Here is a 72,089-nt window from a genome sequence, read left to right as displayed (position 1 = left end):
TCTCAGCCACAGTCATCAGATGTTGCAAGAAAATCACTTATTCTATTTATGTAAAGTTAAAATCATTGTACTATCTTATCTTATTATTGTATTTGGATACTGATTAGGTTATTCGAGTCAGTCAACTTCTGGCCAAAGAGGTGGAGACATGGCTCACGGCATTGAGTTCTGGGGCATGGGTCAAAAGTTTCCTTTGATATTTGATGCTTTATGCAACCTTATAGGTCCAATGCAAGTAAGTTCAAGAGTTAATTAGGAGTAATAGTGAAAAATAGGACATATGTCCCATTGACATATGCATCTTGGATAGAAATGCCCCAGCATATTCTAGATCACATTTGGAAAGAGGTGCAGGTAAAATATATTTATAATTTTTATTTTATAATTATGTATTTAATTCTAGATTATATTTGGAAAGAGGTGTGATTATATTTAATGAAGAACTTAGTCTTGTAAAACCGCTTTTGATATACCAACTCTCCTTTAGCTCTACTTATGCGATTATTGCTGATAGCAAGCTCTATGTCATTCTCCCATACACATGCTAAAATAACTTATATTTTTTATATTCATACATTTTATATGATTACTAACTTTATTAAATTTTAATTTTATAGGATAACACAGATGCTGCGAGTGAATATAGAGAAAACTATTTAAGGTCGGTTGGTGAGATGTGGAGAAATTAGAAGTCTTATATCAAGCGTTATTACTATGATGAGCTTTGGAAGGAAGAAGATCTTATCTTTAGACCTCTTCCGCATGTGAAAGCTGATCATGAGAGGTACTTGTTCGTTATTGGGGACAAAAAGATGTCCAGGTATATATTTTTTAATTACTTTTGTGATTAGTTTCTTTTCATATAATGAAAATATATTATATTTTTAATTATATTAATAATTCTTGCAAGCACAGTGTGCATGAAATAAAAATAACAAGAAAATATTGGGAGGCTTGCATAAGACAGGGAGAACTTCATTTTCTATTATTAGAGTAAATGTATATTTAGAATATTATAAATTTATATTAAATATAACTCTAGTGCAAATTCTTATATATATCTGGGTTATTTATGTTAAATAGATGGAAGTAGAGGGATTAGAAATAGATGGACTAAGCATGTTTATTAGAACACATACTTCAAAGTAGGATGTCATTGATGCGGATGCACAAGAGTGTATTATAAGTGCATAATTTAAATTCTCTTTACATATAGTATATTTTACATATTAATGTCAATATTATAATTTCTTATTATAGGAGAAGATGAAACAATGACTTGAGGAGATACCTGAGGACAAGCACACACCAGAATTGAAAGATCGTATCTTTGTGGAGGTGATGGGAGAAGATGGACATGGACGGATGCATACTTGGAGTTCAAGCATGACAAGATGATATTTGCATGAGCAGTCTTCTCAAGCACCATCAGAGGAGACCATTAGGAGGATTCGAGATGAGCTTCGAACTAAGTTTGATGACAAGATTTTCTACTTAGAGACATAGCTCAATCAGATGCGTGCTTAGATGGCGAGTAGATATCTTGTGCACAGCCCAATAGGTACTTCTAGTTCGATGCCATCTAGTAGCGGGCAAATATAATTTATTTATTTAGTTAGATTTATATTGTACATTAATTGGGTATTATTTATAATTAATTTTACATCGTTCAACTTTTTATAACATATAGGTTCCAGATGCATCCAGTGCTCACCAAACACGTGCATCGAAAAATGAGAGATTCATCTAGGTGCCTGATGAGGTTTGTGATGATATTCTTATTGCCCAAATTTTCCTTCGAACTATCATTTTTAATAGTTTAATCGTTAAATATTTTACAAGGAGCAAAATGTGAAAAAATATCTCAAAAAAGTTGTCCAAGTGTCCTTCTAAAGAAAACACAGGCAGTACCAAACACGTGCATTGGAAAATGAGAGATTCATCTTGGTGTCTGATGAGGTTTGTGATGATATTCTTATTGTCCAGATTTTTCTTCGAACTATCATTTTTAATAGTTTTGTCATTAAATATTTTACAACGAGCAAAATATGAAAAAATATTTCAAAAAAATTGTCCAAGTGTCCTTCTAAAGAAAACATAGACAGTATCAAATACATGATAGATCAGTGGGAATGGATCAATCAGGCATTCAACAATCTTATGGACATATCTAGTAGGACTTCCTCAAGGAGTGTGAAGTATTCAGTACTTTTAAAAGAATGAAGAAATTTAAGGTGCAAATCATCAATCTGTACAAAACTATCTGGGAACTGTCCCGTTGCAATCCCCAAATGGATACCACCTAGGGGAAGAGGGGAAGAGAATTTCGTACTTTTGCTTTTAGGCTGTGGTTAATATTACCGGTCTTCCAATTGGGTTTTGGCAAGAATTTGCCCTAATTCTTCAAGTTCTACCCTTTAGTCTAGTTGAAGTTACTGGAATGGGTTGTTTTCCTCATGGCTCTTTTCACTTTTTGGTTCATTTTTCACTTTTTGGTTCATTTGTGATCTACTTTGGTGGTCCTTGTAGTTTCTCATAATACATTTTATTGGCTCTCTTGTACGTCTGAATACTAGACTGGCTAAGGTTCTGTTTATCATAGTCTAGCAAAAATACAATAGCTAGGACCGCTGGCTTACACCTATTTTTCTGATCTGGCCTTGAAAGAAACTATGTAATCATTTTACTATTTAGTACAAGGTAACAAATTATCTGTAACTTTATTAACCTTTTCTGCATCTTCGTAGTGCCATGGTGTCCTAGGATAACCTGTCTCTGGAGCTGGTTCATCTACAAAAGTATTTTCTCAATCACACTTTTCTAAAACTTATGGGTCAGTACTCCTACTGATTACCGAGATTGAAGTTGAATGTCAAGCATCGCCCTAAGCATCATCATCTTGTAGCCCTTGCAGCACAAGACACTGTTAACTGACACTGACATGGCGTCCTCATGAAAAATTATTTTGCTCTTGAACTGGACTGCCCTGTTACCCATTGTGTTCCTACACATCGATTTTCTTTTTGCTGTATCGGACGTCCTTATTTTTCACTTTAGCAGCTTGAAATTTTTTTATATACAAAGAACTATGATATCTGAATGTGCAGAGCTCTTTTGAGATTCCTTTCTTTTCTTTCCTGAGAAATCCAACCTATCTCATTTCTTTTCACTTATTTGCAAATTCTACAGTCAGTATGTGACTTCCTTTTTCTGATTTATATTTATAGAAAAGCTTTTACTTCAAATCCTTCTTGTTGGTTTCCATAATCAAGAGTTCCTTTGGACCATGCTTGAAGATTTTGTTGAGGTGGCTGTACACTCGTCAATGGACCAATATAGCTTTAAAAAGAATTTTGAGTAGACTCCATTCTTCCCACATACCACTGATCCTTTGTCTATACTTGTTGAAATATCATGATTAGGTGGCTCTTCTTAATATGACATGCCGTTGGCTGGTTTGGTTTTTCAGTGCACATCTCATCAATGTTCAAACTAGAGAACTTGCTAATTCTTTGCATATTCTCCAAATCTTTTCCTTTGGACTTTGATCTTCTCCATTTTAAAGAACTCTGAAATATTAATCTGGCAAAGCTATGACAGTGATGTACATAGCTTCCTCCAGTTGACTTAAGGTCTGAAATCTCAAGATCATGCCACTGATTGACAAGTATTTGTTCAATAGCTTGCATTTATAGGATGGTGGCTGCCTACTACAGGAAATCATACGAATCATTGCTCTTGTTTCTCTGTGTCTGTAACTATGTTCTATGTTTTGGCTGATAGGAATGGGTCCATATTGTGGTGGGGGGCATATCAATTGCTTAAGGTGCATTACATCTGGATTTATACAAACTGGAATCACATTTATTCTTATTCTGACAGTATTTGAATCAATCTCTTATCTAAATGGTTTAAAAAGTTGAATCTAGTTTTATATATTTATTTATTTATTATGCTGTTGAAGAAATTTATAAATCATAGAAGTTAAAATAACTTGTATGAAACATGTTTTTGTTTCTACCTTCTAGTGTTTGGTACCTAGACCAGCCATCAAACTGGTTGTCCCTTACAAACTTGTTCTCCGTTGTAAAATCAGAGAAGCATTCTGTTTTTCGATGATACAAAAAGGTTCTATTGTAACCTTTGTCCTGGAGAATTCATTTTTGTCATGGATTTGTGGAGATTTTGGTCAAAGGAGCCCCTAGAAGTCTTTGCCTCTTTATTTCTGCCAACGTTTCAATCATGCTGATATACCCTGGTGATACTTCTCTCTGAAAATATTATATGCTGGTATTATGTAAATAAAAGGCTGTTATGCATACAATTTTGTTTTGGCAAATACGTCATTTTTAGTATGCCTAATTTGTTTTGAAATCATTTTTATATATTTTGTATGAAGCCTTGTCAGTGATCTCATTTTATATTTTTTATAATAATTTATTTAACTAATATATCTCTTTTATTTATTTTCAGATTTAGGTACAATTCCATGAAGACGAAGCAAGCAAATTTTATATTTTGTTTTGCTTGTTATTGTATTTTCGATGGTGGATATGTACTTGAATACTTATGTTATGTTTAAATAAAATTTGGATAAATTTTTAATATTGGACAATGCATTTCAAGTTATTCTTAACTGAATGAATTTGTTTTCAATATTTGAGTATTATGCTTTATTTTTTGTCTAATTGATAAACAGGTGTATCAATAACGGTTACAAGTTCACAGGCACAATTATATAAAAAAATAAAAAAATAAATATAATTAATAAAAAAATAATTTTAATTATTTGTAATAATTTTTATCATCGTAAAAGATTTATTAAGAAACAATGAAATAAATTTTTCGCTATCACTATTTATGATGATAAAGTGCTGTAAGGAAATAATTTATTTTGTTGCTACTATTTACCACGGCAAAGTGCTATAAGAAAAAAAAACTTTTACTACCACTATTTGTGATAGTAAAGTGCTGTAATAAAAAAAATTTTACATCACTATCTGTAACGACTATAGTTGTCGCAAAAATAAAGTACTTATTTACGATGGCAAAATATTATGGAGAAAATTTTTTTGCAACGGTATCCTCCATCACAAATAAATATCACAAATACATCTTATACGATATCCTTTTATGATGCAAAAAATTACCATCATAAAAAATTATCACAAAAATTTTCACGACGGCATTCCCCCATTATGGAGTTTTTGCTACGATCGAAATGACGATGGTTGAAATACCGTCGCAAGGCCGTCACAAATACTCTTTTACAATGGTAAATGATTATTTGCGACAGTAAAATACTGTCGCAAAAAAAAAATTTTCTTATAGTGTTGGATTATCTAGCTAGGCAACAAGTGGTATCAAAGCTTGAATTTTTGCTAGATTTGATCTAACTATCAAGAGTAAGATAAATGGCAACTCAATTGGGTGTTTCACTTGCCCAGTGATAATCCATAAATAGGCCACCTCTTTTTAATTGGTCTAATTATACTTATTGAAAAGCTCGCATGCGCATATTTATCCAAGCACTTAATTATGATCTATGAAATATCATAATCAATGACCTACACACAACCACAACCTTTACCGATGGCATTGCTTCTCTTAAGTCGGAGAGAGATTAGGATGAAGTGGATAAAATATTAGTCCAATTAAATGTCAAAGTAATGAATGTCTTGCATTGTGTTTTGGATGTAAATAAGTTTAACCACATCTCTCCTTACAATTCTCGGAAAAAAATATGGGATAGATTTGAGGTCATGCATAAAGGCACAAATCAAGTTGAAGAATCTAAAATTAATATGCTTGTGCATAAATATGAGTTGTTGAGAATGAAACCAAATGAATCTATTATTGAAATATTTACTTGCTTCACTGACATTATTAATGGCCTCAAAAGTCTTAAAAAATCTTATCCTAATAGTGATTTTGTGAAATTCTCAGATCTTTACCAAGGACATGGAAAGCCAAATTGACCACCATCCAAGAAGTAAAAGGCCTCAACAATCTACTATTTAAGGGGCTAATCAGATCGCTAATAACACATGAGCTAGCAATGAAGCAGCATAATGATGAGGTGGTCAAAAGGTAAAAAATCATTATCCTCAAATCTATGATAGAAGATGAGGATGATGAGGAATCATCGAAAGAGAAAGATGGTGATGAAGATATGGCCCTAATCATCAGAAAATTCAAATAGTTTAAGATTTCAAGAAAAGATCAATGGTCAAGGAAGAATCAAATAAGGAAAAAGATAAAAAGAAGCAACCTCTTTGTTATGAGTGCAAGAAAGCAAGGCATTTCAAAGTGGATTGTCCAACTCTAAAGAAATCATGTGAGAGGATAAAGAAGAAAGCAATGGTGGCCATATGGAGTGATAGTGAGGAATTTAGCTCTGATAAAGAAAATCAAAATATTGCAAACTTATGCATATCTCATGGCACAAGAGAATAAGATAAAATCTGAACATACTTTAGATTTTATATTTAATGAGCTTCAAGATGCCTTCATGAATTACTTAATGTATTCAGAAAAATCAGTTTGAAAAATACGGATTTGAAAATAAAAAATGAATCCTTCTCAAAAGAGAAAAAAGAGGCTTTACAAAGCAATAAGGTTTTAATAGAAGAAAATGATTCTTTAAAGAAGTAGAAAATCTTAAATCTTTGGTTGACAAGTTTACATATAGTTCTAATAAACTTCAGTTAATTTTGAGCAACCAAAGAGCAATTTTTGATAAAGTTAGTCTTGATTTTAATCCAAACAACAAACAAAAATTTCTAAAAAAATTGTTAACTAGTTCTTCATCATATGCTACTTCAAAAGTTACTTATTTTTACTGTACAAAAATAGGATATAAGGCTTATTCTTGCAATTTTAGAAAATTGAATGGTAAAGTAATTAAGAAAATTTAGGTTCCAAAAGAAACCTTAATTACTAATCCTAAAGAATTCAAGAAAGCTTGGGTATCTAAATCAGTTGCATGATTATTTTGTAGGAGTATCTTGCAGCCTATGAAGCAGAAAAAAAATGATACCTTGATAGGGGTTGTTCAAGACATATGATGGATGATGAAAATTAGTTTATCACTCTTGATGAAAAGAAAAGAGGAATAGTAACCTTTGGCAATGACGATAAAGAAAAATCATTAAAATTGATAAAATAAGTATTACTCCCTCTATCTTTATTGATAATATTTTATTAGTTAATAGTTTAAAATATAATTTACTTAGCATAAGTCAATTATGTGATAAAGGATATAAAGTTACTTTTGAATCTTCCATATGCATTGTTTCTAGTATCCTTTTGATGAAGGTACAAAATTCATTAGATATAGGTATGACAACATCTACATAGTTGATCTTGATGAGATTACTATAAAGAGTGGTCAATGTTTGATTGCAATGGATGCCAAAATCAAAGAGACTAAGTAGTTGTAGCATCGTAGATTAGGTCATGCTAGCATAGATTTGATTTCAAAATTGATTGAAAGGGAATTAGTTTAAGATTTGCCAAAAAACTAAATTTTGAAAAGAATCAAATTTGTAATGCATGTCAATGTGGAAAAATAAATTAAGGGATCTCTCAAATCCAAAAATATTATTTCAACTTCTAGATCCTTAAAATTAATTCATATGGACTTATTTGGATCCACTAGAACTATAGTCGAGGAGTAAAAAAATATGGACTTATGATTATAGATGATTTTTCATATTTTATATGGATTCTATTTTTGACACATAAAGATGAAGCTTTTTCTATATTTTTAAAGTTTTATCAAAAGATTTTGAATAAAAAGAATCCAATCATTATTTGTATTCAAAATAATCATGGAATCAAATTTGAAAATTAAAATTTTAAAAAATTTTGTATTAAAAATGATATTGAACATAATTTTTATGTGCTAAAAATATCTTAACAAATTGGAGTTGTTGAAATAAAAAATCGAACATTGGAAGAAATGACCTATAGCATGGTGTGTGTGTGTTGGAAAATATGTTCCAAAATCAATCATCAATCTGTTGACGGTTATGCTATTTGATGTAATTATATATAAATTAATTAATAAAATATTTATTTGATAATTTTTATCATAAGCTTGTACATCTTTTATATTGAACTTCTGTGTTATGATGAAAGTCCTTAGGACTATTTTAAATCGATAAAGGAGGATTTATCGTTTAGTCCTTAAATGAATTTGCGATCAAATGATATGCTATTACTAGGACGATAGACATATCAAGTGTAGATCATTGTGTGCCATATAGGTTGGTTGTTCTATTAACCAAAGAGCATGGAGATGCTGGTATGGCATGTAGGTGAAATATAGGAGTACATTTTACTGAACGTGACCAACTTCGGAGTACTTTGCTATCAAGAGTCACTCCGAAGAGATATAGGTATAAGTATCCCTCCGATCTGAGATCACCATAGTGACTTGCAAGTAACTCACTGTGCTTTGGTGTCGGACTACCTAAATTTTTAATTTAGAATCTAAATATTTTTAGGCATAGTCAAGTACTTGTAAAGTCAGTGTGTGAGTAAAGATAGAATGGACCACTCCAATAGATTAGAGAGAATACTTTATATTTTAATTTAGTAAGATCTTGGCCAGGGCAATCCTTGTGAGAAATCATAGGATTTATTAGGTTGAGACATATAATAGATATACTGTTAAGAGTTGACAGTTTAAACTCTAAGTCATCCTAGCATCAAGGGTTAAAGGGATGATTATACGGTAACTATATCCCAAAAGATTCTTACGTGTTGCTTTGCATACATTCGGACATCGAGTACTATTGCTAGATGGTTACTCTGATTGGTACAGAAATCTGTTCTTATGCTATCATATTAAATTCGAACCTATGAAGTCACACACATTAGAAGTTTTTCTCCGATCACATGGCTAATCTGAAGAGTCTCACTGAATGGAGACTCTGGTGAAGAGTCTCATAGGACTTGGACTCTATCATTAATAGAGAATTAATTAGTGATTAGATCACTAATTAGCTCAATTTGATTGAGTATTAAAATCTGAATCTAGTCTGATTGAATTGGATTCAATCAGGTCAGGTCTGATTAGGTTATGAGATGACCTAATCGGTAAGGGAGAAATGATTCTGATTTGATCAGATCTATGACTCAATTAATACATTAATTTGATTAAATTTAATTAAGATTATAGGAGCCTAATTAGATTAGATTCATCATATTTTATTTGGATCTAATTGGATTGAGTTTAAAAGAAATCCAATTGGTTAAACCCTAGAGTCCCGATGAATGGGATTTTCTCCCTTGCATCACCCAAAAGGTCTCATGCCTTTTCTCACCACACAAAATCAGTTTGTGCATGAGAAAACTAGAAGCTAACCCTTCTTTTGTCACCATTTAAGGATATATTTTGGTTAGTTTTGAATTGAATTTAAAATGGTTTGAATTTCAACCTAAAATCCTATCCCTATCCTTCCACATGTTGGCTTCTTGTGAAGGTGCCCATTGTGTGCAAGAAAAGAAAATATTTCTGATTTTTTTTCATATCCAATTTTTTTTGGTAAATCTCTCTTTAAGTCAAATAAGGGTGAAAAAAAGTTTGAATTAAATTAAAATTCAAAATGATTTGAATTTCAACAAACTTCAGCTCTTATCCTATCAAACTTGGTTTGTGCGACAACCATGAAAAGGCTATAATTTTGTATGCCAACTGATGAGAGCTTTTCACTATGAGATACCAGAGGAAAAGACGGGCCAAAAATCTTCTTTGGAGCATGAGGTTTTTGTGGGCTTCTATCTTCCTTGGCATGAACAAAGGAGGAGACCGATCTTTTTTCGGGTGAGAGACTTAGAACTGTTCTAGAATTTCTGAGTGAGGAAAAAATCAAAAAGAAGAGAGTCTTCATCAGATTTTTTTCTACCATCCAGCATCCTCCTCTGATCTATTTTCGATATCGAAAAGATCTAAGACAATCAAAAGAGGAGATCAAATCAGATCTGTCATCAGAAGCCGACTGCGTGAGCTCGCACTCCCGTGGAGGACTGATCGATCTGAGGGCTTTATGTAGATCATTTGTAGAAGTCGGATGTTTGTGCGACTGCGAGCGATCAGAAAGAACTTTTAGATCTACATTCTCAATCATGAAGTTCGACTATCCACGCTCAGGTATAGGGTTCAAAATTGTAGTAGTAGATTAGATCTATTATTAAATGCTATTTTTGGTTCACATACTTGTCATTTTAGATTCAGATTTTTATGCATATACATTTGTAAGAGTTTTAAGATTAGATCTTATGCATGTATTTATAGATTAAATAGTTTAATCTAATATTCTTTCACTGAAAAATTTTTGAAATGCATGGATGAAACCCCTACGCATTCCAACAGTGTGAGGAAAGTCTTCCAAAATATTTTTGAACTGAAGCTATAAGCACTGTATATTATATTTTGAATAGAGCTTTAATTCAATCAATTTAAAAAAAAATCTCTTATGAACTTTGGAAAGATAGAAAATCTAATAATAACTATTTTCTATTATCTTTTTTTCTTTATACTCAATATTTTATCATCATAAAAAAGGAAGAGATTATTGACCAAAAGAATGATTTTGATGATTACACAATATTGAAGTATAAAAAAGAATTAATTTCTTTGAAGTTTACTAGAGAATATTTTTATAGGAGCTAACACTTTTGATAACCTTTCAAGTCCCTTGGGATGATTTTGAATCTTAAAAATTAAGTTTGGAGATGAGTTTATTGAGAAAAGCCAACTTGAGAAAGAGGAGTCGACTACGACTGAAGAAGAGTCCACTCCGGTTGAAGAAGAGTCGACTTTGACATGTAGAAAGATTGGCACACTTCTGCAAATTGACTTTGGGAAGGATTGAGTCGACTCTCTCAGAGGGACAAAGAACTATTTTTTGGCACATCCTATAAGAGCCGACTTATGGACTCTGTGAGTCAACTCCTCCTGAACTTCACGAGTCGACTCTTGACACTGATTAGCTGACTCTCTTAGGATAGAGAAAATTTGATTTTTCAAGATCTGAAGAAGAGTCAACTCTTGTTTCGTGTGAGTCGACTCTCGAGCTCTGCGAGTTGACTCCTGAGTCTCTAACAGCCTTAACAAACATAAAAGGTGCAAAACTATCCTGAAATATTTGTAACAGCTAGTTTTGATCTTCAATAGGCAGAAATGGCTAGTTGTGGATTCAAACAGCATTAAATGTCTAGAGAATTGATTGAAGACACAAAAGAACCCAAGCAAATAGTAGAAAAGCCTATTCAAAAAAAAAAAAAGCCTACTTTCAACCTAGAGTATATTTAAAAGTGTTCACCAACTCTGCAATCAAAGTTCTTAGATTTTGTGAAGGCAATCAAGAAGAAAAGTGTGTGCATGCACTAAGTGCAAAGCTTTCAAGTTTTTTCTCCAAGCAAGCATCAACAACTTCTACCATCTCATTAAGGAGCTTTTTTTGTTGTAAGATTTTTATTTCTTGAATTTCTTGTGACACATTTCAAAGGATCTGAAAGTTGGAAAAAGGCTTAATCCAAGCCTAAAAATTAGATTGAGAGACTAGGGAGAGGCTTGTAAGGATTTTGGTTGGTGATCCCAAAAAACCAACTGAATTTGATTGTGAGTCCGGCTAAAACAATCACAATATACTTAGGGGATTATAATAAAAATTCTTAAGTACAGCTTGAGGAGTGGATGTAGGTGCTTGGAGTACACTAAACCACTATAAAACTTCTTTGTGTTTGTGTGTGTGGCTTCTTGTCTTTGTTTGCATACTTTAATTTCTTGGATTCATAGCACCTCACTTAATTTGTTTGAAAAATCTATACATATTTGTTCCATCCCCCTCTTGGGTTGTCTAGCTAGACAACCATAAGAAGATTTAAAAGATTCATAATAAAGAAGAGGTTTGGCCCCATGAATAAAGGTTACATTAGAGGAGAAGGAAGTAAAGAAAAAGAAATAGAGAAGGAGCAATCGACAATATGCTATGATGTACAAGACGTAGACACTTTAAAGCCGACAGCCCCTTACTCGAAAAGAGCTCAAAGAAATTCAGAAAGAAAGCTATGATGGCCACATGGAATAATGATGAAGACTCCAACTCCAAGAAAGAAGAAGGAACAAAAGATAGAGAAAGCAAACTTTTACCTCATGGCCCATGAAGATGAGGTAAATGAAAATAACTCAAATGATTTACTTTTGAAGAATTACATGATGCATTTTATGAATTGCTTGATATTTTTAAAAAACTATCTCATAAAAATAAAGAACTGAAAAAGTTAAATCAGTTATTAGTTGAAGAAAATAAAAACTTTTGAAAGGAAAAAGAAGTTATTTTGAAAAAATAAAATGATTTACTTGAAAAGAATGAATCTCTTCAAAAGGAAGTTAGTAAATTAAAGACTATTGTTGACAAATTTACTCTTAGCTCACAAAATCTTTAAATGCTTCTAGAAAAATAGAAGATTATTTTTGACAAAGTTGGATTAGGATTTAATGTCTTAACTAAATAGAAATATCTAAAAAATATTTTTGTAAAATTTTCTTTTAAAAAGCATACAATTATATGTTTCAAATGTAATAAAGTAGGTCACAAAGCAATTGACTATAGTATGAATAATTTCAAAAAATATTAAATTAAAATAAATATAAGTTTCCAAAGGAACCATTCAAACTAATCTCAAAGATGAAGAGAAAGTGATATCTAGATAGGAATGCTCAAGATATGTGATAGAAGATAAATCTCAATTTATCTCTCTTAAAGCTAAAGATGGAAGAGTTATTACTTTTGGAGAGAATGGTAAAAAAAATTATTGATCTCGATAATATAAACATCACTCCTACCACTTTATTGAAAATATATTGATTGTTGATGATTTGATGCATAATCTTCTTCGTATAAGTCAATTATGTGAGAAGAGTTTTGATGTTTCATTTAAATCATCACTTTGCATTATAACTAGTTTTATTGACAATGGTATCAAATTCATAAGAAAGAGATATGGAAATGTTTACTTTGTGGATCTTGATGATCTTTGTAAAATTAACATAGAATGTTTAGTTGTTATAAATGCCAAAGTCAATAAAGCTAGTTGAATTTGGCATAATAGACTAGAACATGCAAGTATGGATTCTATTGTTAGATTAATCAAAAATAATTTGGTTAGAGGTTTGCCAAACTTTGATTTTAAAAAATGAATAAAATTTGTAATGTATGTCAATTAAGTAAGCAAACTCGACCATCATTTAAATCTAAAAATATTGTTTCAACTACTAGGCCTTTGAAACTTCTGCATATGGATTTGTTGGGGCCAATTAAAATTACTAGTCTTGATGGCAAGCATTTTGGTTTTATTATTATTGACAATTTTTTTTGATAACTTGGATTTTATTTCTTGTACATAAGGATGAAGTATTTGAAATATTTATAAAATTGTTTAAGAAAATCATTAGTGATAATGATTGTAATGTTTTGAAAATAAGAAGTGACCATGGCACAAAATTTAAAAATTAAGCTTTTTAAAAAGTTTTATACTAAAAATAAAATTGATCATAATTTTTCAGCTCTTAGGATACCTCAACAAAATAGGATAGTATAAAAAAAAGAATAGGACTTTGCAAGTGATGGCACCAACCATACTTTATGAAAGTAACATACCAAAGTATTTTTAGGTGAAAGCTATAAACATTGCATGCCATATATTTAATCGAGCAATGATTAGACCGATTTTAAAGAAAACCTTCCATGAGCTTTACAAAAGTAAGAAACTAAACATTTCTTATTTCAAGTTTTCTGGTTGTTGTTGTTGTTTCATTTTGATAAATGGTACAGATAAGTTAAGTAAATTTAATGCTAAATCTAATGAAAAATTTTTTCTTCGCTACTCATCATCCAGTAAAGCATATAGAATATTTAATAGAAGAACTTTAGTTATAGAAGAGTCAATTCATATTATATTTGATGAAACTAATATTTTTAAATTAAGAGAAGTAGAAGTAGATAATGATGCAGATATATATTATTGGAAAGGAGGTGAAAGAAATATTACTAGAAGATCTTTCTTAAGATCAAGAAGGAAAGGAGCAAGAACAAGAAAATGAGATTGAAGAAATATATAAGCTTCCATCCTCCACTCAACAAGATACACATGATCTACCAAAAAAATAGAGGTATGCTCATAGTCACCCTAAAGAACTCATCATAGGTGATCCATCTCAAGATATTAGAACTAGAGTATCAATTAAGAGTGCATTAAATTATTTTGCATTGATTTCACATATTGAACCGAAAACTATTCTTGAAGTTGAAAATAATATAAATTGAATTTTGGCTATACAAAAAGAACTAAACTAATTTGAAAGAAATAATATTTAGAAGTTAGTTGAAAGACCTAAAATCCATCTTATAATAGGTACAAAATAGGATTTTTGAAATAAATTAGATGAGCAAGGAAATGTAATTAGAAATAAGGTAAGATTTATTGCATAAGATTGTAATCAAGAAGAAAGAATTGATTTTGATGAAACCTTTATACCAATTATAAGATTTGAAGCTATTAGAATGCTCTTGGCTTTTGCATGTTTTATAGACTTTAAACTTTTTTAAATAGATGTAAAAATTATATTTTTAAATAAATACATTATGAATGAAGTTTATATAGAACAATCTTCAAATTGTAAAAATTATGAATTTTCAAATCATGTTTTCAAATTAAACAAAATCTAGTATAATTTAAAACAAGCTCCAAGAGTATGATATGATAGGTTAAGTAAATTTATACTGGAGAATAATTTTTTAAAAAAAATGCAGATACAACTATTTTTATTAAAAAAAATCAAATAATCTTTTAATTGTTCAAATCTATATTGATGTCATGATATTGGATACTATTAATTAGCTTTTATGTGAAGAATTTGCTAGACTAATACAGAGAGAGTTTAAGATGAGTATAATGGGTGAATTAGTTTTCTTTCTCAGACTCAAAATCAAGTAATCAAATGAGAGAATCTTCATAAATCAAAATAAATATATAAAGGAGATCTTAAGAAAATTTAGTATGGAAAATATCAAAGGCATTGGCACCCCTATGAGCTCAAGTTACAAGTTTGATCAAGATATAAAAGATAAAGTAGTGAATTTAAAATTATATAGAGATATGATCGGATCACTACTTTATTATATACGAAGTAATAATATTAAAAGTTTTTGAGTATAAATCATGATTATTGATGATGCTTTTGAGAGTGATTGAAGGATTTCTCAAAATGCTTAATGATTTATCCAAGAAGAAGTCCTCCTAAATGAATTTATGTTCCCAAAGACTCATGTTTGGAAGCAAAGAAATTAAGTTTGATATGAAAGATTTTGGATAGATGGAAAGCTTTGTCTAGAAGGATCTCTCAATAAACTCAAATATACATAAATTAAGTTTAGAAAAGCAAGTCTAGTCTAGAATAAGTTAGAACAAGGAAAGCTATCTAAAATCAATTTTTGATATGTTTGGCACATCTTTGAGTCGACCAAGTAAAGAGCTTAACCGATTCAGTCTCAGTCCGAGAGAAAGATAGAAAAAGTTGAATTTCAAAAAAACTCTCTTAGTCAACCAGGACAGATCTTAGTCGATTCAAGCAGTTGGATAACCGACTCAATCTTAGACTTAGGATAAAGACAAAAAGGTGAAAATTGAAGAAATTTTTTTGAGCCGACCCAGGAATTAATATAGTCGACCAAGATTGGAGCTTAGTCGACTCATAGAAAAATATAGCCGACTTGGTCTCAGAGATAGAGGAATACAAAAAGCAGTATAAATCAGTAAGTTCTCTGAGCCTCCAATCCAGAAAATTAGTTAGCCAAACAAGTCACAAAGTTAGTCGATTAAGAAGAGATTTGAACCGATCCAGTCCTAGATAGATAAAGTAGATAAAAAGTTAGAAAATCTATATTTGCTACTGAGCAATCTCAAAAATTTTACTTAGCCCACTCAAAGTTTCAAGTTAGCCAATTAAGAGCTTGGATGAACTGACTCACAGAATTTTAACAAGATAATGGTTGGTTTTTTAGAGTTTTTCAAATATAAAATTTATTTCTAAAGACTATTTTCAAGCTTTCAATGACTAGAGTATTAATTACAGATATTTTTTAGATCATAAATGAAGAAATTTCAAATGAAAATATGAGTGAAAAAGCTTTAGAGGTTTATTGATATTTTCTTGAAGCTATTGAGTGGAACTCAAGAGAGAAAATGGAAAAAAATTAAGAGTATTTTTAATTTAGTCCTTTTCATATTTATTCAACTCATAAGGAAGGAAAGTGCATTGATGTGAGCTAACTACTTTTGACCAAAAGTATTGAAGCCTTCATCAATTCTCTTAAGCATTCAAAGAAAAAGTCAAAGCAATCAAGAGCCCAAGTACTTTCACTTCTTCCAGAGTTTAAAGAGTTTTATTGTTTCAAACTTTAAATTCTTGTGTATCTTATTTTGTTTATTATAATAAGTTTTTTGGATAAAAGAACTTGGGGTTAGTCGAAGCCTTAAATTGGATATTATAAGATTTCTATTGGTAACTCTATAAAAATCAACTAGGTTGATTGTGAATCTAAAAAATAATTAATTATAAGGTTGAGGTTGATGATCCTGTAAAAACTAATTAGATTGGATTGTGATCCAAAAAAATAATCAGACTATAATCTTGAGGAGTTATAGTTAAAATTTTCAAGTGAATTGACTTGGGGAGTAGATATAGGTGCTGGGTTTAGTATCAAACCATTATAAATCTTACATATTTATGATTGTGTTGTTATGTTTATCTCTTATTTTCTTGTATATTTATTTCCTACTAAGCACTCCACAAATACTATTAAATTATTTTTAGACATAAATTTATCAATTAATTTTTTAAAAAATCCAATTCACCCTCCTTTTGAGTTGCCTTCTCCAAAAAATAACTACTCCTCTACTAGTATTATCATTGGCAAAGGGACAATTCAACTTTCTCTTACATCTGGAAAGGTCCTCACTTTTCAAGATGTTTATGATATTTTTGGAATTAGAAAAAGTCTTATTTCTATTAAGAAACTTGATGATCATGATTTTAAAGTTGTATTTGATTCTTAAAATGTGATGATCCCTAAAAAAGGATCGTTTGTTGAGAAAGGATATGCCAAGGATAATATGTACTTGCTTAGTTTAGATAAAGATGTTATTATTTTTGCTTATATTGTTGATGATCTATATCATGTTTGGCATTATAGTTAGGACATATTGGTTGTAACACTATAGATAAAATGATTTCTCATAAATTAGTTTTGAAAACTAATTTCAAATTAACTACTAGTATTTGTGAATGTTGTGCATAAGCAAAAATTACTAAGTCTCCTTTCAAATCAGTAGAAAGAACATCTTCATTATTAAAATTAATTCATACAAATATATGTGATAATAAGGATCAATTAACTAAAGGAGGAAAGAAGTGTTTCATAACATTTATTGATGATATATATATATATATATATATATATATATATATATATATATATATATATATATATATATAAAATAAGAACTAAAGATGAGGTATTTAAGAAATTTAAAATTTTTAAGGAAGTAGTAATCAACTTGGCAAGAAGATTAAAAGAATAAGGTCGGATCACGATGAAGAGTACAACTCAATAGAATTCAAAACTTTTTGTGAATGTTATGGTATTATTAAAGAATAAATAATCCCTTACTCTCCTCCTTAAATTGGGTGACTGAGAGAAAAATAGAAGTTTGTTTGAAATAGTTAGTATTATTTTCATACATTTTAATTTACTTTTGAGTTTTGGGGTAAAGCTTTATATACTGCATGCTATATAAGTAACATAATTTTACATAAAAATCAAGATAAAACTCCATACAAGTTATGGAAAAATAGGAAACTAAATCTTAATTATTTTAAAATATTCAGGATGTATTGCTTATATATTAGATGCTATTAATAAAAGAACTAAGTTGGGAAGTAAAGCTATAAAATTTATTTTTATTGATTACTCTTTGCATAATAAAAAATGTGGTGATTTTTAAATTTAAAAACTAATAGTATTTTTGAGGCAATACATGCTATATATTTTGAGCATTTGATTATTAAGGATGCTGATAAGTTAGAGTTTGGAAAAGACCTAATTATAGAGTTAGAAAAATCTGAACAAATCTACAAAAAAATGATATTAATATTGATAATTCTCATAATGATGATATTATTGAAGGTATTAATGATAATGTCACTAATAAGAATAACTTGGAATTTAATACTACAGGTCTAAGGAAAAGCAAAAGATAAATATTTGAAAGACTCTGGTCCAAGGAAAGTGCAGCTGAGGTCAGACTTTTTCTAATCGGAAGCTCGATTTCAATCGGAGGATTGGAGAGCTCAGAGAGGACCTGCAAGATAAGTCCACTCTCACCAGAGATTCTCTACTAGGGGATCCTCTGATGCTTAAGTCAGTCGGAGCTTGAGAATAATAAAAAAAAGAGAGAATGAAAGAATAAGAGCGTGAGTTGTTCTCTGATGTTGAACTTAGCTAGAGAGTCTCCTTATTATCTCTTTATATAGAGATGGAGTTGTAAGTTATTACACCTGAATCGTATAGGTCATTAGGCCCCTAGTTCTCTAGATTATTAGGCCACTATCTGATAGACTGTTAAGATAGAGAATTCACCTACTAACCTAAAAATCAGGATTGTTAGTCGTAGATGTCAGTTGTGATTTTTGCCCATATTCTAAAAGTTGCTGGGAGATTCCACCGAATCGTCCACAAAATTGAATAAGCTGGTGGCTTGATGTTGGTATATAGCAGATGTCCTGCCTCAAATGTATCAATATCCGTGCCGATCGTTGGATCTTGTTTTCCATCTCGATAAGATCCTGATCTTGGGGTTGATAGCCATTTGAGCCAGAGGTCGGATAGAAGCTGATGATATAATATTACCTCACCTTGATTTTTTAGATCTCTCCCTTGCATTCAAAGCCTTATCGAGTCACCGGTGAGTGTTTGGTTGTAATCTGAGGAAAAGATTGGGTGGATAACCTCCACAACATTATCCAATATTTTTTTTTTTTTCATGGTACTTCTGTCTGCATCTTCAACTCACCACCACACAAAGTGCACCTGTTCTTATTAAATAAAGAGGTGCACATGTAAAGTTTTCAAAATTTATCAATATCACGCCCTTTTTCTTTCATTCGTTTAACTAATCAGACTACGATTTTTTTTATTGAAGAGCATTCGACAGTCGTTGAACATTGCCAGAAAGTTTAAAGGCTTATGCAACAGAGTGAATATGCCAAGTGATCATGGAAAGAATTCAGGGGCCACTGTAGGGAAAATTTCAGTCATTTTCATACCCAACATTGAATAAATTAAGACTTCCACACTTATCGATCATACCTTGTGCCCTTTGTGTGTTAATTGTTCTGTTCCACTGTTAACTATCTAGTCTGATGGTGCATGTAACAATAATTCTGACCCAAGAAGCCAAATTCGGTGTCCTGCAGCATAAAGTTTTATATAATGTACTCGTGTTGTTATGATCTAAGATGTTATGGGGTCCCAACTTGCAATTGTGGGCAAAGCACACAAGGCTGATAAAGTACATGCCTTTCAGAGATACATCTCAAAATTGTTGCTGACATTTGTAATTCTATATTCCTTTGGAATTAATGAACCAAATTCAGAAAATAGGAATATTGCTGCGTTAGTTTCTCATTGTCAGTGTTGAGAGTGGATATAACATTGGTCATCTTTATGGACCAGTTCCAAGGTCGAGCACCCCAGCCTGGCACCAATTTCATTGCTAAGGGATGACGGCTGTCCTGATGGCTCTTCCTTCCGAAGGTAGTATTGTTGAAACGTTCTTTTGAGAAATAATATTATTTTATAGATTTTGCTGTTCTTTTATTGTTGCTATGTCTCTGACTATCTGATTAAACAGGGACGGTTGGGATCTGTCCACCGGCAACCGACGGTAGCCGGTTACGTCAGAGGCCGGAACGGTAACCATCCCAAAGGTTAGGGCCACTTTGGGGATGGCAGCTTCGGTTATTATATTGAAGTACAGGGTTCTTTTCAAACGCCCTTCTCCTCCGCCTCCATGCCGAGCATGACCGGTCAGCAATGCCACCATCCACGGGAAGGCCAAGATCTGGTGCATCGTCATCCTCTCCACCTCCTACGGCCGCTACCGCCAGTTCCTCCCGGAGCTCGGTGGCAACTGCGACAGCCCCGGCTCTACCTTCCCCTCTCTTTCTCCTCCCCCGCCCCTTCGGCCTCTACGATCTCCTCTATAAGGACCATCCCCTCCTCCTCAAGCCCCACGACAACAAAATCTGCCTTCCAGACGAAGATGTGGAGGCCAAGGCCATTGACGGCGAGGGGATTGGTAATGGGATCGAGGGAGATTTGGACGGAGGAGGCGGCGAGGGCGTCGCACATGCCCGATGGTAAGTGCCGGTGGAGTTCGTGTTGCATACGGGGGTGAGAGAGGTCTACGCAGGGTGGTATTAGACGAACCTAGGGCCGATGCAGGTGACGGTGGCGGCGAACGTTGCGGCCGTAGACGGTAGTAGAGGAGCAGGGGAAGCGTATGAGTTTATGGCGACGGCGGTGGTGGAGGCGGAGGGGTTGGCGATGTCGCACAAGGCAACGACGAAAATCTTCCTGGTGGTGGTGGTAGCATCGCGTGCCCACCTCAAGTTCTATTGATTCCGCTCCACTCCGCCCCGGTGTCCATTTCTCTCTGGTGGTGGAGAAAGAGGAGGAGCAGCAGAAGGAGGAGGTGGATTGGGTTGTTAGTTGAGGCGAGGAGGAGGAGACGGCTAGGTTGTCTGTCACCGCCATAGACAGGGAAGAGGCCGAGGAGGAGGAGGAGGATGCTGATGTCGCGGATGATGGTGATGGTCCAGGAGAAGTGGGTGTCGCCAACGACGGTGTCGAGACGGCGGGGGCGGAGGAGGCGGCTAAACCCGTACATAACGTCACAAAATGGACGGTCTAGATATCCTATACCATGTACCAAAATAATATAAAAGAGCACCATAACAAAAACCCTCTTTCATTGTTTCGGTAAAGATTAGTCGAGACAAACCGAACTGGAAATTTTGGGAATATGCAAAAGCATGTGGAGAGAAGAGAAGCACTGTATTGGATTTGACTCTTTCCCTTCCCTGTTCCCACTTGACTTTTTCCCTGCCCTGTTCCCACTTCAACAACCAACCGATGACGAAGTAGATAGCAACAGCTATGGAATTTACAAATGATCCAGGAAAATAAGCCTGGCAGTCGATGTCATGCTATTAGTAGTGGCAGGCATGAAGGCCACGACTTTCTGCCGAATCCTTCACCATGGCTTCTCAATTCTTACAGTTTGCTGCAACACTTGGCTTCTTCACCTTCTTTTTTCTCTCTGTAGCCTTTGCAGCGTTAATTCTCTATGTTGTGGCATCAATCATTTCCTTTTCCATCTTCTATATCAAGGAGTCAATCCAGAGGGCAGACAGACCCCCCATCACAGGCACCGTCTTCCATCAGCTCATCTATTTCGACAAGCTTTTCGATTTCCAAGCCAATATTGCCCGCAAGTACCAAACCTTTCGGCTGATCAAGCCTTCCCATAGCGAGATCTTTACTGCCAATCCTGCCAACATTGAGCACATTCTCAAGTCCAACTTCTCCAAATACAGCAAGGTGCTTGCTTCTATTATTGCCTCTGATTCCGATCCACTTTCTTCATTACTTAAAATTCGACTGCATAATTTATGCTATGTGGACAGGGTCAATACAATTATCGCATAATGAAGGATCTCTTTGGTGATGGAATCTTTGCGGTGGATGGCGAGAAGTGGCGCCACCAAAGAAAGCTTGCAAGCTATGAGTTCTCAACCAAAGTTCTTCGAGACTTTAGTAGTGTCGTATTCCAACAAAATGCAGCGAAGCTAGTGAGAAAGATCTCAGATGCTGTGAACACTGCCACCATGATAGATATGCAGGTTTGATCATTGTCATTAAGATAATAGAAAGACGGCCATGTATGTTTCTCAGGGTAATTGATCCTGTGGGTTTTCATTGCAGGATCTTCTGATGAGATCAACTCTGGATTCGATCTTCAAAGTGGGTTTTGGTGTCGAGCTAGACACTCTCTCAGGCTCCAATGAGTTTGGGGTTCGTTTCAGCAAGGCTTTTGATGACTCTAACTCCATTGTGTTCTGGCGCTATGCTGATATATTTTGGGACATCAAGAGGCTTCTGAACATTGGATTGGAGGCTCAACTCAAGAGGAACCTCAAAGTGATTGATGACTTTGTGTACCAGCTGATTCACCGCAAGAGGGAGCAGATGAAAAGCAGGCAAGAAGATGTAAGCATATTTCAATTGTTCTCTTAGAAAACAAATGCACCTTGTTGAACTTTATGGTCAGTGCTGAATTATGCTTGCTCTCTTTTTTCCCTTCTTGGATAAATGTATAGAAAAGCAAAGAAGATATATTATCAAGATTTATATTGGCAAGTGAGAAGGATCCGGAGAACATGACTGATAGATATCTGAGGGACATAATCCTCAATTTCCTAATAGCAGGGAAAGACACCTCCGCAAACACCCTCTCATGGTTCTTCTTTATGCTGTGCAAGCATCCTCTGGTACAGGAGAAGATAGCCATTGAAATCAGAGAGGTTACAAAATTTGAAGGCGGTAGAACCGACATCATGGAATTCTCAGCTAGCCTGAGTGAAGAAGTCATTGACAGGATGCATTATCTCCATGCTGCACTCACTGAGACTTTGCGGCTTTATCCTGCTGTCCCAGTGGTATAACCCCTTAATGAAAACCTAGTTGTTTTGATGAGTCTTTGTTGGTTCATAGTTTGTAATTTAGAGCAATAAAATGGTCTGGTCTTCTACTGCTTTTGTAACAGGATGGGAAGACTTCAGATGAGGATGATGTTCTCCCAGATGGTTTCAAAGTGAAGAAAGGAGATGGAGTAAACTATCTCACCTATGCTATGGGAAGGATGACTTATCTCTGGGGTGAAGATGCTGAGGAATTTCGGCCTGAACGCTGGCTAGAGAAGGGAGTTTTCAGACCTGAGAGTCCATTTAAATTCGTCGCCTTCAATGTAAGCTGCATTCCTCGTTCTTTTATTTTGAAAGAATCATTTGTATATTTGGCCATAGACTGCTTAGTAGAATACTTGTTAGAATTCCCTACACAGGCATTAGAATGGGAGAAATTATTATTTTATTTTTTTATGTGAAATCTAATGGGGAGCAAGTTTACTTCAAACAATGGGTTCTACTGCTTTGCCAACTTTCACCTCTCAGGCGAGACAAGGGGAAGAGGGGTCAACCGCTGTGAATTTACAAAGGGAAAAGATAATGACTACTTTAGAAAAGGAAGAGATAACCATTACTTTGGAAAAGGAAAGATAACTGCTAACAAATTAAAGTTAAACACCAATTAGAAAGTTTGGTATATCCATAGTTAATGAACGATGTCTGATTCAGTATGTGGAAAATTTCTCTTTTTTTCATTTTCTTTACGAGACGAAGAAGAAAGCCCATCAACTCTCTTATAGAAGGTGGGCTACTTAGCAACGCACCAGTTTGCCCTTCATTGTAGTTATGCACAGGGTCTAGATGTATATGGGATTTTAGAAGAGAGAAAAGATAAACTTGAATAGGTGGGTCTCCTAGTTCTTGTACAATGCTTTCCATGAGATTGGAGAAGAGAGAGAGTCATTAACTATTGATTTTAGAGGGAGAATTGCTGACAAAAAGTCTTAATCACCCAGTTGGAAGATGTCATGTGGACTAATATCAAAGAATTATAGTCCTGTAGAGATCGTTTGATCTCAGAAAATGAGAAATTTCTCACTTTTCCTGTAAGATAAAAGGAATAGAATTTGTCAACTTTTAGAGGAAGTATGGTTTGCTTAGTAAATGTTTAGTTATGGAGACCAGTTTGCCCTCATGTACAGTTATGCATAAAAGCACCAACCAAATATGTGATCAGATAGGAGGTTTAGGGAGGCTTGGAAAAGCCAGTCTAACCTTTCCCTCAGACATACTGGTTGAAAGGGCTATGCAGCTCATTTTGCATGCAGGTATTATTAGTCTACAAGTGCACATGGGGTTAGCATCTCTTTTACTCAAAAGAAATCTGAAGTAGATGGCATCTGTGCCTGTAGGGGCATTCTAGTTGCTGAAATTTCTGAGGATGTTAGAAGAAAATGACCATTAATTTGGGGAATGCAATAGTTGAAGTCCAGTGGTGCATTTTATAGGTAGGGATTGTTATATTCATAATCTGTTTTCTAACTGTATAAGAGTCCTAGGGAAATGAATAATCAGAAAACCACAATGCTCACCTACTTTACAAAACTTCTTAGGTAGTATGAAACTATGAATTGCCATTCTTCTAAAACATGCTTAAGGGAAACTTTTTTTTTTTTTTTTTGATCAAAACTTCTTAACTGAATGATGTTTCATACAAGTCAATCACTTTCTTTTTCATATAAACATGTCTTTCATAACAGGTTTAGTGAAAAGCAATTAAATGATGTTCTCACAGAATTAAAATTCAAATGATTTCATCTCCCGTACAACAATCTAGTAGAACTTGCCAATTCAACAGTACGATGTTTGGGGTCTCTGGTCAAGAAATTCCTGGATTCTTAATGCAAGTGTTTTTATAAATTAATAGCCAAGAAATCATCGAACCTGTCAAAGATGTCATTAGAAGTACTCTAGTATGGTGTTTTTTTTTTTTTTGGTGATCTGGTTATATAGGGTGTTCTTCTTCATTGAAAATGGAGTAAGCTGACTGCTGAGGATGAATTTATGAATTTTGGATCATGCTAATTTGCTTTGCTTTGCATCAATTTGGATTGGATGAGGAGTTTATCTTGGTATCAGTATATCAATATGGATGAGGCATAAAATCAAATTCCTTTCTTTACTCCCTCAATGGTTAAAAAAATTATGGGGGCTTGCAAAAAGACGCAGAAATCATAGAAGTTGTTTACAATACAATCTAGGTTTATGTTTAGAGTAGCTTTAGCAGTTTCAAGTATTTAAATTCCATAAGCATGAAAGATTCCCCAAAGACGAATCTTAGAGGAGCCTCTTCATAGGATAATTAAAGGCACATGATTTCCAAACTTGTAAAACTACTTTGGAGAGCAAAACTTGTTGATACACTTTTGGATGACTCTTCTCAGGAAAAGAAAAAAAATGAAGAAGAAAAGAAGAGATACACTTTAATTCACCAATGAAATATCTCTGCTCAACTTACCAGACTAACGGAAACTATAGATAACCTAAAACTTCATCAAAGAAAAAGAAAGGGAAAAAGAATTATAAAACCTATAAAGACCATGATCACAAATGTGTCTCAGAGGAATATGAGCTAGTTATTAATAGAGTGATAAATATGAATAGCTCATTATGTTTTGATGTCAGGTTACCATTTGTAAATTCCTAGCTTCATATTGGCAGGCATTACTGGTTTAACTAGAGGCGATACATATACTGTCATGATGGTTTTGTCTGGCAGGAGATGTTGAAACTCATACCTTTCACAGAAATTGGGAGCATTTTATGCATGCATAGCAAATCAATGAACAAACAGGGTTTTTATATGGAGATCCAACATGAAAGTTAAAGTTATATGTAGTGGAGGTGAAGAAGAGATGAATGAATCTTTGAACTTTATTATCCATTTATATAGTTCCCATGAATGCGACTTAATTCATGTAAGATTAGTAGAAGCACAAATTAATCTTGTACTAATATAGTCCTTTATGTCTTTGAAAATGGTGAGCAATGTTTGCAAACCAGCTCAAGACTCAGCCCAAGAAGTAAAACAACTAATAAGCAACCAATATTTTATTGAACAGATATTAAGTATAGTTTAGAGCAGTCAAATTGCCTAGATGGTCAAATTAGATGTCACGGGGCAAAGGATACAACAGAAGCTTCTGAGTCAATCAGATAATCTTTAAGGTTAACTAGACTACCTGGACACCAGATGTAAAACAATCTGTTCTTATTCAACCTAGTTTCGCTTGCTGATTTGGTTTGGGCTTTGAAAAACTACCGTTTTTGAGAGAGAAAAATAATCATGATGCCAATTTGTTTGCATTTATATTTATTTGAATTCACTTATTTATTCTTGGATAAAGGGAGAGAGTTGAGATGAGAATTTACGAGACAAAATTTCCACTGATTATTGACTTTATGCATCATAAGATTTGATATGTTCACTGCAATCACTTACGGTTGGAAACAGTGTGAATATGACTTAGTTGGCAAATTTCAAAAGGGGGAGAATAATGGTGAAAGTGCCACCTTTTGACCTGAAGTCAAAACTCTCAAAGTACGAGCTCCAAGGAGAAAGGTGCCAAGTTGAACAGTTGGTCTGATAAATTAACTGGTGTATGTTGGGCAATCAAAACTCGAGAACAAATTAAAGAAACAGCCCTTCAACATGGACATAGAACATTTCTCTGCCCTAGTTGTTTGTTACAACTATACCAAAGGAATTCTAGATATGCAGCTTAGTTTATAAATAATCAATGTAGATGTGCTTCCATTTACAAATTTTGATTTGATAAGGCCATAAGTTTATACATGTAGCATGTCATGTACTTAAATCTAACCAAAGGGAACATTTACATATGTATCTAGAACAATATGCTTGCTGGTTTCTGCTTGCATCTATATTGTGTGTTTGATGTCTATGCATGATAGGCGGGTCCGCGAATCTGCTTAGGGAAGGAATTTGCATACAGGCAGATGAAGATCTTGGCTGCTGCTCTCCTTCATTTCTTCAAATTCAAACTCGAGGATGAGTCAAAGACTGCTGCATACAGAACCATGTTCACCCTTCATATGGATAAAGGCCTCCCTCTTCTTGCATACCATAGATCGAATTGAGATCGAATCACCAACTACTCTAAACTAAACTTATGGCAAATCTCTTACACTTTGTTTTTACTCAAGACTCTTATTTGCTAAATGGCTTGTAAATGCTCTTTGTATTCTATAATATAAGTTTTAGCACATTATATAGAACTACAAATTGATGGGTTAACATTCCTCACTTCAAGATCTTGATGCAAATCTCTCTCTCTCCATGTCATTGTGCCTCTCTGCATCCATCTCTCTCCATGCAACTTAAAGAAACTGGATAAATGTCAAATTACCATTTAACATTTCATGTAATGGATAGCAGAAATATGCCCCAGTTACTCTATAAAAAATACAAAGCTTTACATAGGAATGCATGAACTCCAAGTGTTATGTTCCAAAATCCAAATGCATGTTTTATATCTCTCTAGAGTCTGAAACTACTAATAATTCCTTATTGGCTTGATTTGTACTAAGAGCAAGTGATTGAGTACTGACATGAGCATGAGTTTAATGTGGATGTGAGATAATTGAGTTTGAGTAGGTATAAGATGGTAGCTGAATTATATGGGGCTTAAAAGTGGATTCCACATTCAGACTTGAGATTTACTTAAATACTAGTTGTAGGAGGAGCCCATGTAAAAAATCTATCTTTTTTCTTCATCTGTTTTTTCTTTGTTCTTTTTCTTTCTTTGTTTTTCCTTTTTGTGTGTATAAATATTCTCTTCCTAGTTGTCATGGCTATGAAGTTGTTGGAACATATCTTTCAATTGTCATATATGTTGGAGAAAAAACTCTTGAGAGTTTTTTCTTTTTTAAAAAAAGCCTCAAATTGGTCCTTTAAAGTATCTATCCATAGCACAATCTAGGGGTTTATTTTGGTGCCTCACAGCAATTAGTATTGTCTTTTAAAAATATGGTATATGGTGGTTGCAATATAAGAGGTTGTGATCCCACAAAAATTTAATGGGATTCCATACATATGATCATTCTCTAATGAGATTAAAATGTTTCAAGATTTTTCTTATTGATAATTGGTCATTTAAAGTGTCCATGCATTGCAGCAGTTCGAGTATCTATGATTTGTACCTTTCATCCTCAGAAAGTTTGCAATCTCAGAGATTGCAATAGCATCAAATTTTTATCAATTGTTCTCTAATGAGATTAAAATGTTTTAGATTAATCTTTTGTACCTCATACTTTGTCACTTAAACGTCTTAATGAGATTAATCAATGAATTGAAGAAACCTGTTTCTTCAAAAAGAAAAGAAAAGGCCCCATGAGACTTTAGCAGGATTCTATGTATATCATCATTTTTTGAAGGTATTAAAACAATCTAAGATTCTTTTATTGAAAATTGGTCTATTACTCAGTTGTCTGCATATGGGAACCTATGCAAGTATATGTTTAGTCACATATCAATTATGTATTAGGTAGATCTTGCATATTTTTAGAGGATTAAAAGATCCAAATAACATCTTCATCTGGCTAGTTTTTTTGGATAAGATACTAGTTTATTATAAATAGTATTAGAGCAGATCCTCTGTAACCCATGTGAACTAAGGATATTATAGTAAAAGCCCATTTGGGTTGATTACAGACCGATCACAATGTTTGTGATTGGATTTATAGTATTTATGATGGTATTTATATGGATTTAGATTTTTAGCCTTACGAGGATGTTAGGGTTTAAATAGAAGAATATATGTGAACCTATATAGGTGTGTTTAATACCACATCATCTATGTATTGGTGCTAGTTGGGAAATCTTCTACCAGAGGAGGGATCAAATGATGTGAGTGTCCCCTGGTATATTCGAGTGCATAGATATGTCATGGATATCAAATAGTTGGAAAGAAGATGGGGTGAAGAGTTGATAATATGGATCCTAATACTTTGACCTTAAAGAACTTTCACTAACATAATATCACCTTCATAAAAGAAGAGGAGGTTGGATGTAGTTTGAGCTAGACTCTATGCTACAACCACAGATAAACTAGAGCGGAAGTAGGAACTAGCAAGAAAATTAAAGATAATGCCATGATAAATTAAAGGAAAAGATAAGGATAAAGATTAGTATATATTGGCCAAAAGATCCTCTCTTTAGATTACATCAACTATTTATATATAACATGGTAAGCAGTATGGTAACCACTCATTTTCAATGCTGATAGCTATCTATATCTAACATTCACTTCTTTGACAATTATAATAACTAGCATTGGCCATCATCCACTTTTCATGTGCTAATAGCCACCCGATTTCATACCATCTGTTAGACCAATAGGAGCTCTCATAAATCATCATACCTGATTGACTTCTGATCAACCACTGGTCAAAAAGGATGATGGGATGTACCAAGCATGTTCATATTTTGTTTAAAACATTAGTGACTAGAAGAATTTTTTAGATAGCTCTCCATTTGGATTCTTGTCTTTCCTAAGTTTATCTCTATTATCATATGGTAACCATGCAATGCTGCTTTTTCTTTTCCAGCATAGTGGCCAGGTACCTATGTAACACTAGTTATCTTCCAAAAATCATTGTGATCTGATCCCCAAAGATCTCGTGATCAAAATGACTTGATTACCTCTTAGTATAGACCACCATTCGACTATAACCAAATATCTTCTTCTACCATAACCTTCGGCCTCCTAGGTCTCTATTATCATCTATTTTCTTGTAGACCATTCTATCAAACCATCCAGCTACCATGGATCTTGAAGCTACCTTCCAAACTGTTGCCTAACAATATCAAGATGACCTTGCTCGCATTAGTATTCTCTGATGAGTGAACTCACAAATATTCATTGAGGATCCCTCAAGCTTCCTTTCTCATTCTTCATTTTAGGGTTCCTAGTGCTCTTTCCTCAATCTTTCCTCGTTCTTCTAAAGTAGCTTTTTTATATGAAAAGTAAGGCTTTAGGACTTCAGACCGGAAGAACCATAATTATTATTATCCAAGGCAACCAAAATCTACCTTTGTGATCTTAGGTTTGATTAAGTTTCATACCAAAATTTCCTGTCTAAGAGGCTAATCTTTTCTTTTCAAAATCTCCTCCCATTGTTAATCATCCTTTAATCCACCTGCCTTATGCTTTGGGTCTCCCATGACCAATCTTTCCGCTTCAACTATGGTGGTCTAGCCCTAGCCTTTAAGATTTAGGATTCTTTTTAAATATTAGATCCACTGATCAGATATTTAATACAAACACCTCAGTTGACATCGCTAAGGGCAACTTTAGTCTTGATTTTGGCAAAACAACCAATTATACAACCTACATGAAGGCTTTTTGATATCAAGATGGACCTTTCTCTAAGTAGACATATATCACCTTCTTTTTGGTTTGGGTTTGTAGGTTCTTGTTTTGTTGTCAATTGGCAAAAATTGTAAAGGCTCACCTCCAATTGCTCACTAGAACATGAATTCAATATAATATCAACTTGTACATCTACAAAAAAAAATTAAGACAAATCAACAATTACTCACGAAGGAACAAGTCAAGTTAAAGAGTTTAAAATTAATTTACTTATTCATAAAAATAATTTATTCAACATGGAACAATATGAGTCTATTTCTGATATATTCTCAAGATTTACTAATATCATTAATGCTTTGAATGGTCTTGGCAAAATATATACTAATAATGAGCTTATTTGTAAGGTTTTAAGGTATTTGTTAAAGGCATGAAAAGCTAAAGTAATGATAATACAAGAAGTGAGAGCTCTCACCAAGCTATCCATAAAGAAATTAATTGGTTCGCTCATGAGTTGAACATGCACCATAGTGAGGAAGAAAATGAATCAAAGAAGAAAAAGATCATCGCATTCAAATCAACCACCAAATTAGAAAAAAGTGATGGGTTGAAGGATGAAGAAGAAGAAGAAAATGAAAGTGAAACTGAGGACTTGGGGTTACTCATAAAAAAATTCAAGAAGTTCCTCATTAAGAAAGATTTGAAGAAAAAAGAAGATGATGAAGAAAAAAGAAGAAGAAATATCATATGCTACAAATACAATAAGCAGGACATTACAAGCAGAATTACCCCCTACTCAAAAAGAACCTCCAAAAGATTAAGAAGAATGCTATAATAGCTATATAGAGAGATAGTGACACCTCTAGTTTGGAAGAAGAGGAAGAAGATACTACAAATCTTTGTCCTATGACTAATGACGATGAGGTAAACTTTGAAAAATCTTTTGAATTTATCTTTGATGAATTATTTAAAGCCTTTCATGGATTAACAAATGATTTGAAAAAGATAAGACTAAAAAATAAGGAGCTTAAAAGTTCAAATATATCTTTAGCTAAGGAAAAGAGTAAAATTTTTAATTGAAAAAAAATTTTTAAAAGAAAAGAAAGTCTTGGCTAAGGAAAAAGAAAAACTCTTGAAATCTGAAAAATCCTTGGTTGAAAAGAATAAAAAATTAAGAAAAAAATTGAAGTTTTAAAATCTATAAGAAAAGTTTACACTTAGTTCTCAAAATCTTCAATTAATGTTAGACAATCAAAAAGTAATTTTTAATAAAGCTGGAATTAAATTTAATCCTCTAAGAAAATAGAAATATATTAACAACATATTTACTAGAGCTTTACTTAAAAATTATTCGATCATATATTTTAAATGCAATAAAGTAGGTCATAAAATTTTTGAATATAATATTAAAAGAATTGGTCATACTTTGATTAAATAAATTTGGATTCCATAATGAACTATGAGCACTAACTCCAATGGACCTAAGAAGGCTTGGGTACCAAAGCTTAAAAAATAATTTTACAGGTATGCCAAGCATCCAAAGGCATGAAAGGAGTGAATACTTGAAAAATGGATACTTAGGAGAGGTCAAGGCACTTGGTGATGAAAATCGATGAAGGGGATGGCTGGAAAAAGGAGAAATATAGCTGAAAATTAGATCTAAAAATAGAAGAGTGTCTTACCGATTGAAATCCAATGATCTCACATCAATATCATGGTCGATGGTGGCTATATGGGGTAGGGATGGGAGGAGAGATAGTGCCAATGAGGTTGGAGGTGATGGAACCCTATCTCTAGTGACATTTGATAGCAATTTTGGTGAGCATAGTGAGCTTAATCAACGGATCTCTAGAAAAGATTAGGAAAGAAAGAGAGGCAAAGGTGAGGGCTTGGATGATTGGTTTCAAAGGAGAGGTAAAGCCCTTTAAATAGAGGGCCAAAAAGAGTGATAAAAGCTGAAAATTTGACTCCTAAATAGATTTGGGGACCTTGTCGAAGAAGAAGGAAAAAAGACTACTTTAAGAGTCCTCATCACGCTGGCTTATTCTTTTTTTTTTCCTATTCTGGGCCTACTTTAAAATTCATGCAGCATCCATTTGGGCCAAAGGAGCTTACTCTAAGCTTCTAGGTTGGTCTAGTATAGAGTATTACGATCTATCAGTTGGAGAGACAGCAGTAACTACAAAAGAAGAGACACAAATTGCTTATGTTGTCAAAGATCTTTTGGCAACAATTGCCTAAAGATATTCATAAACTTGGGTGGAAGCTTTCAAAACAATTAATCTAGCACTCTACTACATATGTTAAAAGATGTGATCATATCATACCCTCGATCCGAGATCGCAAGCCAGGAGTTATCGCAACCGCTACATACTCATGAAGACTCTTCTCACAAGCATGCAAGATATCTTTTTATGACATCATGAAGCAATAGCAGAATAAACAATCAATAAATTAAATCTAAAATTTAACCAACTGAAATCAACTTTAATCTCTCACAAAATCTAACAATATTCAAGTATCTTATATCTAACTTTAATAATAGTTTCAATCTAAAATAAAGATATTGAAGTTCTGCTTTCAATCACTCTCTCAAATCATATTCCCATACCATCTTAATTCATAATAATATGTAAAATATAAAAAGATGTGGAACAATGAGTTTGACAGTTTAGTGGTAATGAATACCTTAAATAGATAATTCATGTGATAATATAAGATGTGATAGTCAAAATACAATTTACCATTAATTAGTATACAAACATAATCAATTTTATTTTTAAAATATTAATCCAGTAACCCAAATATCTTTCAGATATTCATGTACATGATTATAAATCTAATTTGAAATCAACCATATTCAATAATCTAATTCAAAATAAATTTCATTCAACTTATCGGCTTTTAACTATAACTGCACTTATACTTTATGGCTAGATTAGAAATTGAACATCACTTATACCCTGAGGAGTAGGTCAGAATATCATATTTATATCCTATTGCAGGACTGAAATATCATGCTTATATCCTGTCGTCAGATCGAAATACTATACTTATATCATATGGTCAGACTGAAACATCATGCTTATACCTTATGATCAGATCAGAAATAGAATCACGAGCTTAGTAATAGTCATAGTGCCAATGCATAATTCTCAATTAATAAGACTCAAAATATAGCCAGGATGACTATGCTAGGAATTGTATCCTAAAATCAATCATGTGATGATTGAGTTCATCTTTGTATATAAATTATTAATTATTGAATAATAGTTATTCTGATATTTTTCATCACAAAGAAACATCTTCCTTGAACTCTTGTACTATGCTGAAGTCCCTAGAACTATGCTAGTGTACGATAAAGAGAGGATTTATCGTATAGCTCTTAAACAAGTTCGCGACCAAATGATACGTCATTACAGAATGATGACGTTTATCGAGTGAAGATCGTTGTATGCCATATGGGTTGGTTGTCCTCTTAACCAAGGAGTGTGGTGATACTGGTATGGCATACAGATGAGATGTAAGGGTACATCATCACTGAATAAGTGACTCACCTGCTGAGCGTTCTGCTGTCAAGAGCTGCTCGCGAAATACATGGATATAAATATCCTTCAAACCTAAGATCACCATAGTGACTTACAAACAACTCACTGTGCTTTGGTACCGAACTACCTGGATTTTAATGCAGTGACGGAAGGCTACTGGGTATAGTCAAGTACTTACGAAGTCTGTATGTGGATCAAGATGGGATTGACCCCTCTAAATTATTAGAGTTGATGTATCGCTGTTATTCAATTTAAAAAAATCTTGGTCAGGATAATCCATGGGATGAATTTGAAAGGTTAAAATATAATGTGGATGAAGCAATCTCGGTTGACAGTTAACCTGAGACCATCCTAGAGCATCCAAGGTCAAAAGAATGAATTATACGATAACCATGAGTATGGGTTCTGAAATATTCCTTTGCGATAATTCGACCTATCTGGATGTCGAAAATAATTGTTAGATGGTATCTCGATTAGTGTAAAAATTGGTTCCTATGCTACTGGCTTAATGTTTGAACCTATGGAGTCACGCACACAAATCAGACAAAATAGGAAGGAATTAACCTATGTTTATATATCTAATCTGGAAGTACTTGACTTGATTAAACATATAAGCTAACTTGATTGAGAATTGAGTTATGGGTCAAACGAGATTGAAGAGTTGACTATATCTAGCTAGCAATACACATGAGGTTCAGGTTCAATCCCGGGGATGAACAATTTTTATTTATAATCCATGGAACATATGAAAGATCGAATTTAAGTACTAATTAATTTTAAATTAAATTTAAATTAATTAAATTTAAATAGATCTAAAATCTAAGTTAGACTTGATACAAAAGTCTTAAAGAGTTGAGGATTAACAGTCTTTCAAAATTATTTCGAACCGACTTTGAATTAAATTCGAATCGGACCTATTTTGGATGAGATATGAGTATTCCTACTTGCATTGAGAATACTCGCTCATGAAGTATGACCAAAAATTGGTTTGGTGCTTATTTGGGGTGTCCCAAGTGGGTGTGAGAGTGGATGCAAAGTGGATGTCATAAGTGATGGCAATTATATCTCATATAGGAGTCCTTCTTTCATGAGTATTCGATCAATTTAAATCAAATTTGAATAAAGAGTCCTCCTCTCATTGGATCATGAGAATCATCTATAAATAGAGAGGATCTCTGCTTATAGATGATAAAAGAGAATAGAATAGCAAACTAATCAAAGTGAGAGAAGAGAAAAAGAGAGAGAGACAGGCGTGTGAAGAAAGAGGTCCTTTATTTTCTACATCTCTCCCTTTGTTGCCGCCTCCTCTCCTTAGATGTGGATCCTTCTTAGGTATCCTACCTGCTGATGTGAGGTATCACATCATCACATCTCATCCCTCGATTAATTGAGTTACGAAGCCAATTGGATTGGAGTTCATCCTGCTTTCCTACGGCGTCTAACGTGCATGCAAAGTAGAGGATCTGCATATCTAGGCCTCCGCGAAGGTTTATATCAGATAATTTGAGATTTGATCCCTGATTTCACTGTGATTTAGGTAAGAATTTGATCCATAAATAAGTAGAATATTAGAAAAAAATTTTAGATGCAATCTGGGTATTCTGGAGGGAAACTGTTTCCTTCCCTTCAACTGGTATCAGAGCAGACCTGAAATATATGTATGCAAAATAAAATTTTTTATGATTATTTATACGAGATATAATTAAGATTTTTTGTATGATATTAAATCTTATTTAAATATATTTATATAAAATTTTTTATCTGATTTTGATTGGATTAGAGGTGCCTAATCGATGGTTGATTGAGGTTGTTATAAATCTGTTATAACAGAATTCTGCTGTCCTGAATTTTTGATGAAAAACAACATGAATTAAAAATTTATTTTAAATTTATTTTAATAAAATTTTAATTTTATTATTTTTTTTATGAATTGAAGATTATTTTAGATTTAAATTAGATCCATTTCGATGGATATTTAGATTTGAATCCTATCATAATTCAGCACTGCACAAAAATAGATTTTACCTAAAATTAATTTCTTATACATTCATATTTATATTTAATTATTTTTTTATTTGATATTAAATCTAAAATTGATATTTTATAATCAGTATAAGATAAGTTTTAGATTTGATATGATGTATATGATACATCAAATCTAATTGGATTAGATGAAGAACATAATTGATGAGATCAAGGATATGTTCAAGACATAAAATAGTTTTGTCAATAATTGCATATTAATGTAATTATATATGAAATTAGATTTCAGATCTTAGTAGCCTAGTATTCAGATTGATGAGATCATCAGACCGTCCGATCATAAGAGATTGAAGAGATTAATCTCTCTTTTGCCTATTCGATGGATTCTCTTATAACGTATAGGGGTATTGTTGTGATCCAGTTTCATAAAGAAAAAAAGTGAACAGACTTTTATGTATTATTTTGATCATAAATATATTTAGATTAGATCTAAAATAATTTATGATTCATTATAATAAAATAAAATTTAGATATAAAAATATTTTAGATCTGAATTACATGTTACATATGATGTAATTGGTATTGATCTAAAAGTTATCATGATACATGAGATATATGAATAAAATTTAGATCATACCTATGTATGTTTAATTATTAAACATATTATGAAAATTTATTTTCATATGTTGAAACATATGGTATGTTTTACTTGAAACTCTTGTAGAATAGTTCTACAAATCGAAACACACGTTTCACACACTTAATTTTGAATTAAATTTGAATGATCTAGAATTGAGAATTGAAGATCATTAAGACACCACATAATATAATGAGTAAAGGATTAGCATGAATCAGGTTCTTTTAATGAGTTAGACCTAGGATTATGAACACATATGGATCAAGTAAAAAAATTGATTAAATCTAATCAAGTGTTGAATTAGATTAGGTCAGTATTTCTCTAAATCAATCTCAATAGTTGAAGTTTGATCAAGTCCATGTGTTTGATCCTAATAAATGGACCATGATCATGGTTCTGTGGTTGAGTCTGATTCTTTTAGTGTACCAAATCGAAACTAATTAACCAGTTAGTGTCTAAGATAAGTTTGGCAGACTTGATCAAGTAATTTTTAATTGGGAGCTATTTACCTAGATATATTTACGGTGAGTTAAAGGCAGATCCCTCCCACTGATCTCACTTATCTAGCCAACATGGTAGATTATGTTTTGATTAGGTTACTAGTCGATTCGTGCAGACCCATGCCATTAAAGTGAATCAGTGTGACTGATTTAGGTATTTTTAGACCAGCTTGTGTTTAATCCTTTACATGACTTGGTGAAGTCAGTGGAAGGATTTGCAGCTTGCAGGTCGACTTCTTCTCTTATTCTCAGGTCAATGAAATCAAATCCTCTAAATTATTAGGTCCATGATGTGATAAAATTATGAGATAACTTAGTCATTGCCTCCCATTAAGGTGTGTGATAATGAGTCCAATATTCTAAATAGGTATTGGAGGCACCACACGCCTGATGTCTATTATATATTGAAATTATCATTCATCATATGACCATCATGATGTACCTTCAGATCAATGCTCAGGTTGGTCGAGCCACACTCGAATCTGGACATCCATTTGTTGGATACACTTGATGTATCATATTAATGGTTGGACCTAATCAGAATTTTCAGTGGAGGCACCACACGCCTGCTGAAAAGATGTTTGGGGCAAAATCTAATGCTAGAAGTTATTTGGAGAAACAATTGATTATAAACCTACTCATGGATGCACTAGGATTGGCCGAGCCACACTCGGGCTCGAATGCAGTCTGAGTGGATTCTAGTACCTACTAAGAAATTAATATAATTTTTCGAGTTGGAGATAGAGGCTATCAATTCACAAAAAATAGTGGAAGAACCTTTAGACTAAAATCTATATCTTCAGGATTAAAAAAATAATTCATATACTAATAGGCTAATATTTTTTCCTTTCAGTTATGACCAATACACTATCCCTTCGTTTACTATTGGACAGCGACAAGCTCATCGGATCTAATTTTGATAGCTGGTATCGAAAGTTGAAGATCGTATTGGAGCACGAGAGAATTTTGTATGTCCTTATGGATCAGGCACCTGAAGAACCTGCAGCTAATGCTCCTCGTGCTGCGAGAGACACTTATATGAAGTGGCTCAATGATCGCATGACTGTGCGTTGCATGATGAGGGCAGCCATGAATGATAAACTTAGTCGTAAGTTCGAAGATGTGCAGCCTGAGGAGATGATTCAAATGTTGAATGAGTTCTTCGGCACCCCTGAGGATGCGAAGAGACATAAAACCTCCTGTGCAGTATTCAATGCCCATATGTGAGAGAGAGCTTCAGTCACTGATCATGTATTATACATAATTAAACAGATTGAATGCCTTAGCAAACTTGGCTTTCCGTTGCATGAACAATTAGGCAAGGATGCTATCCTCAATTCGCTACCAAAATCCTTCCTATCCTTTTTCAGTCATTATAGAATGATGAAGCCTGCAGTAAATTATCATAGTTTACTAGGGTTACTGCAAACTTTTGAAAAAGATCACCAGCTCTAAAAGGAGCTAGTGAATTTAATGGGAGGTTCATCTGCAGGGCGTCGATCCTCTAGGAGAGAAAAGAAGAAAAAGGTGCAAAAATCCCATGCCGTTGATTGCAAGCAAAGCAAACCATCAAAAGTTGACAAGAGCCAAACAAAGTGTTTCTTCTGTAAGAAGATGGATCATTGAAAAAGAAATTATCCTACTTATATAGCCACCCTTGACCCAAACAGGCCTAAGAACAAGAGAAAGAGGCAAGTGGTTGCTTCACAAGGTATTTATATGATAACACCTTGTAATTTCTCTGTTTGTGATATTGCTACCTGGGTATTAGATACTGAAAGTCCTATTAATATATGTAATTCATTGTAGGGACTGCAGGTAAGTAGAAAATTTTGAGAGGGCGAGTGGTTCCTTAACGTTGGAGATGGAAGTCTTGTTCTAGTTCTGACCTTGAAAACTTTGCAGCTCGTCTTCGAATCCAGTAGTGTCATATTAGATGATTGTCATTATTGTCCCTCCTTTATGATGAATGTCATCTCTATAGGTCTTTTGGTCAAACTTAGTTACAAATTTATAATAAAAGATAATTTTTGTGATATCATTATGAATGATACTACAATTATGCGTGGACAATTAAAACATAGCATATACATAATATCACAGCCTGTTAGTGTAATGTACACACCTAGTAAATATCCCAAAATAAATAATGTCAGCGAATCCTACCTTTGGCATTGTAAGCTTGGTCATATGAACAAGAATAGGATTGACAGGTTGATCAAGAAATGTATCCTTGAAATAGATGATTGTGAATCATTGCCTACCTGTGAATCTTGTCTACTTGGTAAGATGACTAAATCACCTTTTAAAGAAAAAGGTGAAAGAGCTAGTGATATCCTAGGTCTAATACATACTGATGTATGTGAGCCTATGAACATAAATGCCAGAGAAGGATACTACTATTTTATTATATTTACAGACGATCTATCGAGGTATGGGTATGTCTATCTTATGAAGCATAAATCAAAATTATTTGAAATATTCAAACGATTCTGTGCTGAAGTAGAGAAACAAACTGGAAAGAGTATTAAGATCCTTCGATCAGACCGAGGAGATGAATATCTTACCAGTAAGTTTCTGACGTATCTGAAAGAGAATAGAATTCTCTCACAATGGACCCCTCCTAGAACATCACAACATAATGGTGTGTCCGAGAAGAGGAATCGAACCTTGTTAGACATGGTCCGATCCATGATGAATTTTTTCAGTCTGTCAATATCCTTTTGGGGATAAGCTCTAGAGACTGCCTGCTATATTTTGAATAAAGTGTCCAGCAAGTCTGTCGATAAAACTCCATATTTTGAATAAGTCGGTGCTCTCATATCTTAGGGTTTGGGGGTATCCAGCTTATGTCAAGTGTTTAAAGACAGATAAGCTAGGAGTATCAGTTGGATAGATACTACGATTTTTTGATCTGGGATGGTGATCCTATTGAACTTGATGAAAACGATGAGGATCTGATCATCTATATGGAGGCCATACAAAGGCCCGACTCTCAAAAATGGCTTGAGATCATGAAGTCTGAAATGGAGTCCATGGAGATCAATAGTATCTGGATACTAGTTGATTCGCCCGAATGGATAAAATCCAAAGGGTGTAAATAGATTTTCAAGAGAAAAAAAGGAGCGGACGGGAAGATAGAGACCTATAAAGCCCATCTAGTTGCTAAGGGTTACCGTCAGCATTATGGTATTGACTATGATGAGATGTTCTCCTGTGGCAATGCTCAAGTCCATCCGGATTATGCTTGCTGTCGCTATACACTTAGATTATGAGATCTGGCAGATGGATGTCAAAATCGCTTTTTTTAATGGAGAACTAGAAGAAGAGGTGTATATGATACAACCTGAAGGGTTCACATCCACAGACAAGTCGAAAGTGTGCAAGCTGAAAAGATCAATTTATGGACTTAAGCAGACATCAAAGAGTTGGAACATGTGTTTTGATAAAGTAATCAAAATGTATGGCTTCGTTAGGAACGGAGAAGAGCTTTGCGTCTACAAATGGACTTGCAATTCTGTGGTTATTTTTCTTGTGCTGCATGTGGATGACATACTGTTATTAAGAAATGACATTCTAGCTTTGTAGAGTGTGAAGCTATGGTTGTCATCACAGTTCTTCATAAAAGATTTGGGAGAAGCATCCTACATCCTAGGAATAAAGATCTATAGGGATAGATCTAGAAGATTGCTTGGATTGTCCCAATCTACGTATATTGATACCTTGTTGAAGCGGTTCAATATAGATAATTTCAAGAAAGGCTATCTTCCGATAGACCATAAAATTACTCTTTCCAAGAAGGATTGTCCGATAACTCCTGAGGAGAGAGAGCGCATGAGTAGAATATCATATCCTTTGACAGTGGGATCTATCATGTATACTATGACATGTACGAGGCCAGATGTGGCATATTCACTAGGAGTAGTGAGTAGGTACCAGTCAGATCCAGGTGAGAAGCATTGGAAGATTGCAAAAGTAATTCTTTAGTATTTGAAAAATACTAAAGACTAATGACTTATCTATGAAGACTCTGATCTAAAACTTGTGGGATATACTGACTTCAATTTTCAGTCAGATTGTGATGACAACAGAAGTGTATTGGGCTACGTATTTACTTTGAATGGAAGAGTTATTTGCTGAAAAAATTTCAAGCAACATACTGAGATCGATTCTGTATGCGAAGCAGAATACATTGCTGCATCGGATGCTGCAAAGGAGATGGTGTGGTTGTGAAAGTTCATTATCGAGCTGGGAGTTATACCTTCCATTGATGGTCCTATCCTGCTATATTATGACAGCTCCAATGCCATAGCTCAGGCGAAAGAACCTAAGTCGCACTATCGCATTAAACATGTTCTGCACCGCTATCACCTAGTGCGAGAGATCATGAATCGAGGTGATGTTGAGCTTCAGAAGATTGACAAAAAGGAGAACTTAGCCGACCCCTTCACTAAAGCTCTCAGGATCAAAGAGTTCGATAACTTCAAATAGAAGATGGGTATAAGATACTACCCCGATTGACTTTAGTCCAAGTGGAAATTGTTGGAAATTGTGTCCTAAAATCAATCGTGTGACGATTGAGTTCATCCTTGTATATGAACTATTGATTATTGAATAATAATTATTCTGATATTTTTCATCACAAAGTGACATCTTCCTTGAACTTTTGTACTGTGATGAAGTCCCTAAAACTATGCTAGTGTACAATAAAGAGATGATTTATCGTATAGTTCTTAAACAAATTTGCGACCAAATGATACATCATTATGGGATGTTGATGTTTATCGAGTGAAGATCGTTGTGTGCCACATGAGTTGATTGTCCTCTTAATCAAGAAATGTGGTGACATTGATATGGCATACAGGTGAGATGTAAGGATACATCGTCACTGAACAAGTGACTCACCTGCTAAACGTTCTGCTGTCAAGAGCTACTCGCGAAACACATGGGTATAAATATTCTTCAGACTTGAGATCACCAGAGTGACTTGCAAGCAACTCACTGTGCTTTTATGCCGAACTACCTGGATTTTAATGTAGTGACGGAAGGCTACTGGATATAGTCAAGTACTTACGAAGTCTATATGTGGATCAAGATGGGATAGACCTCTCTAGATTATTGGAGTTGGTGTATCACTGTATTTCAATTTAGTAAAGCCTTGGCCAGGGTAATCCATGAGATGAATTTGAAAGATTGAAATACAATGTGGATGAAGCAATCTCGGTTGATAGTTAACCGACCATCCTAGAGCATCCAGGGTCAAAAGGATGAATTATGCGATAACCATGAGTATGGATTTTGGAATATTCTTTTATGATAATTCGACCTATCTGGACATCGAGAACCATTGCTAGATGGTATCTCGATTAGTACAGAATTTGGTTCCTGTGCTACTGGCTTAGTATTTGAACCTATAGAGTCATACACATAAGTCAAACAAAGTAGAAAGAAATTAACCTATATTTATATGTCCAATCTGGAAGTACCTGACTTGATTAAACATATAAGCTAACTTGATTGAGAATTAATTTATGAGTCAAACGAGATTGAAGAGTTGACTATGTCTAGCTAGCACGACACATGAGGTTCAGGTTTAATCCCGGGGATGAACAATTTCTATCTATGATCCATAAAATATATGAAAGATTGAATTTAAGTACTAATTAATTTTAGATTAGATTTTAATTAATTAGACTTAAATAGGTCTAAAATCTAAGTTAGACTTGATACAAAAGTCCTAAAGAGTTTAGGATTGGCAGCCTTTCAAAATTATTTTGAACCGACTTCGAATCGGATTCGAATCGGACCTGTTTTGGATGAGATATGAGTATTCTTACTTGCACTGGGAATATCCGCTCATGAAGCATGATCAAAAATTGGTTTGGTACTTATTTGGGGCATCCCAAGTGGGTGTGAGAGTGGGTGCAAAGTGGATGTCATAAGTGATGGCAATTATATCTCATATAGGAGTCCTTCTTTCATGAGTATTGGATCAATTCAAATCAGATTTGAATAAAGGGTCCTCCTCTCATTGAATCATGAGAATCATTTATAAATAGAGAGGATCTTTACTTATGGATGATAGAAGAGAATAGAATAGCAAACTAATCAAATTGAGAGAAGAGAAAAAGAGAGAGAGACAAGCATGTGAAGAGAGAGATCCTTCATCTTTTACATCTCTCTTTGTTGCCGCCTCCTCTCCTTGGGCGTGGATCCTTCTTGGGCATCCTACCTGCTGGTGTGAGGTATCACATCATCACATCTTATCTCTCGATTAATTAAGTTACGAAGCCAATTGGATTGGAGTTCATCCTGCTTTCCTGCGGTATCTGACATGCATGCGAAGTAGAGGATCTACATATCCAGGCCTCCGCGAAGATTTATATCAGATAATTTGAGGTTTGATCCCTGGTTCTACTGTAATTTAGGTAAGGATTTGATCCATAAATGAGTAGAACATTAGAAAAAAATTTTAGATGCAATTTGGACATTTTGGAGGAAAACTGTTTCCTTCCCTTCAGACTATCCAAATCCAATACAATATTAAATTTTTTTTAATAGAATAACACATATTTCATAATCCAATTAAAATATGCATATGTGATTTTTAATAAGTAAATGACTACAGTAATAGTCTACAAAATATTACTTTAAAATTTTATATTAATTTTTATTCAAAACATATTTTTTTAAAAGTTGTAAATCACATATAAATCAATTAACAATTTATTCATGATCAAAATAATATTATTGAAATAAGAAATCTAGAGAAGGTGGATCATTACTTATATCACACGTGCTCCAATAAATCTAAATAATTTTAATTTTTTTTCAAAATTTTCAATTTATTGATCATATCACAATATCTAACCATTGGATATCTTCTTGTTGAGATTACTACATGCTACATAGAATTGAGTCTAATAATTAGAAAGGATATGGATGATTAAAAAAGATAGGATTGATGGTAGTCACATCCAAATGGTTTGGGTCGATCAGATCATCTAACTTCATTTGATCAAAATCAAACTAGGATACTACTAGCTCCATATTGATCATGGATGACAAAACCTAATGGTGTCTCATAAGAGCCAAAGAGGAGGTTAGTATGTCATCCAACGATTAGGAGTCAATCCAATTAAGTTTTTATTTAATCAAGAGCACTTAAGATACAAAGATTCAATAAAGATCAATAAAGGCTAGATCTTGTGATGCTTAGCAAAGGCTTGATTGTTCTAGACATACTGTTTGACCAATAGAGTGGTTCAAAGTTTCTTTATTGGGTCAACTCAAATTCATAGTTACAGGACTCAGGATCCTTTATTGGGTTCATAAATCAAGTAGATAGAGAATAATAGAGATGAAGAGAGAGAAACTAAAAGGATGAAATAAAACTGATGAGGCACTACTGTCCAGCATTCTGATCTATCAGATCAAAGTGATTTCATTAAATCATGATTGAACTAGTATATAAATGATTCATAAAAATTATTGTTGATCAAATCTGATAGTACCCGATCTACCTAGGATGGGTGCCAGCACGCTATTTCATGAACATGGATCGAGACCCATTCATCAAGATTGATCAAAATCATTAAGAAGAGCTCTTTGCTGAATCGAACAATCCTAGAGAGCGAATCTATGTACAAATAGAAATAATTTAGAGAAAAAATTATAGAGAGAGAAACTACAAAGAGAAAAGAGGAGAACGAGGAGAGAGAGAATAGAGAGAAAATCTCTCTTCTTTACTATTCTTTTTTTCCCTTTTCTTTCTTTCTTTTTTTCTTCTTTCTTCTTCCTCTCTTCTTCTTCTTGATGAAACAAGGGATTCCTTATTCTCTCTCTTTTCTAAATCATAGTGGCATTTATCAGTGGTATCTGGGTTGGCAGTGGCTGGGGCTATGGTGGCATGGCCAAGAGGTCACTTAATCGGCATCGACGGTGGTAGTTGGTAGCAAAAGTTAGAGAAAAAAGAGAAAATAAATCAAAGTAGGAGAGGATTTTTCAAGTTAAAATTTTCAATAATTCTCGATGGAATGCAGTCGATGGTGGCTCACTCGAGATGGGACGAGATCAAGAAAGAGAAATAATTCCCAAAGGCAGCAATCCAAGAAGGGGATGAATTAGGTTTCTTATAAATTAATTTTAACTATTTGTGCCCAAAACAATCTTAGAAGTGTTTATGGAGTGCTTAGTAGATAATAGACAAAGGCATCAAAAATTACAATATAAGAAAAGTAATACAATCACAAACGCAAAAAAATTTATCATGGTTCGGTCCTAAACTCAGCACCTACATCTACTCCCCAAGTAAATCTACTTGAGAATTTTAACTATAACCTCTTCAAGTTTATAGTTCGATTATTTTTACAGATTCACAATTCAACTCAGTTGGTTTTATCTGGATCATCAACCATAACCTTATAAGTGATTGTTTTATCTCAAGCTCACAATCAATCTTGATTGATTTTTGTAAAGATACCCATCAAAATCTTACACCATCCAACTTTAAGTTTGGACCAATCCTAAGTTTCTACATCCAAAAAAATTATCACAATAAAATAAATAAAAATAATAAGGAAGAGAGTTTAGAAATAATAAAACTCTTTTGGGCTCCGGAGAAGTCGAGGTGGATGAGGATTAAATGCTTAGATTTCCTCCTTGATTGCTTGAGAGGATTGAGATAGCTTTCAACGCTTTTACTCAAGAATAGTTAGCTTGGATTAATGCTTTCTTCCTCTCTTTCCCATGGATTGAATGTGGGAAGGACTGAACTTTATTCTCTTTTGAATTCCTTTCTCTTTCTCTTTTGAGTTCCACCCACTTGTTTCAAGAAAATAACTCAATAAACTCTTTAAAACTTGAAATTTGGTTTCTTCCTTTAATCTTTCATATTATGATCTTAAAAATGTCTGTAATTAATGCTCTGGCCATTGAAAGCTTGAAATAGATATTAGAACTATTTTAGATATGTTTTAGAAATTTTAAAAAATTAATCATTATTCTATCAGAATCCTGTGAGTCGGCTCACCCATGCTCTTAATCAGCTAACCTTCAATATTGAGTCGGCTAAATGAAAGCTCTATGATGGCTCAGTAGTAGATGTCAAAATTTTATCGTTCTATCTGCTTGAAACTAGGTCGACTTATATCTCTTTTTAATCGACTAACTTGAATACTTGATCGGCTATCTTATTCTCTGGGTTAGCTCAGAAGATTTACTGATTTATATCATATTCTATGTTCTTTGATCTTTGAGATTGAGTCGGCTATCTTTCTTCTTGAATCAGCTATGATCCAATCTTGATCGGCTAACTTGATCACAAATCTTCATCTTTCTATCTTTATTCTATGTCTGAGATTTGGTCGACTATCCAAAAACTTGAGTTGGCTAAGATCCTATTTTGATCGATTAAGATGAAAATATGGTTGGCTAAGGGACTTGTTTTGATTTCTTTTAATTTCTATTTTTTTCTCAAACTGAGACTAGATCAGCTAAGCTCCTTAGTTGGTCGACTCCATGACATGCCAAATATGCTATAAGGTGTTTTAGATAGTTTTCTTTGATTAATCTTATTCTATGCTAGACTTGCTTTCTCAAATTTAATTTTTGTATGGGTAGGCTTATGTACTTTTAGACTAGATTTTTCTTTAGAAACTTAGTTTCTTTACTTTCAATTGAATATTTTTAACTTGGGAACATGAATTTTCTTCAGAGGACTTCTTTGTGAGTAAATCAACTTAGCATATTGAGAAGTCCTACAATCATTCTCAAAAATATCATTAATAATATACTTTGTACTCAAACACCTTTGATATCATCAAAATCAATTCTACAACTAACAATCTTATCTTTTTTGATGATAACAAAATTCTTTCAGCATTGTCTTTCAAGCACTAAAAGAATTTGAAATTTTAACAAGTATATGTCAGATTTTCAATAAAGCTCCCCCTTTCTTATATAAAAAAGGAAAGGTTGTTTGATATGTAAAAAAAAAAAGATGATTTAGTCAATAAATTTTTTAAACAAACTCCCCCTTTCTTATATAGGTGAGTAACATTTCAAAAGATGTAGATTTCTTCATTCTTCACTCAAAAGATTCAAAATTTCAAAAATCATTCAATTTGTGCAATCCATTCATTTTTCTTTCATTTTGCTTTCCTTTGTTTCTCCCCCTTTTTGTTTCAATTCTTCTTAATTTCAATTCTTCTTACTTTTTTCCATTATCTCCCCCTTTTTGTCATTATCAAAAAAAATGTGTAATCAAACATTTAATTCATCATACTTCTCAGTGTAAAAGAACATATTGAGAAAGTACTCAATCACACAATCATTCAATCATACATTTATGAGATTAAGAAAGTGCTTATTCACTTCAGAAAAGCAGAATATATTATTGATCCACAAAATGTCTGCATAAACATAAAAAGCCTGTCCTTTATAAAATGAAACATGATAGGATCAAGCAAACAAAAAAAAAACATTCCAAAAAGATGATGATATGTAGATGCTTTAAAAGAAGCCAGTGCTATAGGACTCAAATGAGCTATCAATAAATTCAATAGGAGAGCTTCTCCTAGTCCTAGAGCTATGAAGGTAGGGACAGCGGGTGGAGTAGGGTCTCCTAGTGGCTCTAGCTAGAGATGGTCCTGACGAAGAAGGTGCTCTGGCAGAGACTAAGGGATGGGTTTGAAGTAGAGGTACAGTGGGAAGTGCTTGCTCTTGAAATTTTCGAACAACCTTCTCTTCTTTAATGATGGCAACCTTTTGAACCAAATTCCTGACCAACTGATATAAGTTTGCCATTCTAAAATCAAGATCCGATATCAGCTGATATAGAGTAGAAACATATCCTTCAAGACCACCAGTTGATTGAGATACTCCTGTCTGCTTGTGAGAGGATCTTTGTTGTTCCTCAGGAGTGGCATTATCAACTGATTCTTACTTTTCATCCAAATCCTCAGTCTTTCTTTTTCCTGTCAAGCCTTTTCTTACCCAAACACCTTCAATCTTTTCATAGACCATTCTCTTCAAAGAGTGCTTATTATATGTTTTGAGTGATGCAGCACCTTGAATGGTTCATCTTCCAGATTAACACCAGCATGTTTAAATACCAGAGTCATGGGCATTCTAAATGGCAAGTTTCCTCTGCTTCTAGTAATAGCTTCTTGCATTTGATGAAGAATGAGTGTGGAAAGGTCCAATGGATACTCACAGACAATGCGATGCATAATCTAGAGATCCTTTTCTGTGACATAATCGAACTTTCCTACTCAAGGCATAAAGACTTTGCAAGCAAAACTATGAAGCAGCCACATTTCCAGGGACAACTAATTTACAAATAGAGCCTTTATATCTTTGATGTTAGTTCTTTCCAAAATATGTACCAAGGCATCTCTTCTAGAAAAAGGAGGATTAAAAGACTCATCAATAGGAGGTAATCTGAGTAGCTCCTAGAAGAGATCAATAGAGACATGGAGCAGCTTCCCTTTTACTTTGGAAACTAGGGTATCGGGTTCTAGTGAAGCATTTTCATAAAACTCCAACACAAGATTAGGATACACGGGCTCATTCAATGAACAAAAGTATCTCTATCTAGAATTTCTTAACTTTTCACAGATTGCAAATTTTTCTTGCTCAAAAAATTTGAAATCTATCTTTCTTCCTAAAATAACATCATGGTTGGAGAGTCGCAACCTTAAAGATGGCTTGGGGATTGGTGGAGAGGATGTGAGTTGATCTTCATGCTTTGATCTTGTGAGTTGCCTCCCATGAGTAGAGGAAATCGACTTATCTACAGTTTGCATGAAGCTTGAAGACCTTTCTTTCGATTTGCTATCCTTTAGCTGCCGAGCTAAGTGCTTGATCGGAGCAATTTTCTAAGCAAGATCCCATCATAAATCCACACAAGGGACAAAAGGTAACTAGTTGAGCGGGGTTAGGTTTGAGGATGGGGATGGTTGGAGGAATAGAAATGAAATAGTGAATTGAATTCTCTAAGGCTTCCATCTTAAGGATTGAGTCCCAACATTTGAGTCAACTTAGGTTATTGATGAGTCAGCTCAATTGAAGGTCGATTAAGTCATCTGAGTTAGTTGGCTAATAGTTGGTAGACTGAGTTTTCTAATTAGCCGGCTTAGTCTGGCATAGGAAAGATCTTATAAATTGACTTTTTATGAAATGATATAATCAAACATGTCAATAAATTATACACATCAAAATCAATTAATTGCACATTTGAATACATAATTCAATTAGAATAAATTGAAATAATCATTTATAGAGAAGATTCAAAACAACTTGGCCATTCAAGAAGTTAGCATGAAAATAAATTTAACCACATGGATCATAAATTTTTAATTCTTTTCTAATCAAACAGAACTTTTTTACTTAATAGTTTAGTAAAAATATCGATAATTTGATTATTAGTTGATATGAATTCAAATATTACATCATTATTTAGAATATGATCTCTAATAAAATAATATCTAATTTATATATATTTTGATCTTGAGTGCTGAATTAGATTCTTAGTTAGATTAATAGCACTTATATTATCACATCTAATAAAAATTTTGCTACAAATCATACCATAATCTTCTAGTTGTTGTTTGATCTATAAAAGTTAAGCATAACAACTTTCAGCTGCAATGTATTTAGCTTCTACCATAGACAATGCTACTAAATTTTATTTCTTGCTAAACTATGAGATTAAATTTATATCTAAAAATTAACAAGTATCATTTATGCTTTTCTTATCTATTTTACATCAAGTAAAATCAACATTTGAATAACTAATTAAGTTTAAAAAAATTATTTCGAAAACTATAAACCATTATTTTGAGTATCAATCAAATATCTAAAATTTTTTTTAACTATCATTACGTATAATTAAACTGATAACGAGCACACTTATAAACACTAAATATAATATTAGGTCCACTTAAAGTAATAATCCAATCATATCTCTATAAAGCTTTGAATCTATTGCTTTATCTTTCAAATCTTAGTTAAGCTTACAACTTGAGTTCATAGGGGTGCCAATGCATTTGACATTCTCTACACTAAATTTTTTTAAATTTTTTTTTATATACTTGCTTTGATTTATGAAGAACCCCTCATTTATTTATTTGATTTGGAGTTTAAGAAAAATATTAATTCTTTCATCATACTTATCTTGAACTCTCTCTGTATTAGCTTAGTAAATTCTTCATAGAAAAGCTCATTAATAGTATCAAATATTATGCCATCTTTATATATTTGAACAATTAAAAGATCATTTGATTTCTTTTTAATAAAAAGTGTTGTATTCATATTTTTTTTTAAATCATTTTCAAGTAAAAGTCTACTAATCTATCATACCATGCTCTAGGTGCTTGTTTTAAATCATATAAATCTTTTTTTAACTTAAAAATATGATTTAAAAATTCATGATTTTCAAAAACTAGAGGTTGTTCTACATAAACTTCTTCTACAATGTATCCATTTTAAAAAAGTACTTTTTATATTCATTTGATAAAGTTTAAAATGCATGAAACACACAAATGTTAAAAACAATCTAATAGCCTCAAGCTTAGCAACTAGTGCAAAAATTTTATCAAAATCAATTCCTTCCTCTTGATTGTAACCTTATGTAAGCAATCTAGCCTTATTTCTAATTACATTTTCCTACTTATTTAATTTATTTTGAAAAGCCTATTTTGTTCCAATTTTAGGATGGTTTTTAGGTCTTTTAACTAAGTTCTATACATTATTTCTTTCAAACTTTTTTAATTCTTCTTGCATAGCTATAATCCAATTTGTATCCTTTTTAGCTTTAAGAATGGTTTTAAGTTCAATGTATGAAACAAATACAAAGTGATTTTATACATCTCTAATAGAAGCTTAGTCCTAATACCTTGAGATGGATCATTTATGATGAGTTCTTTTGGATGATTATGAGCATACATTTATTTTTTTGGTAAGTCATGTGTACCTCATTGAATAGATGAAGGAGGCTCATGCATCTCTTTAATTTTATCTTTTTATTCTTGCTTCATATCTTCTTGATCTTGAGGAGGAATTTTAGAGTCATTTCTTTTATCTCTTTTTCAAGAGTACTTGCATCATCATCTATATCTATTTTTTTATTTAAAAATATTAGTTTAATAAAAAAATGATATGAATGGATTTGATAACTAATATTTTTTTATTAAATACTCTATATGCTTTACTAAATAATGAATATCCAAAAAAAGTACCTTCATCAAATTTAGCTTCAAACTTACCTAACTTATTTTTACCATTCACCAAAATAAAATACCGGCAACCAAAAACTTTAAAGCAAGAAATATTTGATTTTTTTCTTCATAAAGCTCATAGGGAGTTTTCTTTAAAATAGGTCTAATCAATGTTTGATTTAGCATATGACATACAGTGCTTATAGCTTTCATCTAAAAATATTTTGGTAGGCTGTATTCACAAAGTATGATCCGTGCCATATCTTGCAAAGTTTTATTTTTATTTTCTACTACCTCATTTTGTTAAGATGTTCTAAGAGCTAAAAAATTATGATCAATTTTATTTTTAGAGCAAAAATTTTTAAAATTATGACTTTCAAATTCAATGCCATATTGACTTCTAATTTTCAAAACATTGCAATTATTTTCATTTGTGATTTCCCTAAAGAATTTTATAAATAAACCAAAAACTTCATCTTTATGTGCAAGAAATAAAAATCATGTATATCAAGAAAAATCATCGATAATGATAAAATCGAAACATTTGCCACCAAGACTAGTAGTCTTGATTAGCCCAAATAAATTCATATGCAGAAGTTCTAATGGCCTAGTAATTAAAATAATATTTTATAGATTTAAATGAAGATCTAACTTTCTTACCTAATTGGCAAGTATTGCAAACTTTGTTCTTTTCAAAATTAAGTTTTGGTAAACTTCTAACTAAATCTTTTTTAATTAATCTTGTAATTGAATCCATGCTTGCATATCCTAATCTACTATACCAAATCCAACTAGCTTCATTGACTTTGGCATTTATAGTAACTAGATATTCAATGTTATCCTTATCAAGATCATCAAGATCTATCTAGTAAGCATTACCGCATCCCTTTCCTATGAACGTAATTCCATTGTCATTAGAACTAATTACAATGCAATGAGATGGTTTAAATGATACATTAAAATCTTTATTACATAATTGACTTATACATAAAAGATTATGCATCAAACCATCCATAAGCAAAATATTTTCAATAAAGATGGTAGGAGCAATCTTGATATTATCGAGATCAATTATTTTACCTTTACCATTATCTTCAAAGTTATAACTTCTCTATTTTTAGCTTTAAAAGTGATAAACTGAGATTTATCTCCTGTCGTGTGTCTTGAACATCCACTATTAAGATATTACTTTCTTGTTAATCTAAAAGATACCAAGTACACCTACAAAAATATCATCAAGTCTTTTTAGGTATCCAAGCTAATTTGAAAATTTTGGGGTTAGTTAGAATGGTTCCTTTTTGGAACTTGTATCTGTTTAATTCTAACATTTCTAGATTTAATATTTTTAAATTTATTTAGATTGCAAATAATAGTTTTATAACCTAATTTATTATATTTGAAACATGTAACTGTATGCTTTTCAAAAGAAGGCTTTACATAAATATTTTTCAAAAATCTTTATTTATTTAATATATTAAATCCTAATCTAGCTTTATCAAAAATTATTTTTTATTTTTCTAGAAGCATCTAAAGATTTTGTGAGCTTAAAGTAAATTTATTCACTATAGGCTTTAATTTATCAACTTTATTTTACACATTTTTATTCTTTTCACTTAAATCATTCTATTCTTTCAAAAGATTTTTTTTTCCTTTAGAAAATTTTTTTTTTCTTCAATTAGTGACTAATTTAATTTTTTAAATTATTTATTTTTATAAGAAAGCTTTCTAAAGTCATCAAGTAATTCATAAAAAAATATCATGTAATTCTTTAAAATTAAAATTATTGGAAGTATTTTCAATTACCTCATCCTCATGAGCCATGAGGTAAATGTTGGTTTTTCTTCTTTTGCTTCTTTCTCTTCCTCGAAGCTTAAATCTTCATCGTTGCTCTATGTGGCCATCATGACCTTCTTTTTGAATTTTTCAAAACTTTTTTTGAGTAGAGGATAGTTGGCTCTAAAATGATCGGGCCTTTTGCATTCATTACAAATAGCCAATTGCTCCTTTTCTTTTTCTCTTTCTTTTTGTTGCTTTCTTCCCCTTAAATATATCCTTTCTTCTTGGGGCTGAATCTCTTCTTTCTTATGAACCTTCTAAATCTTTTTGTGATCATAGCCATTTCATCATCATTTTTAGATTCATTTGATGAATTACTTTTCACATTCTCCATGGTCGATGATTTTAAAGCAATTATCTTCCTCTTCTTCACTTCTTCCTCGGCATTTTGGTTCATGCTCAACTCATAAATCATAAGTGAGTCAATGAGTTCTTCCAAGACTAACTTGTTAAGATCTTTGACTTCTTGAATAGCAGTCATCTCAGCATCTCAACTCATTAGCAATGACCTGAAAAATTTATAAATAAGTTCGCTATTAGTATAGTCTTTACCAAGACTTTTCAATCCATTAATTATATCCATGAGTCTAGTGAACATATTAGTGATATTTTTACTAGGTTCCATATTAAAAAGCTCATATTTATGTATAAAAATATTTATCTTAGATTTTTTGACTTGATTTATACCCTCATAGATAATTTTAAGTCGATCTCATATTTCTTTTGCAGATAAACAGATAGATATTCTATTAAATTTGTTAGTATCTAAAGAACAGTATCAAACATTCATAGCTTTAGTATTTAACTGTACTATCTTTTATCTATATCATCCCAATCTTTTTTAGATTTGGAAAAGGACTCACCATCAATTACAATTATGTGTATGGGAGGACCATTTACTATAATATTTCACATATCATAGTTATGTGCTTGAATGAATATTTTCTTTCATGCCTTCCAATATGTATAATCTATGCCATTAAATAGTAAAAATGTATTGATCGATTGGCCCTCAACCAAAGATATACCAATTGAGGCTGCTATTGATCTTTAACTTTTGATGGTTAGATCAATTGGATTGAGTACCTACTCTGATATTACTTATTTTTCAAAATTAGCAACTCAAGAGGAGGAGAGGGGAGAATTGGGTTTCTTAAAAATTAACTTTAACTATTTGTACCCAAAAATAATCTTAAAAGTGTTTGCGGAGTGCTTAGTAGATAATAAATAAAAGCAATAGAAATAACAATATAAGCAAAATAATACAATCATAAATATAAAAAGATTTATAGTGATTCAGTGCTAAACTTAGCACCTATGTTCACTCCCTTAATAAATCCACTTGAGAATTTCAACTATAACCTTTTTAAGATTACAGTTCAATTATTTTATGGGTTTACAATCCAACTTAGTTAGTTTTAGTTAGATCACTAATCACAATCTTACAATCGATTATTTTATCCCGATCTCATAATCAACTCTTATTAGTTTTTATGGAGATACCAACCAAAACCTCACATCATCCAACTTTAGGCTTAGACTAACCCTAAGTTTCTACACCTAAAAAATTTGTCATAATAAAACAAATAGAAATATACAAGAAATAGAGTTTAGAAATAATAAAACTCTTTTGAGCTCTGAAAAAGTCGAGGTGGATGAACTTTAAAATGCTTGGACATCTTTCTTGATTGCTTAAGAGGATTAAGGTCGCCTTCAATACTTTTGCTCAAGAGTAGTAGACTTGGATTAATGCTCTCTCTCTCTTTTAAGAGGATTGAATATGGGAAGGACTTAACTTAATGCTCTCTTGAATTTCTTCCTCTTTTTCTTTTGAGTTTCACACACTTGCTTCAAGAAAATAACTCAATAAACTCCTTAAAACTTGAAAACTTGGTTCCCTCCTTTAATCCTTCACATTTATGGTCTTAAAAAAGTCTGTAATTAATGCTCTAGCCATTGGAAGCTTAAAAATAGTCATTAAAATTATTTTAGATATATTTTAAAAAATATAAAAAGTTAGCCATTATTCTGTCAGAATTCTATGAGTCGACTCATCCAGGCTCTTAGTCGGCTAACCTTTAATATAAAGTCAGCTAAGTAAAAACTCTGAGATGACTCAGCAGCAGGTGCCAAAATTCCATCATTCTATCTATTATATCTGCGTGAGACTAAGTCGGCTCAGATCTCTTCTTAGTTGGCTAATTTGATTACTTGATCAACTAATTGATTCTCTGGATTGGCTCAAAAGGCTTACTGCTTCAAATTATTTTGTATTCTTCTATCTCTGAGGCTGAGTTAGGTATCTTTCTTCTTGAGTTGGCTAAGCTCTAGTCTTGATCGGCTAACTTGATTATAGGATTGACTTTGAAAAAATACTTTAAATCTTCATCTTTCTATCTTTATTCAGAGTTTGAGACTTGGTTGGCTATTTAAAAACTTGAATCAGCTGAGATCTTATTTTGGTCAACTAAGACAAAAATATGGTTGGCTACCAAACTTAATCTAATTTTTTTTTTATTTCTATCTTTCTCTCAGACTCAGACTACGTTGGCTAAGCTCCTTACTTGGTCAACTTAGTGATGTGCCAAGTATGCCACAAGGTATTTTAGATAGTTTTCCTTGATTAATGTTATTTTAGGCTAGACTTACCTTAACAAACTTAATTTGTGCATGGATAGGCTTGTTGAGAGGTACTTCTAGACTAGACTTTACTTTGAAAACTTAATTTCTTTACTTCCAACTAAAGGTCTTTAACTTGAAAACATAAATTTTTTTTAGAGAACTTCTTTTTGAGTAAATCAACTGGGCACATTGAAAAATCCTATAATCACTCTCAAAAATATCATTAATAAATATATTTTATACTTAAACATCTTTGACATTATCAAAATCAATTCTAAAGCTAACAACTGGGTCGATGGTGGCTGGGTATAGCCAAGAGGTCACTTAATCAGCATCAATGGTGGTAGTTGGTGGGAAAAATCAGAGAAAAAAGAGAATAAATCAAAATAGGGGAGGGTTTTTCAAGTTAAAAATTTCAATAATTCTCGATGGAACTCAATCAATGGTGGCTCACTGGAGATGGGAGGAGATCAATAATGAGAAATAAAAGAGAACAGAGGTTCCATACCTTGTCTCTGGTGAGGTTTCAAGGCAGACATGGAGAGAATGTTGGGAAGAAGAAGGAAAATAAGTTTTCCAATGATGATGTGGTGGTTGACTATGTGGGGTTTGAAAGGGGGTGATGGGGGTCTTTAATAGGATGGGAAGGGGAGTTTGAGTCCTCCTAAAAGTCATCTTTTTCTTACAAAATCGGGAAGGAGTCTTCTTCTTGTCTTTTTTCTTTTCTTTCCTCTATTGCTTTAAAATTCATGTCATTCCCTTTTTGGGCTTGATTTTAGTTGTTGGGCCGATCAAATAGACCAAGCCAGTGCTCAAATGGTTGGAATATCATGTTCTTCTCCCCTAAAATAAAATTTTATCTGAGATGAGTGTTCCATTTGAGAGTTCAAAAGGTAAAGCTAGGGTTTCACCTGATTGTCTGTTGGAAGGGCATTCATCGCTGGTAAGGTTTTCTAGAGATCATGCTCTAAGGGTTACAATTGTAGCTGTAGCCAATCATCAGGATAATGCCTCATCATCAAAAGAAAAGGGTAAAGTTACATCTTCGTCTGACCCTCCATCGAAGGGGCGTTCATCACCAACAAGGTCCTCTAGGGACCATGTTTTGGTGGCTTTAGCTGTAGATGCATCCAATCATCTAGGTAAGAACTCATCATCGAAAGGGAAGAGGGTGAAATCATCTCCCTCCCATCCGACGACCACTTCTCTAGCTGATTGTTCCTAGGCCCAAGTTGTGTAGGGCCGACATCAATTCCATTGGGAGATGCCCCGGCCTATAGAGGATGACATTTTCACTTGGAGGCATGCTTCAATGACCTAGTGGTTTTCTCTAAAGAGGAACTACAGAGAATAGAGAAGAAGTATAAAGCAGTGCTGATCGGTAAGTTTCTCGGCTCAAGATTATCAAAGGACTTTATCCAGTGTGAAATGAAGAAAAGATGGCTACTTGAAAGGGATTTTCAGGTGAGTCCACTATCTGAGGATTTTTTATTTTTATTTTTTATCTTTTGAGGAAGTTAGATCATGGATTTTGGACAAAGGCCCTTGGACGTTGACCAGCCAACTGCTGGCTATGAATGGTTGGAGGCCAAATTTCAGACCATCCAAGGATGTGTGGCTTCATTTACCTGACTTGCCCTCTAGATGTTTGAAAAAAAGACATGATTTTAAAGATAGCTTTCAAAGCTAGCAAACCTAAGTTCTTAGATCCTTGGACTATAAATTCTTCTCGCTTAGGGTTTGCCAGGGTCTATGTGCAATTGGATCTTATTGGTCTTGTTTGTCCAGGTACCAAACTCCTCATTAATGGCAAAATTGTTTGGCATGAATTTGTATATAAGGACCTTTTAGATATCTACTATGGATGTCGTCATATTGGAGCATTGCTTGAGAACTGTACTCGATGTAGGGATGTTCTTGTTGTTAAAGAAACCCACTGTATGTACCTCAGATTCTGAAGGAAATTTGCGGTAGTATAGTACATGCAATTAAAAAATTTTTGTACAGCAAAAATAATAGATTAAATAATTTAATCCTAATCACATGTATAAGATCTAATCTTAGACTACCACATTTAGATCTTTGATATGAAAAATATATATTTTAGATATGAAAATAAAAATCATATCAATCTCATCAATACTGAAATTCTAGATCTAACTATTAGATCTACCATAGGAATCAAAATAAGTTAGAAATTGTTACCAAACAAATTTTGATCTTGATTTTTTCTAATTTAATGGTTGAAAAGGATGTTCCTCAGGTCACTCATAACCACATGAAGTTGTCTGGCCTCTATAGAAAAATCCATGCAAAGACTGACGTAGATTAGGAGCTCGGAGATGCTAGTCTGTGAATAACTTCGATAGCTGACCTCTTTCTTCTTCTACAAGCACCTTGGACACTCCAAAGTAATAGAAGATCTGGAGGAAGAAGAGAGGAGGAGAAGAAAAAGCTCTAAAAATAAAAAATCTACAAGAGATTTGATCATGAGACATCCAAGAGAGGGGTCCCCTTTTTATAGACTAGGAATTAGGACTTTCCAAGAAAGGATGCCATGAATCAATGCCAAAATCTTTTTTTGGCATCCCCAAAAATTCCAAAAAAATTATTAAGATGTGGAGAAGAAATTTGGAGTCTCATATGCTAAAGAATTTCTCAAGAAAAATAAGAAAAAAATAATATAACTCCAATAATATACCATATACAAAAAATCTCTTTCCTAGTCTGCATCTTATTTCTAATTCGGATAGCATTCGAATTAGGTAAAAGATAATATTATGACTCATCAGCTGTAGCTGACTACCCTTATTAGATCCTCTCTTATGATGCTAAAAATCACAACCCAAATCCAATTAGACGTGGAGAAATTGACATGGATCCAGATGTGGCGCAAAAGATAAGGATAGAGTCCTAGTCTGACTTGGACTCTTCATTTCTAATTCAATTCTAATCCAAATCAAATTTGGATTGAAATCACTGATAAAAATAAACCTAATCTAATTAAGAATCTAAATATTTCATCAAATTCCTAAGCCAATTAGGAATTAACCGAGTCCAAACCCTGATCGAATCAGGATCAAATTTTCTTTGCAATCGGGTTTGATCATATCAATCCCAATCTGAGTTGAATTGAATCTAATTCAATTAGACTTGTTCCAAAACTTTTTACTCAATCAAATTGAGTTAATTAGTAATCTAATTACTAATTAATTTTCTATAAATGATAGAGTTTCAGTCTCAGTGGGACTCTCCCATAGAGTCCTAGTCTAAGTAGGACTCTCCACCAGAGTTACAATCCAATTGGACTCTTCAGCCATCAGATCTGATCAAATCTTTTAATGCGTATGACCCCATAGATTTGAACCTAAGTCGGTAGCATAGGAATAACTTTCTATACCAATCGATGTAACCATCTAGCAATGATGACCCGATGACCAGATGGATCGAAGTGTTGCAAAGTAACCTTCTAGAACCTACTGGCGTATGGTTACCGTATAATTCATCTTTTTGACCCAAATGCTTAAGGTGATTTAGAGTTTAATTGTGAACCCTAATTAAGTCGACCACATTATATTTCAACCTTTCAAATCTATCTCATAGATTATCCTGATCAAAGTTTTACTAAATTGAAATATACTGATGCTTATCTCCTACCAATTTAGAGGGATCAATTCTATCTTGACTCACATATTGACTTGATAAGTACTTGACTACATCTAGTATCCTTCCATCACTAAATTAGAAACTCAGATAGTTCAGTACTAAAGTACAGTGAGTTGCTTATAAGTCACCGTGGTGGTCTCAGATCGGAGGAACACTTATATCCATACTCTTCACAAGCTACTCTTGATAGTAGAGTACTCGACACATGATCATGTTCGATGCGAATGTACTTCTACATTCCATCTACATGCCATAATAGTGTCTCCACACTCCTTGATTAAGAGGACAACCAAAAGGAGAAGCGAAAGTGTTCTCCAGCAAAGATGCCTGCAGTTGCTAGATCTCCCAGTTCTGATTCATCCCCACAATCCAAAGTTATCATCTGTGAAGAGCATCCAAATACCATGCCTATAGGTAATGACTCTAAAGCTTTAGTTTCATACATTAAGGGATCCATTGTAAAGGAAGTTTGGTGGCTGATTGTAGCCAATCCCTATCAATTGGATGGGCCATCATTAGTTGCCGCTTCTACTATGGAGTTTCGATCTATGGCCCATTATCAGGGAAGGTCCTTTGATGCCTCCCATATGAAAATTCTTCATCATCTTATAGGCATTTTGGAAGCTGAAAGTACTTCATCTATATCTCATTTTCAAGCTATTGATCAATTGTTGAATGAGAATACTGTGCAAGGGTTGCATGGGAAATAATCATTTGGTTCATCGTGAGAGTGTTAGTTGAGAACAGTACAGGTGTTGCAAAGCCCTCTTTTGTTAGGTATTATAAATCTTTCATTTGTAGTTATAAGCCTAATATTTGTGGATTTGTAGAAAGATTTATCTTTATTGCCACCACAACAAAAATGACTTTTGGGGGCAAATCACTTATGGCATTTCTTATTATATACTGCAAATATTTTTTTATATATTTATGATAGTAAAAGTGCTGCTATTTTTTAATAAATATTTTTTATTAGCAATTTTACTATAAATACTACTATAAATTTATATTTTATGATATATAACTTGAAGTACTGAAAATTAAAACTACTATTATGATATTTAATCAATATGTCGATAAATAATATCATATTTATCAAATTTTGAGAAATTATTGCTAAATCTCACTATAGTACGCTGGATCATTGTCGATGCAAATAATAGCTATTTCTGATGCTTATAAGCATTGTAAAATATATTCTCGATACTTTTAAAAGCATCAAAAATACATCGATAAGTGAAGCATGAAAAATCATATTTCCAACACATCATAAAAGCATCGGCAACTTCCTATGCTTATTTGTGTTGCAAATCATGGGGAAGATGCTGATGCTTTTTAAATGCATTAGTAAGTTTGAATGAGTTGCCGATGCTTTAATGTATTGGAAAGATCTTATGTTATTAATTTTTATATAGAGCTTGACTTAGTCATATCGATCTCATCAAATATATTATCATACATATATATTCTTAGCATTATTATATATAGGTCATTTATTTGATTGGATTTGTATTAAAATATTAAGAATAAAAAATATTTAAGATAAAAATACAACAAATGAATATTAATATTTTTTACATCAAAAATCATTATTACTTTTTATTATAGAATAAATAAAAGTAATCATGCATTATCAATTCTTAAAGAATTTATGAAAAAAATTATATATGAATATGGAAATGCACAAAAGTTAATTTTTAAATATTTTTGACAATAAAATAAATTAAGTTTATTTTTTATTTTATGAAAAATTAAATGATTTAAAAAGATTAAAATATCAAATATGAAAATATATATCAAAGACTTATTTAATAACATGAATGTATGTTAATAAGTTATATAAATCTTTCCTATGTGGTAATAATACAAATTGTAGCTTGATGGTTAAGAGTTTGCCATTCAAATAAGAGATCACTAGTTTGAATCTTTCTTATATGATTTATTTTTAATAATTTTTTATCAGCACATATAAAATGCTGAAATTAAAACTTCAAAGATGCTTACTTATGACAGGATTGAAACTTTAAAGATACTTACATATGCCGCTAAAATAAAAATTTTTATTGATATTTTTTAAAAATATTGATAATTAATTACTGACATCATCTTAAGATGGTACATAAAAAAATATCATAAAAATATCAGTAAAGATATTTACGGCAATCTTTCTGGACTATAGCAGTATTTAAAAATGCTACTAATAGTGATTTTGGTTGTAGCACACCTAAAGTCTTTATCATCATCTAATTTAATGATTGAATTTTTCATCATAATGTCTTTTAAATCAAATTATTATTTTGATTGGCTTAAGAAAAATTTAGATCACCATGCCTCCATTAATGCTTTGATTTTAATCCACCAATACATTATGTCAAATCTAGATTTCTAAAGTCATATCATAATAAATAAGAATTATCATTAAATACCTCTAGTGTCTATCCATTAACATTCATCTTATGTCTAATTTTGTATATCATAATTTATTCATTTATGCTCTAATATGATTTTAATTGTCATACCTCTAATTTAAGATGGTGAGCCAGGAGTCACGGCAACTATCGCATACTCATAGAGAACTCTTTCTATAAGCATACAAAGCATCTTATCATGATATTATGAAGTAACAGTGGATAACTAACTAAAATCAACTTTAACCTTTCCTAAAATCCAATAATATTTATAGATCTTGCATCAAACTTCAATAACATTTCCAATCTAAAATAAAGATATTGAATTTTTGCTTTTAATCACTCTCTCGAATCATATTCCTATGCCATATTAATTCTGAAGAATCTATAAAAAAATAATAAGATATGAAATAATGATTTCAACAGCCTGATAAATAATGAATACCCTAACTAGATTATTGATCATGTGATAATATAGAATATGATAGTCAAAATATAATTTATCATTAATCAGTATACAAATATAATTAATTTTATTTTTGAAACATGAATCTAGTAACTCCAATATCTTTTAAATATTCATATACATAATCATGAATCTGATTGAAAATCCATCATATTCAATAATTTGATTAAAAAAATTTATTAAACTCACGGCCTTTAATTATGACCATACTTATATCTTATGGCTAGGCTAGAAATAAAAATGCACTTATATCTTATGGAATGGGCTGGAATACCATATTTATATCTTTTGACAAGACCAAAATACTACATGTATACCCTGTGTACAGGCCGAAACACTTATATCTTATGGTTAGGTCGGAATACTACAGTTATATCTTCTAGCAGGGTCAAAAATAGAATCATGAGCTCAGTAATAGTTAGAGTGCTAATGCATAATCTCTGATTAGTAGGCTTCAAAATATAGTCAGGCTAAGAGTCTAAATTTAATATGTATCAAAATTTATTTCGCAGAATAATACATATTTCATAATCCAATCAAAATATGTATATATGATTTTAGATAAATAAATGATTATAGTAATAGTCCAAAACATATTACTTTAGAATTGCATATCAATTTTCATTCAAAATATATTTTCATAAAATTCATAAATCATATATAAATCAATTAATAATTTATTTGATGTTCAAAATAATATTATATAAATAAAAAATCTAGAAAAGGTAGATCATTACTTACCTCATACTTATTCTAATAATCTAAATAATTTTAAAATTTTATTTTTAAAATCTTCAACTAATAGATCATATCATAGAATCCTATAGTTGGACATCTTGTTGAGATGACTACACTTTATGCAGAATTAAGTCTAATAATTAAAAAAAATATGAATAATTAATAAAGATAGAATTGATAGATAATCACATTCAAATAGTCCAGATCAATCAGATCATCTAACTTTATCCACTCAAAATTAAACTAGGATATCACTAGCTCCATATCGATCGAGGATGACAAAATCTAGTGGTGTCTGATAAGAGCCAAAGTGCAAGTCAATATATCATCCAATGGCCTAGGAACAATCCGATTAAATAAGTTTATTTAATCAGGATCACTTAAGATACAAAGGTTCAATAGGGACCAATAAAGGCTAACTTATGATGCTCAACAAAGGCTCGAGTGGTGCGGACATACTATCCAACCAATAAGATAGTTTGAAGTTTCTGTATTGGAGCAATTCGGATTCAAAGATATAGGATTCGGGACCCTTCACTGGGTTCATAAAATAAGTGGAGAGAAAATAATAAAGATGAATAAAAGCTTGGAACAAAGCTAACTAGGTGGTATTGCTCGGCATCTTGATCGATCCAATCAAAGTGATTTCATCAAATCATGATTAAATTAGTATACAAATAATTTCATAGAAATCACTAGTGATTGAATCTAGTAGCACTCGATCTGACCATGATGGGCGCCGGCATGCTATCCGACGACTATGGGTCAAGACCTATTCATTGGGGTCGATCAAATCGTTAAGAAGAGTTCTTTGCTGAATTCAACAATCCTATAGAGAGAAAATCTATGTATGGATGGAAACAATCTAGAGAGAAGGTTGTAGAAAGAAACAGCAAAGAAAAAGTGGAGAGTGAAAATAAGGAAAGAGAGGAGAGAGGAAAGAGAGAGAATCTCTCTCATTTATCATTCTTTTTTTTCTTTTCTTTCTTTTTCTTTTTTGTTTCTCTTTCTTCTTCCTCTCTTCTTCTTCTCGATGAAACAAGGGATTCCCTGTTCTCTCTTTTCCCAATTCATAGCAGCATTTGCCAATAGTAGCCAGGCTGATGGTGGTTGGGGCTCTAGTTTACTAGTATACTTGTTGCACCTAAAAAAGGAACATTTATATGAGCTCTAGAATTATATCTCCCTAAGCCTTCTATTTTGAACTTCATTTTTTTTTTAAATTTCTCTCTCTAGAATTTCAAAATTGTTGCACTAAAACAAGAATGGCATCTTAATTAATGCAAAAGTAGGGGTGGCAATCAGATTGGGTCAAACAAGATATGGATCAGATTAGATACAAGATAGATCAAAAATTTATCTACTCGAACCAGCTAACCTATTTATTAAATGGGTCAAAAATCCTTATCTGAATTTGACCATTTTATTAAATAAATAATTGAGCCTAATTTGTGATGGGTTGAGGCAAGTTAAACGGGTTAAATGGTTGAGCATTCCCACCTTTATGTAAGAGGCTCCCGTTTGCAGGATTTTGCAAGGATTGGACGTTACACTATTTTTAGTTGGCTTGAAAGGTTCTCACGTCTTCTAAGAGTTGGTTATGCAATTTTTAGGCCTTCAATCAGATTTTAATTGAAGAACTAGTCATATGACTTTGGATGAATTGCTATCAAACATAACTTCTGAAAGGCAAGAAGTTCTATTTTTAACTGCAGCCAGTATTGGTCAGGCATGGAGTCATCACATTATGCTAGCTAATATGTGTCTTACATGCTCAGAACCAAGGTGACAAGGATGTTATTCTAAATTACTATATTATATGTTCATGCTTACTGCAGTTGTTAAACTCATTCTGCATTTCTGAAAAGTTTACATGCTCAAACTAGAATTCTACCAAGTGGGGTGATGGAGGTTACAAGAAGATACAGGAACACTATCCAAATCAAATAACTACCTGACCCACTAGGAAGGTAATATTTAAAACTTAGAAGTTGCATGTAGTGAAACTTCATGCAAGAGTATCAACAAGAGATAGATAATGGCCAAAAGGTTAGACAACCAGAATTTGTGAAAAATGATCTATATATGGAGAGCCAGTAGTAACTCTTGAGATGTAAAACAGGTTCGCCTGGAAATGCTAGTGCTTCTTTGGACGAAGAAATCGTAGAAAAGCCAGGTCCATTTTTTGCATCATTTTCTATGCTCATATCCATCCTTCGGATATTAATGCATTATTCACCGGTGAGCTTCTCTAGGTAATGGCACAAAAACTGTCTGGTAGGTAATGTCTTTGATTTTAGGGGCATTTGATTCATGATCGGAATCTGAATTAAAATAGATTGGAATAGAAATTAAAAAGATCATATTTTTCGACGCATTTCGTTGGTGACTGAAGTTAGAACAAGATTTGGAATGGAATTTGAATCTTATGGAAGAGTAGGAATTTGATTTTGAGGCACTGAAATATTTTTTCTATAATCGAAATAAAAATGAGACTTCTTCTAACTAAATGGCTGGAATGGGAGTCATTCATTCCTATGCCCATTCTAGAGTCCAACTCTCTCAAACCTAATATACTCTTAGATTTTTATATTGATTTCTATATTTTATATAAAATTAAATTGTTATGCAAATCTATCCGATGTAGGAAAATAAAGTTACATCAAATTACATTGCAATAATAGGTACATTGATAGCAAGTAGTACAAAATAATGATTTTTTTAAATTACCATCATCAAATTACATGATAAAAAAGTATGGTCTTTTTCCTTGTATGCTTCATCCTTCTGATTTTTTTTATCAAGTTCTGCTAGGCTAAGAATTACTTGGCAAAGAGTCACTACTCATGCTCAACATCTATTTTGGTAATTTTCACATCAATGGAAAATAATAAGCAAATTGATACAAAAGCTAATGAAAAAGTATAATAGATTATGTCTAAAACAAAACCAAACAACAACCCAACATTTTTAAATTCAATAAAAAATTACAGGAACGCCCTCTTAACTTTAGCACAATTTCATTTATATCTCTATATTTTAAAAAATATCAAACTAACCCTTCTAATTATCGATATGTTTCAAAGTAGACCAGCCATTTATTTTATCAATAAATGATGTTAGATCTCTCTCTCAATGAACGAAAATATCCCTTATTCATGGGTGGGCATGGAGAGGAAGAAGATAAGAAGAAAAAGTGGATAAAGAGGAAGGAGAAGAGGGAAGAATGGTCGTGGTTAAGGAACGGATTAGAGGAGGAGGACAAGAAGGAGAAGAGAGTAGAAAGGAAGAAGAGGAGAAAGAATAGGTTACCAACGAAAAGAGGTGGAGGTGGAAAGGGTTGCCATAAAGGGAATGGCTTATGGGTAGTTTGGAGAAAAAAGAAGATGAGAAGGTGAAATGGATAAGAAGGAAGAAAAGGAGGTAAAGAAAGCCACCATGGAGGAGAAGAAATGAGTGAGGAGAAAGGAGATGGGGAAGGATTTTTTTATCGATGAGAATGGACGGGTGTAGGGGGCCATTTAAAAGAATAGAGCTCATGGATTGGTTTAGAGGAGAAAGAGGATGAGAAGAAAGAGGATAAGAAGGAGGGAGAGGAGAGAAGAGGGGACGCCAGCAAGAAATAGGGTGGAGGAGGAGGAAAGGGAGGAGAAGAGGATGGGGAGGAAGAAGATGGGGAAAACAACAAAGGATAAAAGCGGAGGAGGCCATCGTAGAGAGGGATTGTTTATGGGAGGTTTGGAGAAGAAGTAAATGGGAAAGAAAGGGAGGAGAAAGGGGAGGAGGAGAATGGGTGAAGAAAGAGGAGGAGAAAAGGAAGGAGGAGAATGGGTGGAGAAAGGAGAGGAGGAGAAAGGAGGAGGGAGAAAGAAGAGGAAAGGGAGGAGAAAGGAGGAGAAGGAAGAGAAAGAGGAGAAAGGAGAGGAGGAGGAAAAAAGTGGGACACCGACTATGGAGGAGGAGGGGATCAATCGGATAGGAGGAGAGAGGAGATGGATATTTTTGTTATTTTAAAAAATTTTATTAACAGAGATAGATAGTTGGACCATATCAAAACATATTCATAACTAGAAGGACTAGTTTGACATTTTTTAAAGGACAGCGCATGTAAGTGAAATTGAGCTAAAATTGAGGGGATATCCCTATAATTTTTTTAAAATTCAATTACAAGTTTAATTATGTTAAAAGATGATGATTAGATTGGGTCAAGTGGAACTAACATAAACTAAATCAAATGGAAACTGACCCCAATCTTGAATTTTTAATCAAAAAAAAAAATTGAATGGATTAGATGGAGTTGGAGTGAGATTTTTCTTTTTTAGAGATTCGAAGGGGCTAACCCCTATCTTTTTAGGTTCATCCTTGGGGGTCCAACCCTAATGTCATCCCCATTTCGCCGTTCCTTAAATGTAGTCCCCATTCCCCAGTTCCGTACTCAAATGGTAGCTCGAACAATATTTAAATTATAAATGAGATCTATATCTTATAAAATATCTCAGATTTAAATTTATTTATTATTTGATGAGTTTAGATTTTTTTTTCCTTTACTTTAGATGTGTTTTAATATCTGATCAAGCTAGATTCAAATTTTTTAAATAATTTTTAACATGTTAAATTTGATCTAGATTAAGTCAAATTAAATGGACCAAATCACATAAGATTGGACGCGAACCGGAGGCAGAGGGGACTGACGATTTGATTTCCATCAGAAGAACACGGGCGCCAAGTATGAAATGCGCGAGCGCGCGGCGCCCTCGCCAGCCTCATTGGCGATGCCAAAGCGTGCGCGAGCTCCGCCAAATCCATTTCTTCTCCCAACCTCCATCCCCTCGCCGTCGTATTCCTCCTCTCCCGCCTTCTCTTCTTCTACGCCACCTCCCCCGCCGCCTTCCGCCCTGGCCCCCTCCACCTACAACGCCATGATCGGCGCCCACGCCATCCCCTCCTCCCCTCTCAACCCCCTCTCCCTCTACGCCCAAATGCTCGGTGCTGGCGTCCGCCCCGACCACCTCACCTTCGCCTTCCTCAAGCACTGCTCCCTCCGTCTCGACTCCGCCGCCGGCCAGAGTCTCCACGCCATAGTCTCCAAGTTGGGCCTCCATTTAGACGTCTTCATCGAAAACTCCATGGTCCGCTTGTACTGGGGCAGCGGATTCATCGACTCCGCACGGAGGTCGTTCGACGAAATGCTCCACAGAGATATAGTCTCTTGGAACTGGATTTTGACAGGGTATTTGAGGGGCGTGGAGCTCGATTTGGCTCTGCGTCTGATTCTGGACATGAAGGATAGGAATGTCATAACTTGGAATTCTATCATTACTGGTTTGTGCAGGGTGGCCGTTTGAGGGAGGCATTGACTTTGTTCCATGAGATGCTGCTTTACAGAACTGCCGTTGCCAGTGTAATAGCAGCGACTCCTTTGCTGGGATCTCTGGACCAGGGAGAATGAGTATATGGTTTTTTGAAGAGGCACAGGCTGGAGTTTGATGTTGTGATTGGAACTGCATTCATAGTCATGTATGGGAAATGTGGGTGTGTGCAGAGAGGTACGAAATGTCCAAAAAGGATGTTTTGTCATGGATGGCGATGATCTCAGCATTTGCCATACATGGGCTTGGAGAATAGGCTTTTAGTCTTTCAGAGGAGATGGAAAAGCATGAGAGCCTAATTATGTGACTTTGGTGTACTTCTAAGTGCTTGTGCCCCCAGCCCGGTAGAAAAAGGCTGGTGGTGGCTTGGAGCAAAGAAACAAGTCAAATTAATTGAGGTACAGCTGCAACATTATGCCTGCATGGTTGATTTGCTTGCAGGGCTATCCAAAGACGCTGAAAGGCTGATCAGAAGCATGCCCATGGAGCCAGACTCATTTTTGTGGGGCATTGCTTGGTGAGTGTCGGACACATGAAAATGTAGATGTAGGAGAAAGAATGGTTGGCTATTTGATCGGGTTGGATCCTCTCAACCATGCTTTCTATATAATTGTATCGGATATCTGTGCAAAAGGCTAACTTGTTTGAGGATGTAAAGCAAGTTTGATCTTTCATAAAACATCATGGGATAAAGAAATCTGCATCCGGTTGCTGTATGATTGAAGTTGATGGACAGGTGCTTGAGTTTTCTGTAAAGGGGTCACCTGAGAACTTGATGAACGAAATGGAGTGGGTGTTGAATGGGATCAGCAGTAGGTCGCAGTCCACATATTACTTGCATTACTAAGGATGAGGAAATGTTAAAGACCACATGGACTTGTTAACATGCAGCGGGCATTCAGAATGCATTATTGAACTTCATGGGCTATTACTTAGCCATGAAAGCATACGGGCATTCAGAAAATTAACTATTGCTGATATTACTCCTTCTACCAATTCTATCGTCAATACCGCTCAACGGTCCCTCCATTCTTCTAGTGACTCTAGGCCCTCTATTGGTCGTGGCTTTAATCGAGGTCGTGGGGGGCGTGGCAGGTTTGGTCGAGGTCATGATCGTTTTGGTTCATCTGGTGGTCGTGGTTCTCAATGGTGTTTCTTTTGCAATCGTAACAATCACTCTAATGCCACCTGCTTCTATCGTCCTCAGCAGTCCTATCCATATTCACCACAATCCAATGCAAATTTTTCATATTCACTATACCCAAATCCAAATCCATCTCACCATCACCCTAATCCACCACTTCTCTCTACCCCTCACCCATCCACCGCTCTCACCTGGTACCCTGATACAGGAGCATCTCACCATGTTACTCCTGACATTCATTCTATGTCCTCCTATGTTGAGTACACTGGTCCTGATCAGGTGCATGTATGCAATGGTAAGAGATTACATATATTACATATTGGTCATAGTTCTTTTTTTTGCTCCTCACTTTTCTCTTTCTTTTCAATTATCTAATATCTTACACGTTCCCTCTATTTCTAAAATTTACTTTCCGTGCAACAGTTTGCAAAAGATAATAATGTCTTTTTTGAATTTTATCCATATCATTTTTTTGTGAAGGATCGAACTACCAAGACCACAGTATTATCCGGTCTGAGTGAAGGAGGATTATACACTCTCCGTTTCAGCACTTCTTCTTTGTCCGCATCTGTTCACATGGCCGAGAGCATCACTCTTGATGGCTGGCACAACCATTTGGGCCATCCTCATTATCGCTTGCTTCGCTCCACGATAAAAATCAATAATCTTCCCTGCAAGTCTACATATCTTCTTCCTTTTAGTCCCTCGTGTCAGTTAGACAAGTCCAGTAAGTTGCACTTATCTCCATCCCATCGTCGTAGTCAATTTTCATTAGACCTCATTTATAGTGATGTTTAGAGTCTTTTTCCTACTCCATCTTTGTTAGGACATCGCTATTATGTAATTTTTGTTGATGACCACAATAAATATATTTAGTTCTATCCATTAATGTGTCAATCTGATATGTTCTCTATTTTCTTACAATTTCAAGCTTTGGTTGAACGATATTTCTCTCATACTATTAAATCAATCCAAACTGACTGGGGAGGGAAGTTTCGCTCTTTTCCTCAATTTTTTAGTAAAATTGGCATTACCCATCGTATCGCAGCTCCCCACACCCATGAGCAGCAAGAGGCTATTGAACATCGTCACCATCATATTATGAAAATTGGTCTGTCTCTTCTTGCTCATGCATCTATACCCATGTTGTACTGGCACTATGCTTTTGAAACGGCTGTATTTCTCATTAATAGGATGACATCTAAAGTCTCTAGTGGTGTGTCCCCCTTCGAACTCGTTTACAATAAACCACCATCCTATGCCTTCCTACGAATTTTTGGATGTCTATGCTTTTCCTTTCTTCGTCTTTACAATTATCATAAAATGAAGTACCGCTCTCAACCGTGTGTTTCTCGGCTATAGTCCCTCTCATAGTGTCTATCGATGTCTTGATGTGAAAATAAATCGTACATATATCGCTAGGCATGTTCGCTTTGACGAATCTATCTTTCCTTTTCAATCTCACTCTCTATTGGATTGTCCACCACCACCATCTCCCTCTTCCCTGCCATGGGGTGTTACATCATTTTGACCTCTACAAGAGGCCAACCCTCCACCATCCATTCCTCCATCTCCTTTGCTCCAATTGTCCACCTCACCATCGGTTGCATCCCCCATGTCTCGATCTGCCCCAGCACCTCCTCCCATGGCCATTCTCCCTTCCATCCCCTCTAGTACTACAGACTCTGTACCTGTTTGGACCAAATTACTTACTGATCCTTATTGCAATCCCTTATCCGCAAAACCCTCTCTTCCCATATCTTTCCCTATGACAAGTTTCCAGCAAGACACAACCTCCTCTAAACAACCTACCCAACCCATCCGTACACATTCTATGGTGCTTCGACCCTGTCCCAAATAGCCATCCGCCCTCACTAGCATTATCCTCACCATAGAATCTACTTGTTATACTCAGGCATCTAAACACTCTGTGTGGCATGTTGCAATGACTGAGAAGTTTAATGCTTTAGTTCGTAATGGTACGTGGTCTCTTGTTTCACGTTCATCTCAACAAAAAAATTTAGTTGGGTGTAAATGGGTGTACAGGATCAAGGAAAAGGTTGATGGCTCTCTCGAGTACTATAAAGCGTGCCTAGTTGCAAAAGGGTTTCACCAGCAGCTTGGTCTTGACTACAATGAGACATTTAGTCCGATTAATAAACCTACCACCATTTGGGCTGTTCTAAGCATTGCCATCTCTCAAGGTTGGTCCATCAAGCAATTAGATGTTCATAATGTTTTTCTGCATGGCAACCTGACAGAGGAAGTCTACATATCACAACCTCTAGGATTTGAAGATCGTGATCATCCAGATTATGTCTGTCATATTCACAAATTTTTATATGGGTTAAAACAAGCACCCTGTGACTGGTTTCACCGTCTCTCCCAGTTTCTTCTCAGACTAGGATTTGTTGCCAGCAAGACTGATCCTTCATTATTTATTTTGAGGACGAACTCTCATGTCCTCTATGTGCTCATCTATGTTGATAATATTTTGGTAACTAGCAATGACTCCAGTCAGGTCTCTCTACTTCTTCGTCAGCTCACTACAGAATTCTCTATTAAGGATCTTGATGATCTTCATTTTTTCTTAGGAATTGAGGCTGTTCAAAACTCTATCGGATTATTATTATCTCAAACCCGCTATATTAGAGATCTTCTTTCAAAAGCAGACATGGTTGATTGTAAACCTGTTCAGACCCCAATGGCCATGACACAGGGTTCTGATTCAGGGGGTGCT

General features: G+C 33.6%; 1 protein-coding gene and 1 pseudogene across 1 annotated transcript; both read left to right on the top strand.

The window, feature by feature from the left end:
- The first annotated feature begins 21,307 nt into the window (after positions 1 to 21,307).
- Positions 21,308 to 27,140, top strand: LOC105054701 (cytochrome P450 704C1). Its single transcript, XM_010936270.4, has 6 exons — positions 21,308 to 21,737; positions 21,824 to 22,039; positions 22,122 to 22,406; positions 22,517 to 22,855; positions 22,963 to 23,163; positions 26,798 to 27,140. The coding sequence occupies exons 1-6, from the start codon at positions 21,396 to 21,398 to the stop codon at positions 26,981 to 26,983; spliced, it is 1,569 nt and encodes a 522-aa protein (XP_010934572.1). The 5' UTR covers positions 21,308 to 21,395; the 3' UTR covers positions 26,984 to 27,140.
- A 40,388-nt stretch (positions 27,141 to 67,528) lies between these two features.
- On the top strand, positions 67,529 to 71,993 carry LOC109506469 (pentatricopeptide repeat-containing protein At3g62890-like; annotated as a pseudogene).
- Positions 71,994 to 72,089: the final 96 nt, after the last annotated feature.

This window comes from Elaeis guineensis, chromosome 12 (assembly GCF_000442705.2).
Source record: "Elaeis guineensis isolate ETL-2024a chromosome 12, EG11, whole genome shotgun sequence".
Taxonomy (NCBI): domain Eukaryota; kingdom Viridiplantae; phylum Streptophyta; class Magnoliopsida; order Arecales; family Arecaceae; genus Elaeis; species Elaeis guineensis.
The sequence above is the reverse complement of the archived record's forward strand: the minus strand, read 5'-3'. Positions and strand labels throughout refer to the sequence as shown.

What these genes read in the sequence shown, in the direction of transcription:
- LOC105054701 (XM_010936270.4), top strand. Translation starts at nt 21,396, where the DNA reads ATGGCTTCTCAATTCTTACAGTTTGCTGCAACACTTGGCTTCTTCACC. An exon ending in TGAAAAGCAGGCAAGAAGAT is followed by an intron (nt 22,407 to 22,516) that starts GTAAGCATATTT and finishes ATAAATGTATAG; the next exon opens with AAAAGCAAAGAAGATATATT. An exon ending in TTTATCCTGCTGTCCCAGTG is followed by an intron (nt 22,856 to 22,962) that starts GTATAACCCCTT and finishes CTTTTGTAACAG; the next exon opens with GATGGGAAGACTTCAGATGA.